The sequence below is a fragment of the Paramormyrops kingsleyae genome, chromosome 1, assembly GCF_048594095.1.
Source record: "Paramormyrops kingsleyae isolate MSU_618 chromosome 1, PKINGS_0.4, whole genome shotgun sequence".
NCBI lineage: Eukaryota > Metazoa > Chordata > Actinopteri > Osteoglossiformes > Mormyridae > Paramormyrops > Paramormyrops kingsleyae.
The window spans coordinates 412,421-484,509 of record NC_132797.1 but is presented as its reverse complement, the minus strand read 5'-3'; the positions used below and the strand labels follow the sequence as shown (position 1 = coordinate 484,509).

The following is a 72,089-nucleotide window of genomic DNA, read 5'->3' as shown; positions in this document are numbered from 1 at the left end:
AGAAAGAATCAGACCCACCACTTGGTGGTGACAAAGAGCATGGAAGCGGCCATCTATTCACCCTGGACAAAGGGCACTCAACAGTGAATGGCCAGCAATTTTTTTGAGCCAAATTTGATTGGTCAATATCTAGACACTCTACCCCATGAGGTTGAGGAGAAGGAACTAATAGTGTGTAAAGGAAAGGATTTAACCCAGCAAGGTCAACTGCCTTTTCTTGCCACCCAGAGCACACTCTGTACGCTGCCAACTGCAGTAATTGCATTTGACTTGGAACTGAGGGTGTCTTCTTTTGTAATCCCACAATGGCTGCATAATTTATAATTGGATACAATCAGTACAGTCAGAGGAGAGGTTTTGAGCTGCCTGGGTGTGAATAGTCACTCAAAATGGTCGACTTGACATTGGGCGATATCTGTATAAGCCTGCCAAGTCATGAGACCTTTATGTAGAGAGGAAAAACACACACCTCCCTGTTTCGAGGAACAAAGGATGAATCTCATTCTCACTATTATGCCTTGGCAGAACGCCCTCAATAATGTTCTGGTCTTTTATTGTCTTTTTATATGTGTAAAAAAATAGCCACGTTGTGTTCTCCAGCGTAATCTAAACACGACTCTTGCATGGGTCCTGATGGGTGAAAGTGTTCCTCCAAATACAGTCATGTCAGCACCAACCATGCTTCAATTAATGTCACCATCAACTTATCTTGCTCAAATTAGGTTTAATTATGAATGGCTTCAGGCCATTAATGGTAATACGCAGAGACTTGGCATTTCGAATTCTGAAAATGACATTCTGTATTTAACTTGGCGATATCTCAGTGAGTGCTGCATATTTATGCCATGGCAAAACCGATGCATTATTAATCGTTTGCTTAGATGTCTTTTTTAAACTTTCCCCTAACTCTTCTGTTTAATGGACTGGTTCGATCGTTAATCGGACATATATGGGCAGTGTCTCAGCCAGCACGTTGTGACTGACAGATGGCTAATGAGACCAAACGTTTTGAGTTAGGGAATATAGGAAGTTAGGCTGAACACTTTCAGTACTAAAGGTGGTGGCTGTTGGTGACCATTAAGCATCGGTAACATGGTGATGAAGGACACAGAATTCTAACCTGAAGGTTGTCGATTCAAGTCTTTCTGTGAACAATCACAGTAGTTTTTAATTGTTATCACTGTTGTTATATGAAAATACAAAACAAAAGCTTGGGATATTAAAAAATATTCTAGCCTACAAAATTAGATACAAACTCTAAATTAAAATTTGAGAATTTAAAAGGTAAAAAAAGTTTAAAATAATGCCTAGCGACCAAATTGTTAAGGACACACAGTAACCGTGAGAAAGCCTCTGGTTTGTGGACAGAGGTGTCTGATGTATGGATGACTAGTGTGAACATGGAGTTTCGAAACTGGTTAAGGCGATAGACTGCTAATCTATTGTGCCCTGCACATGTGGGTTCAAATCCCATTTTGGGGGGGTAGTACATGGCTCAGTGGCTATCATGGGGCTAGCAGCTTTTCTCTTAATTGACCTTTACATAAACACTGAAGCTTTGAGTACTGCAGTAAATGAAACCTCTTCATGTCAGAATAATTCTCATAAATGTGATGATGTGCAGCCCTTGTGTGTGACTGTGCTCTTCTGCAAATACACATTTTGTCAAAGTGATTCTTTTATGTGCCTTTCACCCATATATTCCGGGACAGGCTTCAGACCCCCCACCCTGGGCCGCAGTAGGGCAAGCGAGTACACTAAATGGATGACTGGATTCATTTATGTAGAGCATGCTGTGTCTATGAGCAGAAGGTCACCAGTTCAAGTATCAGGGCCGGCAGAGTGACTTCAGCGCTGGGCTGAAAAGTCTCTTAGCCCCCTTTAGCACAGGGATTGGCTGAAAGGTGTCTGTTAAATAACACAGTTACTCAAACTGCAAAAGTTTGTGTGTCTGTGTGTGTGTGTCTGTGTCTGTGTGTCTGTCTGTGTGTGTGTCTGTGTCTGTCTGTGTGTCTGTGTGTGTGTGTCTGTGACAGACCCCTTTGCCAGCAATGGGTGTAAAAACACAGAAACGTAGCAAATTGTGGAAGTGAAACATAAGTGGCCCCTTTTCTGTATTTTCTTAAATATCTGCCTGCAACAGTAACACTGTGGTCGCCATGACCGACGACCCAATGGGTAAATGAACGGCAACTTAGCAGACAAACATTCCCTGTTCCGCATGCATAATCAGGCACTCCTGTAGCTTCATCTTCCCCTTAATGAAGATACCAGGTTTCTCTGTGAGAGCTGGGCCTTGGGGAAGGAGAGATTCTGCACGAGTCACCTGGATCCCTGGTTCTCATCAATAGTCTTCTTCATGAACCCAAAATGCTCAGGTCAATCCATTCATTCTGTCTCTTATTCGTTAACAGATTATAGCACATGGGAAGTGATTAAAATGTTTGACAGGAGCTCTGTGTGGGAGACATGTGCAGATGTCTCTCCTTCCTCCATCACATGAAGAAACACCTGGATAGTCTATCGATGGTTTAGCACCCCCCCCCCCCCCCCCCCGGCATCTCTGAAAAATACACAGGGATGCCGCTTTGCTTAGCAACACAGGGAAAAGGCATGACTTAGTTCAAATGGGGCGCAGAGGTGACGTCTGTAATAGAGGCTATTATGTGGTGTCAGCACTGACAGTAATAGGATGTTACAGCAATTTAAGATGATTTAATGTCTCCATGCCTGGACCCTAATAGAGGGTCTTTATACTGCTCCCTGCAGGATGGAAGAGATGTTGTGGAGCAGCTGTCTTAGGCTGTGTGAGTCTGTGCAAAAGGCATTTTTTTTGGGGGGGGGGGATCATGTATATACTATACTGACGGAACACTTGGTCCCCATCTTGCGATGAAAACCTGCTATTTTGACATTGTGAGGATATTTCTTTGGTCCCCACAAGGAGAAAGTCAATTTTATAAGAATCTGTGGATGCAATAAAAAAACTAAAAAAGGCAAATGTTTGGTTACTTATGGATAGGGCTGGGTAGGGGTTAAGGTTGTCATTATTGGGGTTAAGATTTTTCCTATAGAATTTTATGAATGGTCCCCACAAAGGTATGCATACAATTCTGTATGTGTGTGTGAGCGGGTTTACCTATCCTTATGGGGACATAATGTCCCCATAACGTGATAAATATCCGTTTTTGTTCCCTTATGGGGACCGGTTTTAAAAAAATCATTGACTACTTTGTAAAAACTAAAAATGCAAAAACTCTTGTATTTTGTTAGGTTACTTATGGTTATGGTTAGGGCAGGGTAGGGGTTAAGGTTGTCATAGTTAGCGTTAGCATTTTTCCCATTGAAATGAATGAGCAGTCCCCATAAGGATATGTGTGTGTGTGTGTGTGTGTGTGTATGTGTGTGTGTGTGTGTGTCTGAGTAAGAGCGCTGTTATCATTAATGCATTACAGGGGACCATCTAGTGCTATGCTCCTTCAGTTAAATTACAGATTGTGATCGACCATGTGAGGTTATATATGCATACATGGGCAACACAATGCTTCACACCTACAAGGCTAAGGGCTTAACTTCCTCCTGTGCTCCGTGTGAGTGGAGCTGTCGTGTTCTCCTCGTGACACCTAGGCTCCTCCCACAGCCTAAAGACAACAGTGAGGTATTTCATGTCTCTGAATTTGCCCATATAGTTGATATGTGTCATGTGATGGACTGGAGTCTTATCCAGGATGTAGCCCAGACTTGTGCCCCTTATTGACTGGGATAGGCTCCAGACCCCCATGACCCTGTCCAGGATATAGCCCAGTCTTGTGCCCCTTATTGACTGGGATAGGCTCCAGACCCCCATGACCCTGTCCAGGATATAGCCCAGACTTGTGCCCCTTATTGACTGGGATAGGCTCCAGACCCCCATGACCCTGTCCAGGATATAGCCCAGACTTGTGCCCCTTATTGACTGGGATAGGCTCCAGACCCCTGTGATCCTGTCCAGGATGTAGCCCAGCCTCATATCCCTTATTGACTGGGATAGGCTCCAGACCCCTGTGACCCTGTCCAGGATATAGCCCAGCCTTATGCCTTGAGCATTTAAGAAGATAGAAGGATGTATAGATGACATAATTTAACACATATATATTTCTCCCTTTTCTCCATCCATTCAAACCCACCCCAAAGCTGTTCTTAGGCTGGTTGTGATTCAGAGAACCAACGTGCCCCAAGTGTATGTGTAGCTTAGCCTAATAAACCTACAAAAGCAGAAAACTGATGAGCCTGACAATTTCTTTGATAAATGCAGCAATTTATTAAAATTTAATGGAAGTATTGCTTAAATGGGTTCTGACCGATTCTGAGCACAGAGCTGGGCCCCACACCAACGCCAAGGTGCGAGGAGAAGCTGGTCACTGGTGCTCCATCAAGCTGGGGCTCAGTACACACAGACCTGGCTGCGGTTTGTCTCAGCCGCAGCCCCATCACAGCATGCCTCAGAGCCTGTGCTGCCAGTCCCCGCTGAGAGCCGCTCCAGCCGCGGGCTTTAGGAGTGTGGGCCCGAGGATTGACAGCCCTGGCAGTCATTACACGCAGGATTGAGCACCAGATTGCTCCAGAGTGGCTCAGGGTCAAGAGGCGCTATGTTCCCCCGTTGGCACTTTATGACTTTAGCACCTCCACTGTATTAGCCAATTACTTTAAAGCCAGGGCCTTATCCAGCATTAATGCGCCCCCCACCTCTCAGCTGTACACACACAGCTTAAAATGTCCATTATAGACTCCATCTCCCATCCCACTCAGTCCAGCATTCTTGAACTCCCACGGTGAGACAAGGCCCATTTTGGAGCCATCCAATCGCTGTCAGATATACAAATGAGCTGCGAGAGACTTGCACCAATCACGTCCTCTCTTGGTGCTGCCATCAATGCACATTAGCGGGCCTTTGACCAAAGCAAGGCTTTTACACTCACAGCCTGATCCTGAAAGAGCATGAGCTTGCAGCAGGGTGATATCAGAATGCAGCACACAGCCCGTCATCGTCATTAGAGGGCTGGAGGCGGCAGGAGCCGCTCGCCGCCTTGCTTTCTAAACCCTGCCTCTAACGATGCTCCAGTAGGACGCCTTAAATAGGACTTTACTAAATGCAGGTGCCTAAATGAAGTGCCTTTCTCCTTGAGCCATTTTTGTCCCTGTCTCTGTGACAGGGTGCAATCTAAGCACCGGCACGCACTGTAATTATGCCCCGCTGTTTCTCTTTTTTTAAAACTGGGGGTCCGTCCCCTGTACCCTGACCTGTCTCCCCCAGCCTGCTTATTGTGTCCCTGGTTTTTGCAGCCTTGTATCACAGAGGAACTAATTAGGTGGTGTTTGGGTGGAATAAATCACTGCAACATCCTTTCAAGGTCACCCCAACCACTTCAAGCTGAGCCATAGATTTGAAATCCTCGTGTTTTTGCATGTATGTGAAAAAGCAGGATGTGAATAAAGATTATAGCTGTGGACACCTTGTTTTTGTGCTTAGTGATCAGATGGGTGGCCAGCTGTCACTCATCCTCCCCCACCTCGGCCACCCAGCTTCACACATGGTCCCACTGCTCTGCAAGCATCATAAAACGTGCCAGCATGTATCTGTGTAACATTTAGCATGGTGACCCTTTGTGCTGCCAGCAAGCTGCTTCACGGTGCATCATTTGCAATAAAAGATGAGGGGGGCTATTGGGGTGGCATGAGGGGGGGTCATGGGGGGTATGAGGGGGGGTCATGGGGTCCATGAGGAGGGGTCATGGGGGGGCATGAGGGGGGGAGCCATGAGGAGGGGGCATGGGGGGGTCATGGGGTACATGAGGGGGCCATGGGGTGGCATGAGGGGGGGAGCCATGAGGAGGGGGCATGGGGGGGCATGAGGGGGGGAGCCATGAGGAGGGGGCATGGGGGGGTCATGGGGTACATGAGGGGGCCATGGGGTGGCATGAGGGGGGGGCAGGGGGCATGAAGGCATGTTCAATTGTCTGTTTGCTTTTGAAAATCTCAAATATAACCTTACTGTAACTGTACACCCTATAATTCGGGCTTTTATTAATAAGCTTTGCATTAAATCATTTGTAGTTAATATTTTTACTGTTGTTCATCACTACATTATTAATGATGCTGGTAAAGTATATCCCCCCAGTTCCACAGTCCATAATTGTAACCAGGAGCACCGCTAGAGATTTTGGGCCTCACAAAGGCCCATGGTCATAGCATGGTCGCATTACACCTCAACATGATCCCATTACACCTCAGCATGGTCGCATTACACCTCAGCATGGTCCCATTACACCTCAGCATGGTCGCATTACACCTCAACATGATCCCATTACACCTCAGCATGGTCGCATTACACCTCAGCATGGTCCCATTACACCTCAGCATGGTCCCGTTACACCTCAGCATGGTCGCATTACACCTCAGCATGGTCTCGTTACACTTCAGCATGGTCGCATTACACCTCAGCACGGTCACGTTATACCACAGCATGGTCCCACTACACCTCAGCATGATCCCGTTACAGCTCAGCATGGTCCCGTTACACCTCAGCATGGTCCCATTACACCTCAGCATGATCCCATTACAGCTCAGCATGGTCCCGTTACACCTCAGCATGGTCCCATTACACCTCAGTATGGTCCCATTACACCTCAGCATGATCCCGTTACAGCTAAGTATGGTCCCATTATATCTCAGCATAGTCGCGTTACACCTCAGCATGGCTGCATTACACCTCAGCATGGTCGCGTTACACCTCAGCATGCTCGTGTTACACCTCAGCATGGTCCCGTTACATCTAAGTATGGTCCCATTACTCTTTGTCATGGTCAAACTACACCTCAGCATGGCTGCATTACACCTCAGCATGGTCGCATTACACCTCAACATGATCCCATTACACCTCAGCATGGTCGCATTACACCTCAGCATGGTCCCATTACACCTCAGCATGGTCCCGTTACACCTCAGCATGGTCGCATTACACCTCAGCATGGTCTCGTTACACTTCAGCATGGTCGCATTACACCTCAGCACGGTCACGTTATACCACAGCATGGTCCCACTACACCTCAGCATGATCCCGTTACACCTCAGCATGGTCCCATTACACCTCAGCATGGTCCCATTACACCTCAGCATGATCCCATTACAGCTCAGCATGGTCCCGTTACACCTCAGCATGGTCCCATTACACCTCAGTATGGTCCCATTACACCTCAGCATGGTCCCATTACACCTCAGCATGATCCCATTACAGCTCAGCATGGTCCCGTTACACCTCAGCATGGTCCCATTACACCTCAGCATGGTCCCATTACACCTCAGCATGATCCCATTACAGCTCAGCATGGTCCCGTTACACCTCAGCATGGTCCCATTACACCTCAGTATGGTCCCATTACACCTCAGCATGATCCCGTTACAGCTAAGTATGGTCCCATTATATCTCAGCATAGTCGCGTTACACCTCAGCATGGCTGCATTACACCTCAGCATGGTCGCGTTACACCTCAGCATGGTCCCATTACACCTCAGCATGCTCGTGTTACACCTCAGCATGGTCCCGTTACATCTAAGTATGGTCCCATTACTCTTTGTCATGGTCAAACTACACCTCAGCATGGCTGCATTACACCTCAGCATGGTCGCAGTACACCTCAGCATGATCCCATTATACCTCAGCATGCTCGTGTTACACCTCAGCATGGTTCCATTACACCTCAGCATGCTCGTGTTACACCTCAGCATGGTCGCAGTACACCTCAGCATGGTCCCATTACACCTCAGCATGCTCGTGTTACACCTCAGCATGGTCCCGTTACATCTAAGTATGGTCCCATTACTCTTTGTCATGGTCAAACTACACCTCAGCATGGCTGCATTACACCTCAGCATGGTCGCAGTACACCTCAGCATGATCCCATTATACCTCTCATGGTCGCATCATACCTCAGCATGATCCCATTACATCTCAGCATGGTCGCAGTACACCTTAGCATGGTTGCATTACACCTCAGCATGATCCCGTTGCACTTCAGCATGGTCCCATTACACCTCAGTATGGTCACATTACACCTCAGCATGGTCGCATTACACCTCAGCATGGTCCCATTACACCTCAGCATGGTCGCATTACACCTCAGCATGATCTCGTTACACCTCAGCATGGTCCCATTACACCTCAGTATGGTCACATTACACCTCAGCATGGTTCCATTACACCTCAGCATGGTCACATTACACCTCAGCATGATCCCGTTACAGCTAAGAATGGTCCCATTACACCTCAGCATGGTCCCATTACACCTCAGTATGGTCCCATTACACCTCAGCATGGTCCCATTACACCTCAGCATGGTCCCATTACACCTCAGCATGGTCCCATTACACCTCAGCATGGTTCCATTACACCTCAGCATGATCCCATTACAGCTAAGTATGGTCCCATTATATCTCAGCATGGTCGCGTTACACCTCAGTATGGTCCCATTACACCTCAGCATGCTCGTGTTACACCTCAGCATGGTCCCATTACACCTCAGCATGGTCCCATTACACCTCAGCATGCTCGTGTTACACCTCAGTATGGTCCCATTACACCTCAGCATGCTCGCATTACACCTCAGCATGGTCTCGTTACACTTCAGCATGGTCGCATTACACCTCAGCATGGTCTCGTTACACTTCAGCATGGTCGCATTACACCTCAGCATGGTCCCACTACACCTCAGCATGGTCCCATTACACCTCAGCATGGTCCCATTACACCTCAGCATGGTCCCGTTACACCTCAGCATGGTCGCATTACACCTCAGCATGGTCTCGTTACACTTCAGCATGGTCGCATTACACCTCAGCATGGTCCCACTACACCTCAGCATGGTCGCATTACACCTTAGCATGGTTGCATTACACCTCAGCATGATCCCGTTGCACTTCAGCATGGTCCCATTACACCTCAGTATGGTCACATTACACCTCAGCATGGTCCCATTACACCTCAGCATGGTCGCATTACACCTCAGTATGGTCACATTACACCTCAGCATGGTCCCATTACACCTCAGTATGGTCACATTACACCTCAGCATGGTCCCATTACACCTCAGCATGGTCGCATTACACCTCAGCATGATCTCGTTACACCTCAGCATGGTCCCATTACACCTCAGTATGGTCACATTACACCTCAGCATGGTTCCATTACACCTCAGCATGGTCACATTACACCTCAGCATGATCCCGTTACAGCTAAGAATGGTCCCATTACACCTCAGCATGGTCCCATTACACCTCAGTATGGTCCCATTACACCTCAGCATGGTCCCATTACACCTCAGCATGGTCCCATTACACCTCAGCATGGTCCCATTACACCTCAGCATGGTTCCATTACACCTCAGCATGATCCCATTACAGCTAAGTATGGTCCCATTATATCTCAGCATGGTCGCGTTACACCTCAGTATGGTCCCATTACACCTCAGCATGCTCGTGTTACACCTCAGCATGGTCCCATTACATCTCAGCATGGTCCCATTACACCTCAGCATGCTCGTGTTACACCTCAGTATGGTCCCATTACACCTCAGCATGCTCGTGTTATACCTCAGTATGGTCCCATTACACCTCAGCATGCTCGTGTTACTCCTCAGCATGTTCGCATTACAACTCAGCATGGTCCCATTACACCTCAGCATGCTCGTGTTACACCTCAGCATGGTCCCATTACACCTCAGCATGCTCGTGTTACACCTCAGCATGGTCCCATTACACCTCAGCATGCTCGTGTTACACCTCAGCATGGTCCCATTACACCTCAGCATGTTCGCGTTACACCTCAGCATGGTCCCATTACACCTCAGCATGCTCGTGTTACACCTCAGCATGGTCCCATTACACCTCAGCATGCTCGTGTTACACCTCAGCATGGTCCCATTACAGCTCAGTATGGTCCCATTACTCCTCCGCATGGTCAAACTACACCTCAGCATAGCCGCATTTCACCTCGGCATAATCAATAAAACTTAGCATAGTCACATTACATCTCAGCATGATCCCATTATACCTTAGCATGGTCACATCACACCTCAGCATGATCCCTTTACATCTCAGCATGGTCACATCACACCTCAGCATGATCCCATTACACCTCAGCATGGTCCCATTACACCTCAGCATGGCTGCATTACACCTCAGCATGGTCCCGTAACACCTCAGCATGGTCTTGTTACTCCTGGGCATGATCCCATTACACCTTAACATGGTCGCATTACACCTTGGCATGGTTCAGTGCCTTTAGTGAACATTCCAGCTTTCTGCGGCCTGCAATCAGAGACGGAAGCCCTGCCAGAAAGGAGCCTTCTGAAATTAACATATGCTGCTAAATGGCCACCCAACCCTCCCATCTCCCTCCCATGAATAGACTGAACAACGCCTGCCCCCCCCCCCCCAAGTGCCAGCATAAAAAGGCCATTATAGCCATTATAAATGGCTCACAATCACAAGGGCGTGAAGCCGCCATGTGACAATAATGGCAACAGATTCACAGCTCAGGTCGCTTGATCTCGACTTAAAAGAGGAAGCATAATGATCCCCATACACTGCATTTGGAACTTCTCAAACATCAGTTTCTGTCAGTGAGTCTGAGGAGTATTTCAGTCTGGAGTATGTGTTGTCATTGACTGCAGTGTCCTGCATTTCTATTTTGCTGGGAGCACTAGGCGAACACATCAGCCTTCAAGTCTGAATTGGGTGACGCCACTAATATTATTTCTATGCAGCTGTAAGGAGCAGCTCTGCATTAAGCTTCTCTGTGCCAGTCAGGTTTGAGGTTATCTTGGCAAGCAGCCTGTTTTGTTAGGTTCAGCTGTTCTTTGGCAACTAATGGCTCCAAACCTGTTACGTTTACAAAACCACTTCCTCACCCAGAACATCCTCATATTTTCAAGCTGTTCATCTCGTAGTAGATTTTTTTGCCTAAGAAACAGCTTAACAAAAGCAACTGAGAATGCTTTGCTTGTTTGTTGAGACACAGAATAATGCAATGATGAGAGAACAGACGGTAGCAATCAGGCAAGACACCTGATTGAAAAATTATGGCTGTTCCTCTAAGCGTCTGGTTATGATCTGCTGCTATTTTGATCAGGAATCAAGATGTCAGTGTGAGGCCTGTGGCTAAGAAATGTTTCATATTTATTTAATATTTTTAATTGCTAAATAAATAAGGAGAGTGTTACAGTGTGGATGGGTTGGTGCCCAGTCCCAGGTGGCTCTCTGCCTTGTGCCCGGATGGATGGAGGGTTATGTCAGTTTCACCCTTTGACCTGGCAGAAACTCTCTGTAAGGGCAGAAAACCTAATCAGTGACATGGAAAAGCAGGTTAACAGTGTTTCTTAGAGTATGAAGAGAGTTCAGTGGTTTGAAAATGTTATTAATCATTCCGAACGCTTCTTAAGAGATAGCCGTACACCTACACAGTGAAGAGCCCACCAAACCACAAAAATGCTGATTCATTCATTCATTCTCTGCCGCTTATCTGGGGTCAGGTCATGAGGACAGCAGACTAAGTAGGGATGGCCTGACCTCCCTCTCACCACCCACCTCCTCCAGCTCCCCTAGGGGAATACCAAGGCGTTCCCAGGCCAGCCCAAAGATGTAATCTCTCCAGTGTGTCTTGAGTCTGCCCCAGGATCTCCTTCCGGTTGGACATGCCCAAAACACCTCCCCAGGGAGCCGTCCAGGAGGCATCCTATATAGAGGGCCAAACCACCTCAGCTGGCTCCTTATGATGTGGAAAAGCAGTGGCTCCAGTTTGAGCCCCTCCTGAATGTCCCACCTCCTCACCCATCTCCTTCCCATTTGGTCTTGGCTCTTGTATCTGTTCCCCGGGCCACCCATATGCCTTAATGGACTGAGCAGGTGGCTGTGTCATCCAGGCTTCCCTCTTTGTCGCAGGTTTGAGGTTTAATGGTGACATGCTCAAGGGCCCCGTCCAGCTCGCTGACACTCCTCTGCATCTGTGCCACATCGCAATTAAAACGCAACCCTGTGTCTTCAAGGCTTCCGTAGCTCCTGTCCTGTATACAGCCATAGCCACGTTTGTGTAGAACACAGGAAGCAGACTGGAAGCCCAACGGCCACCTACTGTTTTTAAGTAGAGTGAAAAGTAAAAGCATAAAACCAAAATGTGTGGTCTTTGTTCACCACAGTCCCCCCAAAAAGACATAGCCCCCTCCCCTATCATTTCCTGCTTCGACTTGTGGGAATGATGAAAAACACCCGACATTAGTGTGACTCGTCGTCAGCCGAACCTCGATGTGAGATGGGAATCTGGGTTAGTTAGGTTTGTGTGTCACAGTCAGCTCAGCCCTCACCGCCTGCACACTACCTACGTTACAGAAAGTTCTGGATCCTCCCACTGCTGCCTTTGTGGCTAAATGACAATGTCTTGCTGCTAGACAACTGCCTAATGAACCCTTTTAGCTGTGACCACCCAGCTGTAAAGTTTATATCCCACTACATTCCACTGATAATGGCCAGGCATATACAGTCTGACAAGTATTACAGAATCATGTGTCTCTGTAGCCAAGGATGCAGGGCAAGACACACCTGCAGGTTATTTAGACTGAATAATCTCGGCATGTTATTTTACGCAGCCTGACAGGCATCATGCATCGCTGATTATGTGTACAGACACATCACAAGATGTATTACTCAATTTATTCAGAAATTTACAATTCACATGGTTGTGTACCTTGTGATAGTCTAGTGTATAGTCTAGTGCTCCTCAATCTTGCTTCTGGAGGTATGCAGCATGTACCTGAGAGAGACAGCTAAGCTGGTTCAGTGGCTGTAATAATTAGTTTGGCCGTTTGGACTTAGATGCTCAGCAGGACTGGAAATCTGCTGCCTGGGAGGCACAGATGTGAGACCAACGCCCCCTGCTGGTCTTTTTCTGCCACACATACCCAGGGGTGGGTTTGTTGTTTCTGGTGCCCCATTCAAAATGTCACGCTGGAGACCCCCATTCCTCATCAGATGTTTCAATATCTAAATAAATAGCTAGAGAGTAGAGTCAGAAGATGTTGGCTAGCGAGCTGGTTAGCAGACTGCTGCTGTAGTATCCCAGTGCACATCTAGAGCGCTGTAAGCGCCTCCACTGGTCAGATCATTCAGTCTCCGGCCCACTGCCCACCCAGAATTTGGCCCATACACACCTTCTGCCATCACATCTGCTGGCCTCATATTCCTTAGTCTTACAATATGTCCTATTTCCATTTCACTTGGTTTTTATTTTATTACTTTAAATTTAATATTATTTTATTGTATTATTTATTTATTTTCTGAAGTTTTGTGATGGATTGGCGCCCCGTCCTGGGTTGTTCCCTGCCTTCTGCCTGTAGCTTGTGGAATAGGCTCTGGACCCCCTGCGACTCTGGATAGGATAATCAGGTACAGAAAAATGGATGGATGGATTTTCTAAAGTATTACTAGAAATCTTGTGTTATTTAATTTTACCGTAATTGTCTTTTGTTGTTGTTTAATGCTACTAGGAGAGGGCTGAACAGGTTTTTTGTTGTACATACAATTGTGCGATGACAGTAAAGAATTCTGATTCCATCAATGTGGAGAGTGATTACAGGACACAGGGCACGTGCCTTAATCACATTTAAAGGGGCATGTGTCAAATTCAAGGTGAAGGCTGGGCTGAGTGGCACAGGGAAGGCCTGCTGCTGCAGAGTCACCTCCTCGTGGACGGGATGATGTGGGAAGCGACGAAACCTTTTCCTTTCAGGATTTTTGTCAGAAAACCATTTGTGCTTTAGCACCTTTTTTTAAAAAAAAAATAAGTGACAAAATAAATGAATACAACGTTAATATCTGAAATTTAATGATTCACTCATTATATTAAAGGTGCCTTTCACTGGTTTGCAGCCTTGGTTTCGTTGTTTTTTTTTTGTCCTGCCTGTTTTAATTCAGATGTCATCAGGGGCATCAATCCATAGAAAATATTTGTGTACAATAAACTAATTACTGCTAAATGCCGAGGATCCAAACCCTCCATCCTTCACAGCCATGCCGGAATGTGCCGGAGTGTGCCGGCTCAATGCGGCAGTTTGGCATTGAACAGCTTGAAAAGCTCAATGTGGACGAGCGCACCGGCAACAGTGAACTTAATTAATGCCTCAACTGAAAGCGTTCATCAGATTTTAAGTGCAAACAATGCATGTCGAGTGAAGAAGCGTCGGTTTATACTTGAGCAGATTAAATTCGACTTGTGCTCCTCGTAACCCTGGACTCTACATCTCGACTGGTTATGAATAAGATGGGAGAGAAAGAACAGTGTCAGGACCTGAATTAACGCTCCATATTTTATGCTCTGGTGACTGGGGGGAGGAACAGGCTCTGGCAGGCAAGGTAAGGGTGCTCTTGTGGATACTCTTTTGTCATATGCGGCTCTTTAATGCACAGGGATGTGTCCTTTAAGGGAGGCGGGTCAAGGTGTGTCAGTGTCATTATTGTCAAATAATAAAGGCCCCCACACTCAGGGAAGTGTGCTCCATTTAAGATTCTCAAATCCCATTTTTCAATGTCTCTTAACATCAAAACTCAGGTTTTCCAGTACTTCCTGAATGGTGGCACATTCCAGCACGGCTGTGAAGGATGGAGGGTTTGGATCCTCGGTATTTAGCAGTAATTAGTTTATTGTACAGAAATATTTTCTATGGCAGCAGCAGCCATACCAGCTTAGATAGGCAGGTAAGACAGCACTCCTACAGCACATACAAAGAGCAACGGAGGATCAGGATAAGGGCCATGAGGGCAAGACAAGGGATGGGTGTGGTTCATTAGTAATCTATCATACATTAGGCTCATGAGAGTTTTACTTACACAAAAATGTTCTGAGGGCAGAAGGAACAATGATTGGTTCAGAGAGATAACCAATCAAACTGTAGTTTTTAAGCACCTTTTGTCCTCAAAGTGGGTGGTAACTTGTTGGACTGTGGCTCCCCAGCGTGGGCTATCCCTGGCTTTGGATGGATCTTGCACCAGTGGAGGTTAGTTATAACCAAGTTTTTGCAGTGTTTCTTTGGCCGGCCATGATGTCTTTTGTCATGCAAGTTTTCCATACAGGAGGCATCTGGGCATACAATGCTCCTCCATGCAGATGACATGTCCCACCCATCGAAGCTGAGCTTTGATTAGCACGCATGCGAAAGTTGAGACTGATTGTCAGACCAAACAGCTTTGAAGCCTCAGAGAAGTGGTCAAGCATCAGCTGTAGGTCAGACTCTTCGTGGGCCACAAGTGCACAGTCATCAGCAAAGAGGACTTGAAAAAGGTAGTAATGCCCCTTTTTTTGGTAGTGAGGTAACGAAGGTCAAAGAGGGAACCATCAAGACAATATTGAATATGTACCCCAATCTTTAGGTCTTGAACAGTGTGAGACAGCATGCATGAGAAGAAGATGTTGAACATAACTAGAACAAGTGTACAGCCTGCTTCACTCCATTGCTGATCTCAAAGGCATTTGTCATATCCCCACAGGTGAGGACTTGGCCAGTTATGCCTTCATGGAGGAGCTGGATAATTTTCATGAATTTCTGTGGACATCCAATGTGTTCAAGGTCTGTCCAAAGAGCCTTCCTGTTGACTGTATCGAAGGTTTTCATCAGGTCAATAAATTCAGAGTATAGAGGCATGTTTCAATACACATTTCCTGCAGCTGCCTCAAGGCAAAGATCATGTCCACGGTGCTGTGGCCTGTTCTGAAATCGCACTGTGTCTCTGCAAGAATATCCTCAGACACAGCGATGAGTCAGTTGAGGATGACTCAAGTATCTTGCCAGCAATGGAGAGGAGTGAGATGCCCCTGTTGTTCCTACAGTCTGATTTAAGGGTAATGTTAAAGTGAAATGATCAGGGAATCATGGAAGTCTTCTGGAATTTTTTTCTTTTCCCAGCTGCACTGCAATACACCGCCAAAGGCCTTGAGGGCATTGGGACCCACTGCTTTGTATATCTCAGCAGGTATGCCATCTTTTTCCATTGCTTTTCCTGAGCTGGTCTGGAGGATGACTTTCTTAATCTCATTGATTGGCTGATTGGGGGTGTGTCAAGATCTTCTCAGACTGGTTGTTGAGGGACTTGGCTGAGTGCTGTAGGGTTCACAGTGGAAGGTCTGTTTTGCAGGTTGCTGAAGTGTTCAACTCAACAGTCTTTTAGTCCTGCATGATCTTGAATTAATATTGTACCATCTGAGGACAGCAGAGGGAAGCAGCCCAATCTTGACTTCAGGGAGCTGAAGAACTTTTGGGTGTTATGGATGTCCGCATAGCATTTGACATATTCAGCTTTATCTTGCCACCACTGGTCCTGCATCTTTTGCAGTTCTATCCATCTGCACTTTCATCTAGATGGTCTTGAATTTCTCTCTCTTCGAGATTGATGATGAGTTGTTTTGTCACTCTGTAAGCTTTGTTCTTTGCACTGGAGTAGTCCCACTCTCTCGGCAGGGGGAGTCTTGATCCAGTGGCATGAAAAATCGTTAAGACTGGAGTCTGCCAAGCTGCAGTGGATGACCAGGACTTCTATATGTGCCTCATGCTCTGAATGTTCCACAGCACCTGTTGTCTGCTTTTGTGACTGTTGGATCTCTGGTGATCGCATCCGCTCGCTCCGCCAAAGACAAATTTTACATGCTGGAATAGACATATCCCACTAACTCACCAAGGGTTTTAGACCCAGTCAGCTACCCTCACCTGGTTTAGCCTGCCTGCCAAAGTGTATCCTACGGCTTCTTGGAACCTCAGGTGAGAGCTGAGTGCCAGGTGGGAACCAAATCAGGATGAGCTGCCCTGAGGTGGGCATGGCAAGCCTACCCTGAAGAGGAGCTATCCTTTCCCAACACCCCATGTACCCCACACAGCCAGAGTTCCACCTATTAATTTCCTGCACACAGCCAGAGTGCCACCTGTTAATCCATTGCACAGAGCTGGAGTGCTGACTGTTAATCCACTGCACGGAGCGGAGTGCCGCCTATTAATCCACTGCATACAGCTAGAGTGCCGCCTGTTAATCCACTGCATACAGCCAGAGTGCCGTCCATTAATCCATTGCACAGAGCTGGAGTGCTGACTGTTAATCCACTGCACGGAGCGGAGTGCCGCCTATTAATCCACTGCACAGAGCAGAATGCTGCCTGTTAATCCACTGCATACAGCTGGAGTGCCACCTGTTTATCTTCTGCACACAGCCAGAGTGCCGCCCATTAAACCATTGCACAGAGCTGGAGTGCTGACTGTTAATCCACTGCACGGAGAGGAGTGCCGCCTGTTAATCCACTGCACGGAGCGGAGTGCCGCCTGTTAATCCACTGCACAGAGCAGAGTGCCGCCTGTTAATCCATTGCACATGGCAGACTGCCGCCTGTTAATCCATTGCACAGAACTGAGTGCCACCTGTTAATCCACTGCATACAGCTAGAATGCCACCTGTTAATCTTCTGCACACAGCCAGAGTGCCATCCATTAAACCATTGCACAGAGCTGGAGTGCTGACTGTTAATCCACTGCACGGAGCAGAGTGCCACCTGTTATATCCACTGCACAGAGCAGAATGCCGCCTGTTAATCCACTGCATTCAGCTAGAGTGCCACCTGTTAATCTTCTGCACACAGCCAGAGTGCCGCCCAATAGTGCACTACACACAATGGTGTGCTGCCTATTAATTTACGGCACACAGCGGAGTGCTGCCTGTTAATCCACTGCACACAGTGGAGTGCCGCCTGTTAATACACTGCATACAGCTAGAGTGCCACCTGTTAATCTTCTGCACACAGCCAGAGTGCCGCCCATTAAACCATTGCACAGAGCTGGAGTGGTGCCTGTTAATCCACTGCACAGAGCAGAGTGCCGCCAGTTAATCCACTGCATACAGCTAGAGTGCCACCTATTAATCTTCTGCACACAGCCAGAGTGTCGCCCATTAATCCACTACACACAATGGTGTGCTGCCTATTAATTTACTGCACACAGCGGAGTGCTGCCTGTTAATCCACTGCACACAGCAGAGTGCCGCCTGTTAATCCACTGCATACAGCTAGAGTGCCGCCCATTAATCCACTGCACACAGCTGGAGTGCTGCCTCTTAATCCACTGCATACAGCTAGAGTGCCACCTGTTAATCTTCTGCACACAACCAGAGTGCCGCCCATTAATCCACTACACACAATGGTGTGCTGCCTATTAATCTACTGCACACAGTGGAGTGAGTCCTGTTAATCCACTGCACACAGCGGAGTGCCGCCTGTCAATCCACTGCATACAGCTAGAGTGCCACCTGTTAATCTTCTGCACACAACCAGAGTGCCGCCCATTAATCCACTACACACAATGGTGTGCTGCCTATTAATCCACTGCACAAAGCGGAGTACCGCTTGGTAATCCACTGCACACAGTCTCATTTTCACCAGTATGGCTAAAAATCATCCATCATGAATCGACCTGGATGTAAAACTACCAAATATTTGCTTATGATCTACTGACTTCTATAAGCCTAAATTCTTAGATCATTCTTACAACATTCATATTGATGTAAAAATATAATTTCCTTTCCAGCTATTCATTCGACTCGCTTGGCCTGTGTTTATTTCTATAATTCATGAGTGATACCCAAAGCCGTTGAACAAAAGCATCACGTTCGCTATGATTTCAATCCAGCGGCTATAGTGGATATCAGAGTGTAACTTTTTCAGGTGTATTGGTATAGGCCGAATTCCTGAAAACAGAATCGCTGGTGCCTTTTTTTTAACAAGCTGGGGCCCCCGTTGCAAAATGTGCAAGTGGATTGCTCACACTTCAGGTATTCCGAACCACATCATTAATGTATCAGTAAGGAGCCAACTGCAGAAGCAGGAAATGGGCAGCAATACAATGCAGCTATTTGATTTGCACCCACAGGGTCACTCCTTTGAACTCCTTCTATGCTGTACCTTTCATTCTCACTTCATTGTATGCACAGCTATCATGGCAGGCTCTGCTGGGGGGGGGGGCTCATTTGAATAGTCTACTGCATAAGTTTCCATGCAAGATCAGCTGAATAGCCAGCCATGCTGTCCAGCACCTGGCCAAGCTACTCACTCCATGTGCCTTTAATCTCAAGTCACCACTCTGACAACGGAGTAACCCCCAACAACGCTGCGTACCCGCATTCCACCTCAATATTAGATAATGGCAACAGGCCTTAACGTCTCCATGGTGAAACGAGGTCGGCATTGTGATGTCACCTGCGATATCTGCCTCCCAATTACCAGTTCCTGAGAATTGAGCAGGTCCCCAGGTGCCTTTACTACAACACATAGCTTAATGTTTTTACTGGCATAGCATGCTGTCAAAGTCAGCTTCACTGTCGTTGTGCTCACACACTAACATGAGGTAGTGGGGTCTAGTGCAAGCACCACAAACACAATGACATGGGGTAGTAGGGTCTAGTGCAAGCATCACAAACACACTAACATGAGGTAGTAGGGTCTAGTGCAAGCATCACAAGCACAATGACATGAGGTAGTAGGGTCTAGTGGAAGCATCACAAACACAAAGACATGAGGTAGTAGGGTCTAGTGGAAGCATCACAAACACAAAGACATGAGGTAGTAGGGTCTAGTGGAAGCATCACAAACACAAAGACATGAGGTAGTAGGGTCTAGTGGAAGCATCACAAACACAAAGACATGAGGTAGTAGGGTCTAGTGGAAGCATCACAAACACAAAGACATGAGGTAGTAGGGTCTAGTGGAAGCATCACAAACACAAAGACATGAGGTAGTATGGTCTAGTGGAAGCATCACAAACACAAAGACATGAGGTAGTAGGGTCTAGTGGAAGCATCACAAACACAAAGACATGAGGTAGTAGGGTCTAGTGGAAGCATCACAAACACAAAGACATGAGGTAGTAGGGTCTAGTGGAAGCATCACAAACACAAAGACATGAGGTAGTAGGGTCTAGTGGAAGCATCACAAACACAAAGACATGAGGTAGTAGGGTCTAGTGGAAGCATCACAAACACAAAGACATGAGGTAGTAGGGTCTAGTGGAAGCATCACAAACACAAAGACATGAGGTAGTAGGGTCTAGTGGAAGCATCACAAACACAAAGACATGAGGTAGTATGGTCTAGTGGAAGCATCACAAACACAAAGACATGAGGTAGTAGGGTCTAGTGGAAGCATCACAAACACAAAGACATGAGGTAGTAGGGTCTAGTGGAAGCATCACAAACACAAAGACATGAGGTAGTAGGGTCTAGTGGAAGCATCACAAACACAAAGACATGAGGTAGTAGGGTCTAGTGGAAGCATCACAAACACAAAGACATGAGGTAGTAGGGTCTAGTGGAAGCATCACAAACACAAAGACATGAGGTAGTAGGGTCTAGTGGAAGCATCACAAACACAAAGACATGAGGTAGTATGGTCTAGTGGAAGCATCACAAACACAAAGACATGAGGTAGTAGGGTCTAGTGGAAGCATCACAAACACAAAGACATGAGGTAGTAGGGTCTAGTGGAAGCATCACAAACACAAAGACATGAGGTAGTGGGGTCTAGTGCAAGCATCACAAAAACAATGACATGAGGTATTATGGTCTATGGCAAGCATCATGCACACGATGACATCAGGTAGTAGGGTCTATGGCAAGCATCGCAATCACAATCACAGTGACATGAAGTCGTACGGTCTAGTGCAAGCATCACAAACACAATGAAATGAGGTAGTAGGGTCTATAGTAAGCATCACACAGACAATGACGTGAGGTAGTAGGATCTAGTGCAAGCATCACACACAATGACATATTATACACACACAAACACACATATATATTGTTGCATCACACGTGCGATGTGGAGATTGAGAGAGAGATTTACGCGAGGAGCTGGGTGCAGAAGTTTGTGTGCAGTACTGTTCATTCTGACAAGGTATGATGGTAGACTGTACTACTCAGAGGATGGAGTGCTTTCTGAACAGCACAGAAGGAAGAATACAGAGACCTTTAATACTCTCCTTATTGGCCCTGTTCTGCTCAGAGATTTCTGCTCAATTCTCCAGAGAAACAGAGAGCTGGAACATCTGCCACCATCTGTCACTGTGCTTTCCACTGAAAATGATGTCATACTTGGTAATTGTTATCTTATTTATTTTTCCTATTTGTAGAGTGTGGCCTCTTCCTCAGAAAGGGCTTGAATAAATAGCTCCAAACCGTTTCAGACACAATGTACAAAAGGCTGGATTAAACATTTGGAACTATTTATGTGAGTCTTCTCATGCTGAAGTGAGGGATCTAGAAAGAATCATAATGACTTGCAGATGCCATGTGAACGAGGCTTGATGTCAATATTTTGGTCATTGCCATGACCATGGAATGTAAACATCGAACTTTTGTTTCCCGAAACAGTGACAGAACATATTGTGGATTTTGTTAATTTCCTGATCAGGATGGTGGCAAACTGTAGCGTATCATACTGGCATTTGTGTCCATCTTGGAAATTTTGCACAGGTTTGTCACAGATCATACCAAGAGAAACCACATGTGGTAGACCTTGTCGATGAGATTTAGGGCAGAGGAGTTCCCCTTGTATTCCCTTTGAGCATTTCCATGGATGATGGATATCATGTTAGCCTGGAAAATTCAAGCTGCTGTATAAAGGTGGCCCTACAGGAGCAGAATATTATTTGTGTGCCCATACAGGTGAGAGAATTAAAATAGCATGATATGCAGCTGGGCTTCCTAAGTAGCCTAAATTTGTCTCTTAATAAAGACATCAGTATTCATTCTGGGAGCTTTGCCCACATCCTGTCTGAAGGAGCCAATGATTGAATTTAATGTCTGGCACCTGTTTATGGTGACTACTTCACTATTTAAATGAGTCACGCCGAGTTCGGAGTTTAGCTTCTTGGAAGGTAATCAGAGTGTGCTGCTCCATGCTCTCCCATGAGAGAGAAGAGCCTTATCTTTCGGAGCCAGTGGGATTCAAGCTTTGGGAAACGGTGACTAGAGGAGGAACTTACCAGAGCGGGTAGAGAAGCCAGCGAGGGGGGCAGTATTAAAGGAAAGAAGAGGTGGCGTTTGTTAGCTTGCAGAAAGGCAGGGTTTGCAAAGTGGTCAAATGAAGTGGCTTTAGGGGTGAGATTTGCGAGAAGTAGACAAAAAGTATGTTAATGTGGGGGCCTGGTTTGTCAGGTGCCCAGTAGAAAAGCGACTAAAAGAGGCAGGACTTTTGAGAACAGTAACAGGTTGATGTGTGAGCTAGCAGACAGCTACACAGCTTGGGGCTTATTATATGAACAATGGGCTGGCAATTAGGCGGAGGGCTTGCGATGCTAATGGAACCTATGACATCATTTTTATGGCACTGTGAATCAAATTCTAGCCCCATGACTCAGAAAGAGCACATCAGGTTTTCCCATTTAATTTATACATAATAAAAATATTAACGTTTTTGGAAACAGTTTTTTCAGGGTTTTTTCTTGTGTGTGTACACTGAAAAATATGAAATGACGAAGGGAAAGCTTGCCTATGAATTATGTATGCCTCTGCATTCTGCTTATTGCGGTTTGTCTGCTAGTAAGGATGTCAACAAGAGTATCCGGTTCCATAATTTAAACGCCACGTGTTTTACAGGAATCGAAAAAAGGCAGCTGTATCAGGCATGCCACGGCAAATCAAAAACAGCACCCCCCTCCCCAACCTAGCAAAAAACCTCAGAGCAGCACTGGAGCCCCTGGATGCTAGGGCTGGCTCCGCCACTGCCACCATCGTTGGTGACCGAGACTGTAACGGGCAAGCGCTGTGTGGTGTACCTGCACCAATCAACACAAGAGGCACAGGTTAACCCAGGTAAACGCAGCTTCACTGTTTTTCTGTTGACAATGCCGTGGGGGGGGGGAGCTCACCATGTTCCTAATTAAGGATGAGGGAGGTGGCCTGCGGATGGCGGCCTGCGTTCACGGAACTCACCAGCCCTCAGGTCTGCCGGGTATCAAAGCGCTCTAATTAAACGGGTGCCTGGCGATGCGGCCGTCCGCGTCGGAGCCGGGGAAAGGACTGCATCCGCGACGCCTCTTAGGGTCTGCGCACCGCGCTAATTACACATTGTCCAAATGACTCCCCGCTTGGCAAAGTAATGAATTGTCGCCCCCTCTTTTTCCTAAAGCACCACCCTCTCTTTGGATACCTAATTAATCTTATGGAAATTTCCTGCAGCCAGATCCCAGAAAGGTCGGCTCCTGTGCTTATAATTTGATTCGCAATGATAAAAGCTGGATGCTGTGTGGCAATGGAGCGGAGACACTCTTGAGACCTGAGGAGGCCATCAATCTCCCCCTGCAAAGCCCGCAAACTGAAATCTGCCAAAATTTACCTCAATTAATAACAGGAGTCCCCCGGCGCTCTGCCCAAGTCGGGCTGCTCTTTCCATGCGATTCCCCTTCTTCGTTGCGGACACCAGGACTAAACAGTGCTGGAGTCGTAATTGGATGAAAGGGGTGATGCTGCTAAGAGTTTGATTAGCCATATAATCCATGGCACTTTTATGTATTAAAAATATATGACATATTACAGTTATGAATTATGCTTTAAAGGGAAAATATTAAAACTGAAATTAATTTTTTTATGTTACAGACTGCAAAATAAAGGCTGGGCTCAATCAACTGTTTTTTAGAATTAAAATATAAAACACACTTTCAACTACTATAATATGGGGTTTACCCACGAATGGGTACGAATTCCTATATTTAACCAGTGAAACTCACACAAAGGAAATGCCCAGACAGGCCTTCTGCAAACTATAGGATGCCTATAGCATCCTCTGTCATCCTCATGGGGGAGGATCCTCCTGTTAGCTCTCCTCCCCCCCCATCCGTTCTCATCTCCTAAAAAGCTCAATCTGAATGTCCTTTGAGTCCCACTGTGCCTCAACCAATGCAATAGTATACATCTAGCATGCTGGGAGATATTTACTTCCTGATGGGAAGCACTGCAAAGGTATGAGGGGAACCATCATTGGACACAAATGCCAGGCATCAGTGTGCATCTGTAGTGTGCCAGTGCATTATAGGTACGTGTAGAGGAACCTGCTCTGAGGCATTTTTAGCATAAGCATCTATATAAAATCTCCATAAGACACTTCCATAAAACTGGCCTCCTATTTCACAGCTGTAGTCCAAATCGTGCATTTCAGAGGATAACAGGACATTTATTCTTAACAGAAAACAGGTATTTTCCTTGAATTGGAGGGTCATCAAATAGCTGACAGTCAATCCAGCAGAAATGTCCAAGGGGACGTGATATGAGCAAAAGTAGAGAGAGAAAAGAGTTGGTGCTGGGCGCTTGATGCAGAATGAGTGCCCCGAGGGCCGTGCTGGGGCTCGCCGAGGGGAGCCTGATGCAGAATGAGCGCCCCGAGGGCCGTGTTGGGGCTCGCCGAGGGCGCCTGATGCAGAATGAGCGCCCCGAGGGCCGTGCTGGGGCTCGCCGAGGGCGCCTGATGCAGAATGAGCGCCCCGAGGGCCGTGCTGGGGCTCGCCGAGGGCGCCTGATGCAGAATGAGCGCCCCGAGGGCCGTGCTGGGGCTCGCCGAGGCCGCCTGATGCAGAATGAGCGCCCCGAGGGCCGTGCTGGGGCTCGCCGAGGGCGCCTGATGCAGAATGAGCACCCCGAGGGCCGTGCTGGGGCTCCCCGAGGGGAGCCTGATGCAGAATGAGAGCCCCGAGGGCCGTGCTGGGGCTCCCCGAGGGGAGCCTGATGCAGAATGAGCGCCCCGAGGGCCGTGCTGGGGCTCGCCGAGGGCGCCTGATGCAGAATGAGCGCCCCGAGGGCCGTGCTGGGGCTCGCCGAGGGCGCCTGATGCAGAATGAGCGCCCCGAGGGCCGTGCTGGGGCTCGCCGAGGCCGCCTGATGCAGAATGAGCGCCCCGAGGGCCGTGCTGGGGCTCCCCGAGGGGAGCCTGATGCAGAATGAGAGCCCCGAGGGCCGTGCTGGGGCTCGCCGAGGGTGCCTGATGCAGAATGAGCGCCCCGAGGGCCGTGCTGGGGCTCGCCGAGGGCGCCTGATGCAGAATGAGCGCCCCGAGGGCCGTGCTGGGGCTCGCCGAGGGCGCCTGATGCAGAATGAGCGCCCCGAGGGCCGTGCTGGGGCTCGCCGAGGGCGCCTGATGCAGAATGAGCGCCCCGAGGGCCGTGCTGGGGCTCGCCGAGGGCGCCTGATGCAGAATGAGCGCCCCGAGGGCCGTGCTGGGGCTCGCCGAGGGCGCCTGATGCAGAATGAGAGCCCCGAGGGCCGTGCTGGGGCTCCCCGAGGGGAGCCTGATGCAGAATGAGCGCCCCGAGGGCCGTGCTGGGGTTCGCCAACAGACCGTGTTTGTGCAGAGGGTCCGTTTGCCCATATTGCGATTGCCCTTCATCATGCTGCCAGCTCAAAGCTTATTTAGTAAGCCCTATTTGGGATTTTAAGCCTTTTTGTTATAAACATGAGTAAAATGCTGTTTTAGTTCACCTAGTAATATTATCTTTTTGGTTCCCACTATAGTGGGACTGTAATTTATTTCAAATGATTAGAAAAGATAAAACACTAGTATTATTACTGTTTTTCCCTGAATTTCTCCAGCTAACGGTACAACAGCAGCAGCCTAAACATAATAACTCTTAACAGTTTCTTCATGATTAGGTCCAGCCTGATGTGGTCTTTCATTCTCATTTCTTCTCATTAGGCTGATCACTAAAATGTCTGCTTGACCTTGATTCTCCCCTACCATCAAATGCATGCGGTTCAGAGATTTTCTGGAACAATCTTGATTGATGGCATGTGATCTGCTGTTATCGCTAAAATGAACATGCGCAATATTGATAATTCATAACCAGTGCAGTAGGTGAAAAATGCTAAGCAAGCTTTAGGACCAGCGTGCGCAGTGATACTTCTGGAGGATTGAAGGTTGTGTCCCCCCAGTACCTCTCTATGACCTTGGCTCAAGCAGTTTTAGCCGCATGGTGTTTTTCATGTAGAAGTTTCTTGCAGTCAGCACAATAAGCTCCTCTGACTCCGCCGAGACACTGAGCAGTGGAACGATCCAGTGACACTACTGAAGAGGGCTTAATTACACCGTGCGTGTGCCCTGTTTGCTCTCTGACAGGTTGTCTCTGGAAGACCTATGTTGTCTGGTCTAGTTTTTTCGCTTACTGCCTGTGCATGACATTACTGCAGTAAAAATGTGGCTCAGTTATTTAGGGACAGAATTCTTAAAGGAGAGTGACAGTGAGTGGCCCTGTGCTTCAGCTCCTCAGAATCTCTGTCCTCATAGTGACTTCTGTTGAATCCCCCTAAGAGCAGAGCCTCAGCGAGCCAGGCATAAGTGCAGAGACCTCGCTTGCCGAAGGATCCGGTATCGACTCACTGTGAAAACTGGCTGTGGCTTTAAGATATAGTAAGAGGGTCACATTTTTCCCAAGCTTAGAGGAAAGGAAAGGGCAGAAGAATGTGAGACAGGCTGCAGAGTGGGTAAGGCAGGAAGCTGCAGTGAGACCGGCTGCAGAATGGGTAAGGCAGGAGGCTGCAGTGAGAGGGGCTGCAGAATGGGTAAGGCAGGAGGCTGCAATGAGAGGGGCTGCAGAGTGGGTAAGGCAGGAGGCTGCAATGAGAGGGGCTGCAGAGTGGGTAATGCAGTAGGCTGCAGTGAGACGGGCTGCAGAGTGGGTAATGCAGTAGGCTGCAGTGAGACGGGCTGCAGAATGGGTAAGGCAGGAGGCTGCAGTGAGAGGGGCTGCAGAGTGGGTAAAGCAGGAGGCTGCAGTGAGACGGGCTGCAGAATGGGTAAGGCAGGAGGCTGCAGTGAGAGGGGCTGCAGAGTGGGTAAAGCAGGAGGCTGCAGTGAGACGGGCTGCAGAATGGGTAAGGCAGGAGGCTGCAGTGAGAGGGGCTGCAGAGTGGGTAATGCAGTAGGCTGCAGTGAGACGGGCTGCAGAGTGCGTAAAGCAGGAGGCTGCAGTGAAAGGGGCTGCAGAATGGGTAAAGCAGGAGGCTGCAGTGAGATGGGTTGCAGAATGGGTAAGGCAGGAGGCTGCAGTGAGAGGGGCTGCAGAGTGGGTTAGCAGGAGGCTGCAGTGAGATGGGTTGCAGAGTGGGTAAGGCAGGAGGCTGCAATGAGAGGGGCTGCAGAGTGGGTAATGCAGTAGGCTGCAGTGAGACGGGCTGCAGAGTGGGTAATGCAGTAGGCTGCAGTGAGACGGGCTGCAGAATGGGTAAGGCAGGAGGCTGCAGTGAGAGGGGCTGCAGAGTGGGTAAAGCAGGAGGCTGCAGTGAGACGGGCTGCAGAATGGGTAAGGCAGGAGGCTGCAGTGAGAGGGGCTGCAGAGTGGGTAAAGCAGGAGGCTGCAGTGAGACGGGCTGCAGAATGGGTAAGGCAGGAGGCTGCAGTGAGAGGGGCTGCAGAGTGGGTAATGCAGTAGGCTGCAGTGAGACGGGCTGCAGAGTGCGTAAAGCAGGAGGCTGCAGTGAAAGGGGCTGCAGAGTGGGTAATGCAGTAGGCTGCAGTGAGACGGGCTGCAGAGTGCGTAAAGCAGGAGGCTGCAGTGAGACGGGCTGCAGAATGGGTAAGGCAGGAGGCTGCAGTGAAAGGGGCTGCAGAGTGGGTAATGCAGTAGGCTGCAGTGAGACGGGCTGCAGAGTGCGTAAAGCAGGAGGCTGCAGTGAGACGGGCTGCAGAATGGGTAAGGCAGGAGGCTGCAGTGAAAGGGGCTGCAGAGTGGGTAAGAGGGGAGGCTGGTCAATTTCCCATTATAGACCCTAACCCTGTCACCCCGACCTTACATTATTAAAGTATATGGTTCTAGTTAACAGCCAGCTCCATGTACAAGTGTAAGATGTGTAAGTGACTTTGGAGGAAGGTTCCTTTGGATAAACAGAATGATTTAATCAAATAAAGGTTCATTTGTCCATTGCAGTATTTTTATTATCCCATCTTGCACACATTTTAAATACAGACACATATGCAGAGGTGAAAGTGAGGCTTGGGGTCTGAATGCAGGGTCAACCATCTATCCAGCAGCATTTTTTGAGGGGGGGTTTCCTTGCTCAAGGGTCCAACAGATATATGGCTACCATGCTGACTATGAGATTTGAACCAGCGACCCACTAAGCTGCACACTACCTCCCAAGATCAAGCTGATACGATAAGGTGATATTGTCAGTATTCCTAGAAAAGACTCACTGTACACATTGTCTTAGTGGATTTATTTAAAATAATGTTATTATTATGGAAACATGCAATTGTAATTGTATTGTTATAATAAGTTAAATCATTTTCGTGGTGCCTCATTTTTAAAAGTGCTGATTTAGCACCATTGTCTAAAAAGTCAGAAGGAAAACTTGCGGTGAGATTCATCTTTTCCCCGACTGTGACTTTGCATCTCTTTGCATCCCATGCATCTCTTCTGAATGATCGTGACGGGTTTGTTCAGATAGCACTTACAGGGCTGCGTCTTTTTGATGCCCCTCAGCGACAGATGATTAATTAGGAGCAAACATGCAGCTCTGCCAGGGCTTTTTTAAAACTGTTGAAACGGTTAAACGCAGCAGGGGGCGACGTTGCATGGAATTGGTTCCTGCGAAGCCTCTGAGGTCAAATTGTCTTTGTTGGAAAAGTAGAGATGACTTTTTTTGAAATGGTGTGCCATTCTGCTGAAGGACAGACTGCTATCTAATAATAAAACAAACTATCAGTCCAATCGCTGAAGTCACATCCCACTTTGTGTTTTTTTCCGTTGTTGGACAACTAGGTGATATTTTAATAGCCTTGGACATGTGGAATCTGTAAGTTCAGCTGAACAATAGGAAACGTCGGTCAACAAAGTAAGTTGAAGTGAGGAATGATTAACAGCAGTGCTTAATTAGTGCTGGAGTTCAGCCCCAGGACCCTGCCTCCGAGCAGCCTGGGCTCCGCCACCTCAAACGCTATACCCAGTGTAATTAAACTGAACATTAACATTGGGTAACCTTTAGAATAAAGGCAAAATGAACTAAAGAAATGTATATTTCTAAAATTGTTTGTGTTGTATGATTTTTTTAAAATCATCTGCCTAAATTAGTATGTTTTGCTTATCTGACTCACAGGGACAAACTGCACCATGCATGTGCAGCTACTTTTTGGCCACTAAAACAGATGAAATTACACACAAGATGGTTACAGCAATATAATTAAAAGAAAATGTCAAAAGACAGTAATATTTAGAATTATTTGGCAAAGAAACAAAGCCTTCGGAACTCAGGCAGAGGACAGGGGCAGTGTTTGGGGATGCTAATGCTAATGAGAACAAGCAGAGACCGTGAGGAGAGGAGCAGAGTTTGGGGATGCTAATGTTAATGAGAACAAGCAGAGAGAGTGAGGAGAGGAGCAGCGTTTGGGGATGCTAATGCTAATGAGAACAAGCAGAGAGAGCGAGGAGAGGAGCAGCGTTTGGGGATGCTAATGCTAATGAGAACAAGCAGAGACAGCGAGGAGAGGAGCAGCGTTTGGGGATGCTAATGCTAATGAGAACAAGCAGAGAGAGTGAGGAGAGGAGCAGCGTTTGGGGATGCTAATGCTAATGAGAACAAGCAGAGACAGCGAGGAGAGGAGCAGTGTTTGGGGATGCTAATGCTAATGAGAACAAGCAGAGACAGCGAGGAGAGGAGCAGCGTTTGGGGATGCTAATGCTAATGAGAACAAGCAGAGAGAGTGAGGAGAGGAGCAGCGTTTGGGGATGCTAATGCTAATGAGAACAAGCAGAGAGAGCGAGGAGAGGAGCAGCGTTTGGGGATGCTAATGCTAATGAGAACAAGCAGAGACAGCGAGGAGAGGAGCAGCGTTTGGGGATGCTAATGCTAATGAGAACAAGCAGAGACAGCGAGGAGAGGAGCAGCGTTTGGGGATGCTAATGCTAATGAGAACAAGCAGAGACAGCGAGGAGAGGAGCAGCGTTTGGGGATGCTAATGCTAATGAGAACAAGCAGAGACAGCGAGGAGAGGAGCAGCGTTTGGGGATGCTAATGCTAATGAGAACAAGCAGAGACAGCGAGGAGAGGAGCAGCGTTTGGGGATGCTAATGCTAATGAGAACAAGCAGAGACAGCGAGGAGAGGAGCAGCGTTTAGGGAATCTAATGCTAATGAGAACAAGCAGAGACAGCGAGGAGAGGAGCAGCGTTTGGGGATGCTAATGCTAATGAGAACAAGCAGAGACAGCGAGGAGAGGAGCAGAGTTTGGGGATGCTAATGCTAATGAGAACAAGCAGAGACCGTGAGGAGAGGAGCAGAGTTTGGGGATGCTAATGCTAATGAGAACAAGCAGAGACAGCGAGGAGAGGAGCAGCTTTTGGGGATGCTAATGCTAATGAGAACAAGCAGAGACAGCGAGGAGAGGAGCAGCGTTTGGGGATGCTAATGCTAATGAGAACAAGCAGAGACCACGAGGAGAGGAGCAGCATTTGTGGATGCTCATGCTAATGAGAATAAGGAGCGAGGAGAGGAGCAGCATTTGTGGAAACTAATGCTAATGAGAACAAGCAGAAATAGCGTGGAGAGGAGCAGCATTTGTGGACGTTAATGCTAATTAGAACAAGCAGAGACAGTGAGGAGAGGAGCAGGGTTTGTGGATGTATTAATAATGAGAAGGACTGCCAAAAGGAGCAAGAAAAGTGCAATGCAGATGAAAAGTTTGATGTAATAGGTGTCAGTTGAAAACATTGCATTATTACATGTTTAAGTAATTAATAGTGCATTATCATTGTTAAAGACCAGCTTTTGTGTGTGATGTCATCATGGTATTTATGAGCTCTGGCAGTGGTTAGCAGGGTTCTGAAGTGATGTCAACAAAGCAGAGAGGCATGTGTAACAGGGTTGGGGGCATTCCGGAATGGTAGCCCGTCATGACGTCTCAGGGCAACTCCCATGATGCAGTGCAACAGCTAACCTTTTACCTCATGTAACAGACCAAGCTGTGACTTGTTCACTCTGTAATACAAAGGGTGCATGAGTAGAGGTGATTTTTAGGGGGGGGGACCTTAAAAGTTTGTTTGTCGTGTATATTGATGAAGCTGTAGTTAAATAACACCTTTTTCCCAAAATTAGTCATTTATTGCTTATTTTGGATTTTGCTTCATCTTTTCAAAATAGAATTGAATGATTTATGAGATTGGCCTATTAATGATTCATTTTCTGTCATAATATTTGTATATCATACTGAATTTTTAAAATGCCAGAAAGTGGAATTTTGTCTGTAAACTATTTTCCCCCTCAGTCCTGGCTTAGGGTCATTACTTGATTGCTTCCTGTTTTTTAAATAGTATACTTGTGGGCAGAATTGTTTGTTTTTTTAATGTTCCAGCAGAAAATTATCCAGGCCAAAAAAGAACCATGCCATTTTTTTTCCAAACAAAGCAGTTTTGCATAGGTAGTGCTTTTTTTTGATCAATGGAAATTTGGTTTTGTTTAGAATGGAAATTTGGTTTTGTTTAGAAATGTCAGCAGTTTGTGTCGCCCTCAGTGGCAGCCATATAATAATAGCACAGTAAATAAATGACTTTGTAATTGTCTGTAGATGTAAAATTATAGTCGAATGACCTCAATACTGAGTTAGTGTTTTTTTAGACTGCATCAGTGATGTAATTAACTTTAAGACCTTCCTGTAAATGCAGACACTGTCAAAGGTAGGGCTGCCAAAGAAAACACGACTGCTCGCTTGCCCTTGTACTGGGGGTGGCTGGGGGTAGGGGGGTTATGCTAGTGCACAAGCAAGTTTGATGCATGTCCCTTTCTGGAAAAATCTAACATGTCTCGTTCTTGAAGGCTATTTGTGCCACATGATCACACCATCCACTGCCATGGCTCTGGTTTTTCATGGCATATTCAGGTTGCATTGTGGGAAACTGAAACCCTGAAACATCCTACTGTTCATGTCTCATCTGCTGTCTGACCGATGGCATCTGCAGTGCGAACCAGAAACTAAGCTGTCGGAGTCCCAGGTAATCCATGTCACTGGCTGGTTAGGTAGGTCTTTATTTGGAGATACAGTCAGTAATGAGATTTCCAGCGCCCCCCCCCCCCCCTCCTCCCCGGATGGCAGGCAAAGGAGGTCGCTAAAGGTCAACCCTGCGTCAGCAGCCCATGACCATCTGAACTGAGCACAGTGCAGCCTTCACAGATGGGTGTGGAAAGCGTGTCTGGGCCAGGTCACAGTGCAGCCTTCACAGATGGGTGTGGAAGGCGTGTCTGGGCCAGGTCACAGTGCAGCCTTCACAGATGGGTGTGGAAAGCGTGTCTGGGCCAGGTCACAGTGCAGCCTTCACAGATGGGTGTGGAAGGCGTGTCTGGGCCAGGTCACAGTGCAGCCTTCACAGATGGGTGTGGAAAGCGTGTCTGGGCCAGGTCACAGTGCAGCCTTCACAGATGGGTGTGGAAGGCGTGTCTGGGCCAGGTCACAGTGCAGCCTTCACAGATGGGTGTGGAAGGCGTGTCTGGGCCAGGTCACAGTGCAGCCTTCACAGATGGGTGTGGAAGGCGTGTCTGGGCCAGGTCACAGTGCAGCCTTCACAGATGGGTGTGGAAGGCGTGTCTGGGCCAGGTCTGCATTTATGCCTTAAATAGCCAGTGAATGAGTAAAAGCAAAAGTATTATTTTTTTTTAATATTTAAGAACTAAGTTGGAGCAAAAGGTACACAGCCTGTTTCTCAGAGAAACACGTCAAGCAGTAGCTGTTCAGTCTCCGGATTTTAATTTCACCCGCAGCAGTTTTTATTAAACGTAAAATAAAAGAATGAACCTTAACCTGATCACTAGCCTTAGGTGTACTTCAAACACAGGAATTCAATTCAACTCAATTTATTTTTATATCGCGCCTGTCACAACAGGTCACTTTACACAGGTGTGGTGTGATACTTTCCTGCATCATTTATGCAGAATAATTCAAACCAAAAACTCCCAAGTAGAGAGAAAAAACCTCTGGGGGTCTGAGGTCAACTGGCTGCCCACTCCCCCACCCCCCCTGGGCATGCTAATTATATAGAAAAAGAGAGTGGGCTGGCTTGCTAAAAGCAAGGAGTAAACTGGGGTCAAGGGCAAAGCCAAAGTCCATCACTGAGTAGGGTGACACCCACAATGTTACAGTTCACATTCACATACAGCATCAGGCATGTACTCCAGCAGTACAGAGGGTAAGTGTTCAGTGCAAAGCCATGCTTTACCTCAATCCACCAAAGCTATACCTGTGTCTGCCCGTCTCTGCAGGGAAGAAAGATGAAAACCAACATATATGGGAAATTAATTGAATTGGATGGTTATTACATTTTTTAATATAATGCTGTTTTTATTTATTTGTTTTAGGATAATTTGATTGTGCACTTGTGAAGGGCTTAACAGAAACTTACTTTCAGTAAAATGGTCAGGCTGGACATTTACAGTCTGTACAATCAGTTTTAATGCGGGTTTGTGCATGAATGATCTTGTTTCATTCACATAGTCTTTCTGTTTGTGGTTCAAGTTTTTGAGTTGCCAGACAAAACCAGCATACCCAGAGGACACCCACACCGACTCCACACGCGCACTGACCATGGGCAAAATTCAAACTGCATGGAGGTGAGAGGTGACTGGGCTACCCACTGAGCCACTGTGCCAACCATCTCAAACACCTGTCCAGGGAAACATTTCTGCAGAGATAAGTAAATGCATGATCACTGACGATGCATCCATCATGCATCCATCATCCATCTTCCTGAACTGCTTATTCAGCATGGGCTTGTGCTGAGCCTGGGGCACAAGACACCACATGCCTGGGAGTCACGGACATAAATATGTCTGCTCATTGGAGCATTTTAAGTCCTGCAGTTTATCCTAAGAGTCAAACTCTATGAGACGTCAATGTAAATCAAACAGTCCTCTCTCTAGGAAACACCGAACTCCATTTGCACTCTCAAGCCCCAAAACACGAAGATGGGTACTTGCAGCTTCATCTATCGATAGTAAGATGTGGCACGGGACACAAAAGGCAACTTAGAAGACATATGATGGCCAGGAGTAGAACCATTATTGTCTCTAATCACAAGAATGGCCAACTAAGTGGCTAAAGGCTAAATCTCATGGCAAGGTCAAAATCCTCTGAAGCAGAATAGAGAGAAGAGAAAGGTATAGCAGACATGGCACTGACGCAGAATAAAGAGAAGAGAAAGATATAACAGATATGGCACTAAAGCAGAATAGAGAGAAGAGAAAGGTATAGCAGATATGGCACTAAAGCAGAATAGAGAGAAGAGAAAGGTATAGCAGATATGGCAGCTTGCACTGGAATCGCTAGGGCTGGCACAGCAGAGCACATGACGGACATTTCTGTATGGGACCGTTCCCAGAGAAACTAGTTCTGAAGATCTATGGCTCAGTATTGAGTAACTCCACCACGTGTTCTGCCCCAGCTGGAGGATCAAGAACCATCCTGGAAGATTTTCTAAATTCAAGGAATGCATGAAAGCCTCAACAACTGTTAGATTTGAGAGAATGGATCAGTGTAAGTGATTCAGAGACCCAAAGGAGGGGAAAAGCAGCTGATGCTGACAGGCTGCTGTTGGAAATGTCACACAGCAGGAATGGATTCCCAGGTTCAGATACATCTCATTTCCAAAATGCGAATGGATATCACCCCATCTATAATTTTGTTCCATACCTGTGATATTTTGTGTTATTAACCTGGGGTGGGTTTCCCGATAACGGTGACTCTTAGCATCTTATGAAGACTCCAAAGATATATCTACCTATGTTTCCTGACCAATCTCTTAACAGGTTGCTTAAGGGAGAGCTTCTTAAGTGCAACCTTAATAGGTGCTATAAGACCTGATTGGCTGACATCGATGGCTTGAGAATTTATTATTCCTTCTATGAGCACTGCTTGGCTGCCGCATGAGAGACAGTGGTGTTCTGTAACACTGCAAGAATGCTTAAAAATATAGCATTAATCAGAACTGGGGAGAACCTAAAAATAAAAAACAAAATAAAAAAATTGAATCATCTGACTGGAAATATGTTTTTTGCAGATTGGGTGCAAGAACCCACCTCCTCAAAATGTAGTATCACCAGTTTATTTTTATTTGTCCTATAAAACACCTGCATGCTCCAATATGTGTGTCTGAGCCGGGCTTGGGAAGCTCGGTACCAGTGGCGGCCCCTTCTGGGCCGGCCTCTAGGATCACAGTGGTGGTAGAAACTTCCCCCGGACAGGGCTCTGGGATTGTAGCGACTTCCCACAAGCAGGGCTCTGGGATCACGGCGGCAGTGATTTCACTTGGGCAGGGCTCTGGGATTGTGGTGGTGGTGGCAACTTCCCCCAGTAAGGGCTGTGGGATTGTAGCAACTTCCTCTGGGCAGGGCTGTGGGATTGTAGCAACTTCCTCTGGGCAGGGCTATGGGATTGTAGTGACTTCCTCTGGGCAGGGCTGTGGGATTGTAGCGACTTCCTCTGGGCAGGGCTCTGGAGACGCTGCAGGATCCCTTGGGTAGGTAACTGGAGATGCAGCGGGCTCCCTCAGGCAGCTAACTGGAGACACAGTGGGCTCCCATGGGCAGGTAACTGGAGATGCAGTGGGCTCCTCTGGGCAGATAACTGGAGGCTCAGGTACAGCAGAGGCTGAAACCCCAGGCTCAGTGAACTCTGGCAACTTAGCCAGGTCCATGAGGTGCCAGAAGACTCTCTCCAGTCTTTTCACCTCTTCGGCTGGGGGTACAGGAGAGAGCTTCAGAAGCTGCTTGTTGGCTTCAATCAGATACTGGCACAACCGAGGGGACTGGAGGACAGTTGGGGTCTTTGACAGACGTTTCCAAACAGTTTGTAAGGTGCAACGTTCACTCACCCAATTATCAACTGAGTTGAGAACTAGAGATGGGTAAGGGCTGGTGTCCTTCAACTTGGGGATCATTTTTTTGAGTTGGTCACTCTGGGGTCAGATGGAACAGACCCTGACAGATTTACCTTTGTAAAGCATTAAATGGTGAAGCCCCAGCCTATATCAGTCACCTCATACATCCCTACTGTTCACCGCGAGCACTGATGTCATCTGATCTGCTGTTGCTCTCTGTACCAACCAGCCATTGAGGAGGAAAGGCAGCCGTGTCCTTGTCCGATCTGCCCCCACTGATGAATGTATTAAGCCGAGGCTAAAAACTCATTTATTTGCTGAGGCATTTTAGACAAATGTGTTGTATGTTTATGTTGTTATATAGAAGGGTAATGAGTCCATACTCACTGGCATTTTTCATGATTAAATCAGTGCCGTTTCTGCTTCTTATACTTGTTCCATGGTGAGCTGGTCTAAGTCAGAGACTTTCTCTCTGATTTTGTGCTATATTTGAGGCAGGCTGTTTCCAAGCAACCCAGATAGGATATATATTACAGCTATATAGTTCCCATTACAGCTGACCGATACAGTAAAAGGTAACTCTGAAAATTAGATCCCTCTACACAACAAATTCATCTGAGCAGAAGCTCCTATCATTGTATGACCTTCTGTCGAAAGGTTAATGTTCTTAAGAGGAATTGTGTACGAAAGATGAATTATTTACATCTGTCTCTTTGATTAGAAATTCTATTAAAGTATTTTTTTGGGTTGAAAGGATTAGGTAAGACCTTTATCTGGAAAGGAAAATATACCCATTTGCACTTTTCAAAGGTGATTAAGTAGTATTTTGAATTTTGTTTTATATATCTGGTCCACTTCAACCCCTTTGGTGTCTGTTATTTAGAAAAATCCAAAAATATGTGCAAGTCCTTTCCCCTCTATGTGGAATGTTTCAGATTGAAAATGTATTTCATTTATTGCATATTATTATTACGAATTTAAAGTGATGTTTAGTGTTGTCTGTGGATGATGCAGATCGTGGTGGAATTCACCGCTATTTAAAAATAACATCAAGTGATCTTAAATTCCGGTTCATGCAGACTCAGATGACAGGAGATTTTCTCGCTTTTTATTGGACCCCTTGTAGGTTAAATACACCCTTCAAAGAGATTAATCAGAATGCTGGAGGTGTCAAGATGGGGAGGAAAGCTTGGAAAATGCCCACAGGTACTGCCCCAGAATTGGCGAGTGCTGATTGAGGGTTCATGATTGCATTTCTGAAACGCTGGAGATCCAATTTTCCTTTTGCCCTAAACTTTACTTTTTTGGAGATCGTATGGCCTAAGCACACTTGTTCTAATTGCACAGATGATTGGATCCAGACAAGCAGTTAAGTGACATGGAAGAAAATTATCCTCAGGGGTAGGAGATACGCAGGGCATCTCCCTCTCAAGACCTTTACCGAATTTAAAGATGTGGGTGTGAATGAAAGGCAGTCACACAAAATGTTGAAAATGTACGTAAAAATCAGAAATCAGCAAATATGAATTATTTTGTTTTTTAATTGGTAGGCCACTTTGGATCTTTCTTTTTGTGTTGAACAGACACCAAAATACTTTAAAGAAATTAAGAACACGAAAATAAAGTGTAACTATGTGGAGATATATAAACACACACAGAGAGTAATCTTATTTATTTACCATATCATGATTGCATCCAAACTGGCTGCAGTTCGATGGGGCTCCATTGTTCCACGTTAGATGTCGTACGCACGGGTGGAGCAGAGGAAATAGGGGTGCAAAAGTGCTATGAATTTTATTAAGAACAGAGATATTAAGGCTAATGCGGTGGGTGTCCACCCTGTTTTATTTTCCTATGTGCCGAACACCCGCGTTATTTACTAACAAGGAAAGACTGATTACCATGAAGGCCTCAATAACGCCTCTAGCAAAGGAATATCCATCATAATTCATGTGCCGCGAAGCAGATTACACACATTTGCACGCACGGTTTTAAACTTGGCGGCTCGTACTTAAAGATCCTGTAATGGGAAAAGAAACGCGTCTTGTTTTTTCTCGCCGGTGTTAACGAGCATTATTACCGTCATACGAACGCCCGGCAGAGCAGTGCCTAGTAAATCCTTGATAATGTTTTATTTGTAAACACTTCGGTCCTGACACTAAATACACCGCATAACACGATTTCACTGCGCTGTTGTAATGAGAAGCATTAGAGCGCTTTCAACTCCTGATCACAGCTGGGGTGCGATTCACGGAGCGGCCTGCCGATTGAAGACCACAGGTAAGCTCCCGTCAGTGACTTTGTTTATGTATCTTCATTCTATTAGTGGAGATTTGCTGCTTTCATTAGTTGCTGGGATTTCCCAAAGCTGGCTGGTAAAATATAAAATGCTTAATAACAAAAATTGTACTTATAGAGGCTGAAGCTTAGTCTGCAGTAAAGTAAAAATAGAAGATTATTATTAATGCCCATTCTGGTTGATGGTTTCTAATAATGTATAGTATCTAGTAATGCATTTCTAAGATTTCATACGTGCCTAAACATATATCATGTGAAGACAGGCCTACTGCACCCAATTTTCACAGCTTTCTAATTACTATGAACGGGAGCAGGTAGTAACAATACATTTAATTTTGATTGTAGTGCCTAAAATTAATTTGAGACGTGTCACTCTAGAAATGTATCACCATCGAGGACAAAATGTGAATCGCATGTCGAAGAGCTGCATATATGTATATCTGCGAGTTGTACATTGCCCAGAAATGTCAGCTATTTAAATAAATGTAACTTAAAATTTTTATTGTTAATACTTTGGAAAATTCGTACCAATTTTTTTCTGACATTCTTACTGCTTTTTTCTTAGGTTAGAGGCAGTTGTACTGATTTATTATGATCAACATCACTCTCGTAGATTGTTCTTTTTTGTATTTGCTCGACTTCCACGTCATCGTTTCGCTAGGTAAGAGAATTCCTGAAATCTATGCCAACACTGACCTCTAGTGGTTAAAAGCGATCTCAGCGTGTGAAAAAGAATTTGGTACTGTATTTCAAGTACAAATATGAACACAGATCATATAGACCTAATGCTATGTGTACCAGTTTGTTTCTGACATTGTTACTTTTTTTATTTAAGTTCAGTTTACTCAACCTTGTAAATACTCATGTCATATACTCTGACATTTGGCAAGCTAAAGTAAAAGTTTTCCAGAAACTGAATGAGCAGAATGTCCTAAATGTGAAATTAGGCAGGGAAATGATGAAATCACTGCCTTTTGACTCTTGTCATTAAATCAGCCCGAAGCATGTTAAGAAAGTGACTCAATGAAGCCTGTGATAAGAGCAAAACGTGCACAGCTAAAGCTCAGCCTCCAAAACACAGCCTTATGGCAAACCCCTAACCAGTGTCCTTCCCTGGAAGACCAGAGTACAAGCTGAAACAGGGGAGCCAGCATCTCCTCAGAGGCACAGAGGCAGCCTCACACTGTTAGTCCAAGGCTGCAAAATCCCCAGTTCTGCCTTGTGCTGCAACTAACTACAACTGCAACTAACTACAACTGACCAGGTAGTCACTTTTTTCAGTTTTTAAAGGTAGTCTGGGGTAAATGTAATTGAATAAAGTCCAGTTAAACTTTGGTACCTTACTTCCGATAAGTTATCTAGCTAACCAGCAAATCTTGCTTCGTGACGCAGACCCTTGAGCACAAGAGCGAATATATACAAACACACCAGCTTTTACATGCACACTGTATACATTCACTCTCCCAACACACATTCAGAAATCATTCAGCATTGCTTTTTTCCCATAATGGACAAATGGGAAAAGGAGTTTAATGAAAAGTGAGCGGGTGGTTTGAGATCTGAAAGTCCAGTTATATTATTCCGCTGTCCGTAAGCCGTCCTTATGCACGCCTGCATCCTGTCCGCGCGCCTGCATCCTGTCCGCGCGCCTGGCCCCGTCCGCGCGCCTGGCCCCGTCCGCGCGCCTGGCCCCGTCCGCGCGCCTGGCCGGCTCACACACACATATCATCCCTGCATCTCAGCGCTGTTACCTCCCTTTTTTCCTTCTCTCATATAACCGTCGGCTGTGACTGGATTTCTCAGAAACTCTCCACTATATTAAACGTCTTTGTCGTGGAACAAAACAAAGTTTGCTGAAACGTTTTCCGTCTGGAGCGCTTTCTGTGGGAACTTACTTGGTTAATTGGGGCTGCTTTATTTGAAGTCCTGCTGGGCATAGTCTGGGTCTTACAGTGGCGCTCTGGAAATCACATTCACTTTATAGCGTGTAGCCCAGCTTAGCACAGATGTTTCTAATGGTGTTTCGCCCCACTGTTAATGCTGGGGTTACTGGCATGGGGCCTGGCCGGCTGGGTGCGGCGCACATCACGGAGGCTGTAGAAACACGCTGCTGAGTCAGACTTGTGGTAATGGAGATGCACTCTAGTGGCTGTGTTTGTTGTGTTTTTGAGGCTCGAGGTTCATCTGCATGCTCTGTTCTTTGATAGGAACAAGAACCGGGCAACAAATGATTAAATCAAGGAACGATTTGGATGGTTGCCTAGCCACATTTGAAGGATAGGTCCTTTTTGATTATGATGATGATGATGATGATGATGAAACCCTTTATTGCAGCTGAGGCTGTACGGTGTGTTTGGATGATAGATGCTCTCAATCAACAATTGTTACGGGTGGTAAAATGGATTAGCTGAGGCATCTCTAGCAAAACCGGAGGCGAGTGTAACTTTTGAAATGTAGCATATATTCTGCCTGGAGTCTTGGCTTTGGGGGTCTGGCCTGGACGACTTTCCAGCGACTGCCCCTTTTTGCCATCATTTCTTCACACGTTTCACTAACAGTAACAACCTTCAATGACACACATTGTGCATCCAGGCCACAGCTTCCCGGTCAGGTGCAGTGATGCATAATGGACATGCTGGGACAGACTGGGAGGGGGCGAGTGGGACCCAGACGCACAACCAGTCTGCTCCATTCATTTGCGGCGAGGGTCTTTGGATCGAATCACCGAGCACAGCTAGTGCAACACCTGCATAGCTACAGGGGCGTAAAAGGAAAAATGCTGAATGCTGGACAACAGTGTGGCCTTAATATAAAGCAATATGTAGCGATAATGTGGTTTATTTTCTGTGGGAAAAACTACTTCTGTTGGTTTTGGGACCCACACTTGTTTTCCACGACAGTGCTAGAAGGCTTTCATTTTCAGTTTGCTTTTATAACTCTTAAATTCTCTAATTGTTCAGATAAATATTTTCATTTCTACTAGACATTTTAGTACCAGTCTGATGCCACCATGAAACAGATGAATTTCCTTTATCAAAGTTGATGGGATGTTATTTTGTTTATTTTCCCCACCCAACACATAAAAAAAATAATTGTAATGTTGCATACAGTATAAAAGCTTGATAATTACAATCTATAGAAGACAATCAAATGATCGTAACAAACAATGAACAAAAGATGAAAAGTCATATTCAACACGCGAAAGTGTGTATGATTTCAGCCTTCATAACCTGCATAACCTGGAATTAGCATCACTGACTCGGCGAGACAGTTTAGCTCCTGTTTGCAGTTTGAGTGCTTCTTACGACGCTATTTATCACTGAAATAGTGCTGACCAATTAAGCAATGGTTAATTTAAAAACACTGCCGCGGCATTTGAGTGCGATAGTGCCCCTCCCTTTTAGTAAGTTTGCTGCTTGTTGTTCATGGTAGAAGGCCCCCTTGTGGTGGATGGGGATAACGAAGAAACATCAAAAAGAGTCATTTTCAGGACTGGCCGAGTGCCGCTTGGTGGCGGGGGGTCAGAGGTCGTCGCCATCATCTGTGCTGAAGCTGCTCCTGCGGCTACTCCCCTTGGAGGCAGGGGGCGATGTGGCTGAGAGGAGCGGGTCAGCGTCAAAGGGCGACAGTGAGCCTCCTGGCAGGATGTGGTCCAGTCGACTCTCCTCTTTAAGAGTTCCATTAAAGAAGTCTGTGAAGTGAGACAGGGGATCCGAAAAGGCGACGACTGTGCCGCCGTGCTCCGTGTGGCCCGTGGGGGGGGCGATGGGGCTCTCTGCGTAGTCCCCACTCAGGTCCTCTTGGTACACAGCCTGCTGTGCATGAGGCATCTGCTGAAGCTTGAGGAGGTGAGAGGGTGACTCAGTGGAACCCAGGGAAGGGGCCATGCTGGGGAGGCCATGTGCTCGAGCCTGGATCTCCAGCTCCTACATTCAGCAACAAGCACAGGAGGTTAGGGGATGAGGAAGCTGTACCCAGCTAGACAGAACCACCATTTAACTACCACTTCAGTTTTTGGCTTTGTTCATGTTAATAGGGTGATTATACTACTACATTTTATTACATATATGAAACAAAATGAAAATTAGCCATGCAGTACTCTGTAGTAGCCACAGGGGGCAGTAGAGTTTGTTTCTACAAACCTGGATCCTGAGCAGCAGCCTCCGATTGGCCTGTTCCAGTCTCCTCTGCCGCCCCTCCAACTCGCGCCCGTGCTGCTGCTCCTTCTGCAGCCACTTGATGTACTCCACCGAGGCCTTGAGTATGGTGCCCTTGTTCCAACGCATGTCGCTGTGTGGAAAAACAGACATAGAAGCGTTTCACAAAGAGCCAGTAAACTTGCAGACCTTAACCTTAATGAGTCAGCGGAATATGTACATGTAGCCATTGGAAAGACCAGTGAGAATGGCATCATTCAGCTGTCCCTGAATGGGAATTCTCCTGGAAGATATTAGCATTAAAACGGTTCCCAGGAATGCCATGGTAAACATTATTGTTAGATTGGATTACCAGCCAGCATGCAGTATTGAGCAGGATACCAGATGATAGGCTAGATCCGGAGAATTCCTGACAAATATTTTTAGCTAGGAAAGGAAAACATAAGCATGACACTCACGGGTCATTCGACTTCGGTATCAGTGTCCCAAGCTCCTTGATCCTGTAGTTGATGTTGTACCTTCTTCTCCTTTCAACTAGAGAAGAGAGAATATGTGTTACTTGAGGAGGTCCGTACTGACATATTGCCACCTGTCCTGCACTGAGTGAAAGGCTTTAGTCATTACATCACCCCGTGTGTCCGGCCGAGTGCCTGTAAGGGTGAGGACAGTCATTACATCACCCCGTGTGTCCGGCCGAGTGCCTGTAAGGGTGAGGACAGTCATTACATCACTCCGTGTGTCCGGCCGAGTGCCTGTAAGGGTGAGGACAGTCATTACATCACCCCGTGTGTCCGGCCGAGTGCCTGTAAGGGTGAGGACAGTCATTACATCACCCCGTGTGTCCGGCCGAGTGCCTGTAAGGGTGAGGACAGTCATTACATCACCCCGTGTGTCCGGCCGAGTGCCTGTAAGGGTGAGGACAGTCATTACATCACCCCGTGTGTCCGGCCGAGTGCCTGTAAGGGTGAGGACAGTCAGTACATCACCCCGTGTGTCTGGCCGAGTGCCTGTAAGGGTGAGGACAGTCAGTACATCACCCCGTGTGTCCGGCCGAGTGCCTGTAAGGGTGAGGACAGTCATTACATCACCCCGTGTGTCCGGCCGAGTGCCTGTAAGGATGAGCAGGCTTGGCAGCCAGTATGTCCAACCATAGTGACTGTCTGCACTGAAGCCGGCTCATGGATTACTCCATTTATAACTAACCATATACAACTGATACATTAGCTGTTCAAGGATTTCCCTGAAACCCACTCCTAAGAAACCTTAAGCTTTAAGGCACTTCCTGTTCATTAACTACTCTGCTACCTGCTCGTGATTGTTGGGTAGTTAGTTTAATCAAACTAAAGAGTAAATCCAGTCACCATCCCCCAAGGTAACATCCCAAAACCCTTCAGGGGGGTCTCCCTGCATCACACCCCCATGTAAATTTAGTGCTTTCAAGCAGATTGCTGTCACCCCCGGCTGTTCCTGACTCACGAGCGCTCTCTGCATGTTCACCCCCACCAGCCACCGAGACAGATTAATGTCTCAGTGCCTGGGAAGCTTCACAATCTTCTTCTGCATTTCGTAAGGGCTGGGTGACAAGTTCAATGAAAAGCCAAAAAGTGAGTATGGAGCGTGGGCTTGTCCTGTGTTAAGTTTTGAATTCAGGCTTGTGCCAGAAACATATTTGCCTGCACTAATTTGCCTCGTATCAGTCAGGTTCTGATAGCCTTATGGATTCAGTGGGATGTAGCTGGTGCAGTCATAGACATATACTACGTGCAGCAGTCAGTGGTGATGGATTTCTAAATGAGCATTGATGGAAATCCTAAATGCTTCTTACTTAAGTTATGGTTGTCCTTCTTTTGTCTTTCTTTGGCCAAAACTCTTGTGTCATGTTCTGAAAAACAAAGAACAAGAGAGGTGGATATGAATATTGAGCTTTAAAAGCCAATAGAAACAACAAAGCCATTCACATATTGCTTGAGACTTTTCCATCAGGTGTGTTAATGGTTTAACCTGATTTCTGGGTCTCTCTGCCTTCTGCACCCACACAGCCAATGACCTCTGCCGATTTCTGGGTCTCTCTGCCTTCTGCACCCACACGGCCAATGACCTCTGCCGATTTCTGGGTCTCTCTGCCTTCAGACCCACACAGCCAATGACCTCTGCCGATTTCTGGGTCTCTCTGCCTTCTGCACCCACACAGCCAATGACCTCTGCCGATTTCTGGGTCTCTCTGCCTTCTGCACCCACACAGCCAATGACCTCTGCCGATTTCTGGGTCTCTCTGCCTTCTGCACCCACACGGCCAATGACCTCTGCCGATTTCTGGGTCTCTCTGCCTTCTGCACCCACACGGCCAATGACCTCTGCTGAAACTAAAACTGTTCTTCCCCACAATTAACTCAGTCTCCTTATTTGCTGATGCACCAGCGAGCATTGCAAAAAAAGTATCTCAAGCATTCAAATTCAAATTCTTTCCAATTAAATAATCGGGACTCTTGATTGGATTTCTCAGTTCATTCGGGTGATTTAATAAGGTCACTTAAGCTCTGTGTAATGACCCGTTGTGCAGCCGCACACTTGTAGGGGGAAGACAGTAATTCAGTTATATCCCTGCCATAGAGAAGGGATGCACGGGCATCTCTCCCATTTCCTAAGTCAATTGGGTTTCCCTGATGCATGACATTCATAAAAACTTAGAGTATGCTTTGTTGGCAAACCTGCCAGGCTGAGCTGTTCCAGGTCTCCAAGGTTACAAGTGTAACAAAACTAAAACCACAGTGCTACACACTAAGTGACAAGACTCAGCCATGTTTGGACCCATAATCCTCCTTTGTATTTCTCACAGTGCCTAAAATATACATATACAGCTGTGGGAAAAATTCTATATTTTATATTTCTATATAGACCATTCTATATTTTTAAACCAATCTGTATTTTTAAATCCTGATTTAATCGTGGTTCTGCTGACAGAAGCTGCGCTGAGCAGCAGGCTGCTTCCACATTCAAAATTTCTAAGACAGCAGTTTCTCATGAATCATAGGGCAACATCAAGTGACCTTCAGAAGAAATGTACGAGTGTGTGTGTATTTGTGTATATATATATATATATATATATATATACACACACACAGTACTGTGCCAAAGTCTTAGGCAGTCCAAAGAAATGTTTAAAGCTGGGTAGCAAGTGTACTTTGGCTTAGAACAAAAAACACAATTTAACATTAGAACATGTGCAAATTAAAAACTAGTAATAATATCTTCTGTTTTCTAAAAAGTTACTGATATCTAGTTGGATGGCTAGATGAACACCGCTTCAGTTCCCAAACCTCTCCTCAGGGGCACCCCAGCCATTCCATGATTTTGTTACATTTCACCAACAGCTCAATTAATTAAATTAATTGTTTTAAAAAGTCAGTGACAGATTGACTAGCTGTATGAGGTGCTAGTGGCCAAGTCAAAAAATACATGGCTGCACTGGACGGTCACTGCAAATACTGGGGTGATTTTAGCAGAGGTTCTGAAGCGGCTAAGCTGACACACTTTGACAGGCATGATATCATAGTTTTACAGCAACACGAGGATAATCTAAACATCATTTTCTTTGCCTGCCTAAGACTTTTGCACAGTACTGTGTGTGTGTGTGTGTGTGTGTGTGTGTGTGTGTGTGTGTGTATATATATATATATATATATATATATATATGCGCGTGTGTGTGTGTGTAAATAACAATCGCACACCCATAAATTGAGAAATGAGTGAAACTTTCATCAGTTCACATAAATACAGGGTGCATGCACTGGTCTCTGTAATTACCTTTGGTTTGATTGCTACCTTTATTCCCTCAGGGGACAGTTGTGTTGTTCAAAGGATACAACATTAACTTACATACCCAGAATGCCCTGCGGACTGGCCCTCATCTCCCTCCCTCTCTAAGGAGTATAGCACATGTGCCGCTCGCCGTACCTGTGAATTGGCTTTTTATTGGGCGCTTTGCCCTACATGCTGCAGGTGTCATGCCACCACAAGGGGCGGTCATACCTTGCTCAGTGCCATACACGTCCATCATGCTGTTGCTGTGGGATCCCTGAATGGGAAATAGGGAGACAGACAGAAGGGCACGTGTCACAGCAGGGGGTGAGGAGGCTACGAGAGGGCCAGGGGCTGCCTCCACTTTATATCCTCCAGCACTGCAATATCTGAGTTTTTTAAAGCTTATTTTACTTATCTGGTGGAAGGGAATTTGTCAAGATACTTTCAAGAAGCCTTATCGAGATGATAAAGGTTTTCATAAGGCTTGTCAGTATCGCTTAGAACTTAATTAAAATTTTGCCAGGTTATGAGAATGCAAAACGGGAAGGATCACCTCTCAGGGAATAAAATATAACTTCAGTCACTCTTGCTTTTTGCATCATTCAACCATGGATACAGTGTTTTCAGATTATTCAGGGTACCAGGTTAAAATGTGTGTAAAATGTGAGCCTGTGTGTCTGAAATGATACTTACATTGTTTTGCATTGTGAGGTGAGTATCCATACATCCCAAACCCTCATTACTGAAAGTGGATTCCAGGCTAATTAAGTCGTCAATGACTTCATCCATCGGGAACTAAAAGGAAAATTATTAGTGTACTTGTGCATTTCAGGATCGGGCTTTTGCATCGTCTTTATAGTAAGACTGACGAAAGGAGAGGAATGCAGCCGACTGATCCCCTGCCGCAGCCCTCACTGACTTCGCTCACCTCACTGTCTTTGGCACTGCAGGCGATGGGCATTAGAGTAGCAGGGCTGTCCGGGGGGCTTCCAGTGCTGGGGAGTGCCGGGTGACCGCTGTGGATGATGGGTATGGGTACCGGGAGTTGCCCCTGGTGGGAGTGTGAGACAGGCTCCAGAGGGCCACAGCCAGCAAGCTTGGAGCCCAGGGCCAGGTACTGCTTCAGCTGCTGGGCCTGCGAGGGCTGCAGGCTGTACTTGGGGCTCTCCAGGTGTCCCTGGACCTGCGGCAGAAACAGAGCGTTTGCTCATTTCAGTCATAAGCTGGAATATAAATCCATTGCCCAAAGACTATTCACAAAAGTCTACACTATATGTCACATACAATATAATGTCCCAGAATAGTGCCGGAAAGTTACCAAAAGATACAACAAACACATTGTGTGAACAAAATACCAAATAGAATGTTCAGAAATTAATGGCTCAAGGCTACTGTGGTAAGACCAAGACTTTCGTCCGCATTATGTAAGAACCATGGACCATAAACTAAGAATCACCTGCCCAACAGAGCAAAAATTACATTCCAGTATTATGTAGACGAAGCCACAGGTGCATATAGAATAGAAAAACACAGGCAAGCAGAGATGCAATGAAACTGATTCACAAGAAATTTGCTCTTACATTTAACACTCTGCCTCCATCCCGCATGTCATAGTAGCTACAGTCGGCCAAGTGTGGCATTGTCCAGGCGAGCGTCTTTAGTCCGACTAATGGGGGAACTTGGGTAGGATCCAATGCAGAGCTCAGAAGACTACCAATGAGGCGCTTCTGCTGGAACTTATAAACCAACTGGGCAAGCTAAACAATCCAATTTGCTGAAGCCGGGCTTTTTATGGCACAGAAAGACAATAAGGCCACAGAGAAACCTGGCAGGCTGGTCTGGTCACTGTAGGATATCGGCACACGCTCTGTCACTAATTCAGTGAGAACGCCCTGTTCTGTTTGCGGGAATGGCCAATCACACATGTGAATTTTTGATGTTCATTCCTTCAGGGAGTCAACACAAATGCTGCTTGTTCTCAGTGGTCTTTAAATAGCTGCACTACCGTTTATGCCTCCTCTGTAGGTCATTGTCTCATCTACTGCCAAAGAATAACTGACACCATCACCGCTGTAATCCAATTTTAGCTCATCCTATACATTCAGATTATCTATAGATATATGAAGACACGGCATTGTCTTGTTTTGACATCTGATTTCTTAATTGTGTCTCCAGTTTTCTGGTTTTTATGTACTGTATAATAAAACACAAAGTAGTTGCAGTCATCTCATTTATTCTGTTATGTGTAGACTTTTCCAAGCAAAATCTTCAGAATTTGTTCAAAGACAGTTTTGTCTCTAAAATGTGAGGCCAGTGTAAAAGAATGAAGGGAGGTAATGAAACTTATCACATTCCTGACCTACGCCGAAAGCACGATTGCTGTACGATTCCAATTACATTACCCATCTGTGTTCCACCCAACAGGATTCTTGTCATTATTGTTTTTAAAATTAATGTTACTGTCAAAATTGCTCATGTTGTTCAAAATCCATGTGATTTATATAATTTATTCCTTATTGTAAAAACCTTTGTTATTATATTATGAAAAAAAACATTATATTGATGCCATTACAATGGAGAGGCAGGAATTGAAAAATAAGATATACAAACACAATATAAAATAAAATTTCCAATATTAAATAAAATGTATAAAATTCCCTAATCCTCTCCCACATTCTTGTATGGACTGACTGAAGCCCCTTCAGGACACGCCATCCACGGCCCTAAAACCCACCCCTCCCCCTCCCTCCAGTGACTCCAGTGCAGCTTACCTGCTCCTCCAGGTCACCAAACATCTAGACCCCCAGAGCCTCCCATGTAGACACCCCTCCCAAAATGCAGGCCTCACCACCACCCCCCCCCCCCCCCATATCAGCGCACTAACCCTGTTACACAGCCTGCGCTTAGGTCACTGACATTGTGGAAAAATATCCATCTTGACATTCGACATTAAGAAATTTTGCTCAAAGCAGTCAAACGGCACTCTGTTTATATTATGTTTATAAACAGCACCATTTTATAATTGTAAATATAACCAAATGATGCTTGTTTTAGATGTGAGTAACCAGTATGGGATGCCCTGCAGTACAATTCAAATTGGCGAGGAAACTTCAGCCATGACATCCATCTAACGGCCAGCATGGTATTATGACACACTGTGTCCAGGAATTGGCCAAAAAAATTAACTGAACCAGTTTTGTGTCCAAAAAGTGCAAATCTTGTATATAGATAGATGTCTTAAGAACTCTAATTAAATTCCAGTAATTGTTCCCCAGTGAATAATACAATGTAGAGAAAGACTTGTTTTTATTTGCAAACAGAATGCGAATCTAAAAACATCTGATGAATGTGATATACAGAACCATTTTGATTGTTTCTTCTTTAAATAAACTAGCATGGAATTGCATGGTAGGCATTTCTGTGTGATTATTCTCATTTGGGAATCATGTTACATCATTAGCACAAAGGAATGCATTCAGACTGTCTCGCCTCTAGGGATTGATCTTCTGCCAGTGATAACTGGGCTTTTTCTTACAGAGAAAGTGACGAAGAAAACAGACCAGCTGCAAGTTACATGAAACTATCCTAGTGCTTACAGAGTAGCATCTAAGCATCCAAATATGGAAAGTGCGAGCCTCGTGTTCAGAACGAATTGCAGCACGGCTTGTAACACCATGTGGATGGGTTAGGCTCAGCAACAGTGTAACAGAGATACCAATCAAACCCCATAATCCTCTTAATCTTTAAACATAAACCTGCTACTATATGAATATCTTAAATGTATAAATAACATAGTTCAAGAATCTAAGCCTGAATATCATTTGTCTGTGTCAATACCATCATGCCATCTGATAAATTTTTGGATAAATATTGAAACAAAAGATAAAATAGCATTTTCATTACTTACAGTGAAGAATGTATTCAAAACGGCAGTTAATTTTTAAAACAAGTCATCTGGATACAATGTTCCAAAGCCCTTAGGGAACTGCTGGATGTAAGAAGTTCTCAAATAATGATTGCTCAACTGTTTCATTATTACAAAAGCTTGAGTTTCACTTCAAAAAATGAAGTTGTGAAACGGTTTAGATAATGGTTTTAGAATGTCAGAGACCATCCCCCTGTGTCCATGAATCAGCCCATCTTTTCCCTGAGAGGTGATGGTAGATGACATGCGGCCAGATCGGCCCGTACGGGTAGAGGCGAGCTTGCGCACAGCTTCTGCGCTACACACATGCTTCTGTCACTGCCGCTGGCGGACCTGATGAGAGCAGCGGTGCTGCCATTGTTTCAGAGGGGAAGGAAGGACTGGCGTGTTCCAGCAGTGTGAGGCGATGCCATGCAGAGGACGAGAAACCAGGCCCTACAGCTGCCTAACTGCTGCTCGGTGTGTGAATACACGCACACAAACACACACACGCAAGCACACTCACACTTCCCTCCAGCTATCATGAAATTCACTGGCCAGGCCTAGGGCTTTTGCCTGGGTTTTGGCAGCCCTGCCGATATGTCATCTCGGCAGACTTTACCGACTGGTATATTTTGCAGATCAGTCCCCCTGTGTAGATTTCGGAGGGGATTCAAAATCATAAGTTTACTGCTTGGCTACGTACTTAATCCATAAAATAATTTCATGGGACAGGGGTTATACCTTTAAACCTGTTATTAATCCTAGGTGGTTACGTGCCTGTTTCTGCACTAAGTTAACCCAAGATTCAAGATTTCAGAATAGCCGTTAACAGACAGCACTCAGCCATGAGATGTGGGCATCAATTATTATTAATAATAATAATAACAATAATAAGTGTCCATCATCAATTAGCTGCCCCAAATACCTTCCACACACACATAGGACACCTGAACAGTGTCACTGTTAGCGGAGACACACCGTCCTACACCTGTTACTGTCCCAGGTGGAACAACAGGGAACTTCCTGTTAGCTGACAGGTGGGATGAAATCAGGAAGCAGTGTGGAGAGCGTGAGAAAGCAGGCAGCAGTGTGGGGAGCACGAGAAGACAGGAAGCAGTGTGAGCAGCATGAGATGCCAGGAAGCAGTGTGAGCAGCACGAGAATGCAGAGTAGTGTGAACAGAACAAGAATGCAAAGCAGAGTGGGGAGCACGAGAAGACAGGAAGCAGTGTGAGCAGCACGAGAATGCAGAGCAGTATGAGCAGCACGAGAATGCAAAGCAGAGTGGGGAGCATGAGAAAGCAAGAAGCAGTGTGGGGAGCACGAGAATGCAGAGCAGTGTGAGCAGCATGAGAATGCAGAGCAGTGTGAACAGCACGAGAATGCAGAGCAGTGTGGGGAGCATGAGAAGCCAGGAAGCAGTGTGAGCAGCATGAGAATGCCGAGCAGTGTGAGCAGCATGAGAATGCAGAGCAGTGTGAGTAGCACGACAATGCAGAGCAGTTTGAGCAACACGAGAATGCAGAGCAGTGTGAGCAACACGAGAATGCAGAGCAGTGTGAGCAGCACGAGAATGCAGAGCAGTGTGAGCAACACGAGAATGCAGAGCAGTGTGAGCAGCACGAGAAGGCAGGAAGCAGTGTGAGAAGCATGAGAAGGCAGGAAGCAGTGTGAGGAGCACGAGAGGGCAGGAAGCAGTGTAAGGCGGATGAGAAGGCAGGAAGCAGTGTAAGGCGGATGAGAAGGCAGAAAGCAGTGTGAGCAGCATGAGATGGCAGGAACCAGTGTGAGGAGCACGAGAGGGCAGGAAGCAGTGTAAGGCGGATGAGAAGGCAGAAAGCAGTGTGAGCAGAATGAGATGGCAGGAAACAGTGTGAGGAGCACGAGAGGGCAGGAAGCAGTGTAAGGCGGATGAGAAGGCAGAAAGCAGTGTGAGCAGAATGAGATGGCAGGAAACAGTGTGAGGAGCACGAGAGGGCAGGAAGCAGTGTAAGGCGGATGAGAAGGCAGGAAGCAGTGTGAGCAGCATGAGAAGATAGGAAACAGTGTGAACAGCATGAGAAGACAGGAAGCAGTCTGAGGAGTGTGAGAAGGCAGGAAGCAGTGTTAGCAGCGCGAGAAGGCAGGAAGCAGAAGAGGTTGAGGTCAGCAGACTAAGAGACAGCTGCGGCTGGGCATGCAGAAGGTCAGTTGGCTGGGGGGCACTGCAGGGAAAAATGTACCCCATAACACAAGTGGCAAATGTTCTGCCATTGAGCCATCGATCCTGCAAAATAAGGCTAATTGCCTTTGTTGTCCTTCACCAAACACATCATTGTTATTTACATGTCCAGTGAATGTTATCTAAGGCACTTACTGATTAAATTTAAAATGTGCTGGAAAACTTTGGATGACTTTATTGGGCTTGACCAAAAAGGGATCAGCATAAGAACCCAAAATCTATCTTTTGTAAAATTATAACCTGCCATATCATAAGCTGACTAGTTTAACAAGTGTTTTTATTGTAGGAAGATTAATGGGATTCAGAGATTGCTGCACTGGTGTCATACTGCACTTACAGATCAGTACAGTTGCTCTCAGCATCCAGCTTGTTGTGAACTTAATCCCACATATTGGTTAACTCTCCTGGTTTTTTTTTCTTCCTGTTGTACTTCTGCCAAAATAAATGCGAATGAATGGAGGCTTGCAAAAGTCTGACCTAACGAGGAACCCCACCCCCCCCCCCCCCCCCCCCCGAAGGCAGTGTCCAGCATGTTTACGCCTCTGAGTCCAGCACAGCTCATCTTCTCCGACTCCAGTTTTCACCTCGAAGGGAGAGATCACCTTCCATTCATCCACACGCAGCATGTATAAATCATGGCTTCCTGAAAGAATAGGCCTGCCTCTACATCAGGACTTCAAATGCAGCCTGAGCATCTGAGTGCCGTTTACCCAGCAGAAGAAGGAATACATGAAACCCTGGGCAGTTAAATGATTTATCTGTACTTTTAACATTACAGCCGATTTCTGTGTGCCAGCTGCGGCCTCCTGCTCTGTACTACATACCCCTGCTACTAATGAAAATACTTATTAGATGTGTATGAAAGGCTATAAACCAATAAAGCGTTTTAAATAGAGGATGGCTGTGTAACTAGACTTTACAGAAACTTAATTACAGATCTTTACAGCCCAAATCCCCTGTGAGCCCCACTTATAAATTAATGTTCTGCAGTTTTGTGTCTTCTTTACTACATGCTCGTTAATTGCACTCTTTCCCCATGGCTCATTTTTTTAGGGTGGCTACAAATCTTAAAATCACTCGTGAGAAGCCCAGAACTGTGTGTATCCCCCCCGCGCAGTCAGTCCAGATGTAGAACACGGTCCCCATGGAGATCAGTGCCATCAAGCAGAAGCACGGGCAGGAGGAATCACAGCTCTGACTCCCAGCTGGGTTGCAAAAACCGTTACATGTGTTCTAATAAGATATTTCATCTCTGTCTCTGCAGAAGACGTACAGTTAAGAGTGATTCGCTTTTCTCTCTGAAGCCAGTTACAAGTTCCCAAGCTGGTAGGACAAAGCCAGCGTTCAGGAGGTCATCTGAGAGTTTGGGGGTCGTCTGCCAGCTCTCTGACCTTTCACCACAGTCCTGGAGATACTGCTTCCTTTAGGCTCCCTGTAAGGTTAGTATCTGATTGGTCAATGTGTCAGTTTGTTTCGGAAAGGTATTCATTTGCCTGAGCTGGCATTTCTTGCACTGAAATGTAAAATTATTTAATTTTTATTTTTTTTACATTTTGTTATAGACTTTCCATAAAGAAGTCACTATACTGTACTTCTCTCTCGGCAATTACCCTCAGCACTCAGCAGAGAAGCAATAAGATAAGATAAGTGAATACAAATCTACAATGTGAGCCTCACCTTGGGTCTTTCGGTGTCAACATACTAAAAGTAACCATCCCAAAGGGGCTTGGGAAATAAAGCTATTGGTACGTCAAGATGATGGCTGTGATGTATACGAGGACCTCTTTGTCAGCTTTCCTCATGTTTGTAAGAAAGATGATTTACTGTATTCTCAGCCCTGGGGAAACTGTTGCATTTCGACGAGCTTCAATCTCAAGGTCTGATAGACGGCGATACATTGCGGATGGACAGGACAGGCTGATGGTGCGTTCCTTTTTCTCTCGGAACTCGAAAATTCCGAGGTGAATGACATCACATCCGACAATCTCCTGTTCGAGCTACCACACCTCGGAGCAAACATGTAAATGCAAAATGTAATTGCATGTGTTCGATTTAGAGAATACCATATCATGACCGTAAACAATATCCTAGCATGCAATATCAGATTTTTACCAGACTTGTTAGTGTCTTTTGTTTGTTTGTAGTTTGTTTGCCTCTCGAAAAAAGAACATTGCTATGAATGTACTAAAATATTTTATAAAACTTTTAATGTGGTTTGACTAGTTCTTGTTTCTTGTTTGTTTGTCTCTCGGAAAAAATACTCACTCCAAATCTGCTAAAATATAAAGCAATAACACACAGCAGCGTGTTCATGGAGGCAGCCATGTTTGTTCCGAGATATGGTAGCTCGAACAGGAGATTGTCGGACGTGATGTCACTTATCTCGGAATTTCCGAGTTCCTAGAGAAAAACGAACGCACCATAATCGGATGCAGGATTACTGTGTGTTCACAGAGAGCTACCTCGACAAGGGGAGGGGCTCTGTGAAACAGACCGGACTAAAAAGGCCTGAAGCTGAGAAATGAGACGGAAGCAACAAAGAACACCTCTTTAACTCGAGGCGGCCTCTGCGTTTGTCCCTCCGTTACCCTGAAAAACAGTAGCTTAGCACAGCCATTGATTCTCCTTCACTTTAGAATTTAATTGCTGAAAAGCTAAATCTCATTATTTGCATATAATTTTATTTAACTCCTTCTTAATTATTTTATGGATTAAGTACGTATTCAGAATAAATATGCAATTTTTAATTAATAATTTTTTCCTTATGTGATGATTGGTGCCAAGCTCATGCCGTTTATATTGATAAAAATGCACATATCTCGAAATGCAGATAATTTCACATTTCACTGGCACAGTTGGCCTGCATATGAGCATCTTGTTAGCAATGACACTTTGTCTCACTGGTGCGTGGTGCCGCTGGAAATGCCATGAACGGCTGCTTCTTCAAGTGTGTGGATGACACCGCAGTGGTGGGTCTCATCAACAACGACGGTGAGAATAACTACAGGAATGAGGTGAACCAGCTGGCCATGTGGTACAGCAACAACAATCTCCTCTTAAACATGGATGAAACAAAGAAGTTCATTTTTGACTTAAGGAGATCGCACACCTGACAACCCCTGCTGACCATAAATGATACTACCATAGAATCTGTGAGCAGCACCAAATTCTTGTGGGTGCACATCACAGAAGATCTCTCCTAGTGAAAGAACGCTGCATCACTAGAGAAAGAAAACCCAACAACGCCTCTACTTCCTCCGCAAGTTAAAGAGAGCTGGTACCCTGGTATCGATCCTTCTATCGAGGCACCACTGAAAGTATCCTGTCAAACTGCATCACTGCACCACCAATGATCGAAAAACCTTGCAGCGCACCGTGAAGGCAACAGGAAATATCATTTGCACCCACAGTCAGCATTGTGGGAGACCCCACCCACCCCTCTTACGCCCGCCCACCCCGCAAAGCAGTCAGCACTGTGGGAGACCCCACCCACCCCTCTTACGCCCGCCCAACCCGCAAAGCAGTCAGCACTGTGGGAGACCCCACCCACCCCTCTTACGCCCGCCCACCCCGCAAAGCAGTCAGCATTGTGGGAGACCCCACCCACCCCTCTTACGTCCGCCCACCCCGCAAAGCAGTCAGCATTGTGGGAGACCCCACCCACCCCTCTTACGCCCGCCCACCCCGCAAAGCAGTCAGCATTGTGGGAGACCCCACCCACCCCTCTTACGCCCGCCCACCCCGCAAAGCAGTCAGCATTGTGGGAGACCCCACCCACCCCTCTTACTCCCGCCCAACCCGCAAAGCAGTCAGCATTGTGGGAGACCCCACCCACCCCTCTTACTCCCGCCCAACCCGCAAAGCGGTCAGTATTGTGGGAGACCCCACCCACCCCTCTTACGCCCGCCCACCCCGCAAAGCAGTCAGCACTGTGGGAGACCCCACCCACCCCTCTTACGCCCGCCCACCCCGCAAAGCAGTCAGCATTGTGGGAGATCCCACCCTGCAAAGCAGTCAGCATTGTGGGAGACCCCACCCACCACTCTTATGCCCACCCACCCCGCAAAGCAGTCAGCATTGTGGGAGACCCCACCCACCACTCTTATGCCCACCCACCCCGCAAAGCAGTCAGCATTGTGGGAGACCCCACCCACCCCTCTTACGCCCACCCACCCCGCAAAGCAGTCAGCATTGTGGGAGACCCCACCCACCCCTCTTACGCCCGCCCACCCCGCAAAGCAGTCAGCATTGTGGGAGACCCCACCCACCCCTCTTACGCCCGCCCACCCCGCAAAGCAATCAGCATTGTGGGAGACCCCACCCACCCCTCTTACGCCCGCCCACCCCGCAAAGCAATCAGCATTGTGGGAGACCCCACCCACCCCTCTTACGCCCGCCCACCCCGCAAAGCAGTCAGCATTGTGGGAGACCCCACCCACCCCTCTTACGCCCGCCCACCCCGCAAAGCAATCAGCATTGTGGGAGACCCCACCCACCCCTCTTACTCCCGCCCACCCCGCAAAGCAGTCAGTATTGTGGGAGATCCCACCCACCGTATGGCAGAATTGACAATAAAGACTTTACTTGACTTGACTTAGGTCATAGGGAGGTCATTAATCTTACAGCAGCACAAACCTTAGGAGGTTCAGCCTGTAAAACAGCGCCCTTCACAATAAAGTGTATTTTACTTTTTTTTTTCCCAAGTGCATCCAAATTGCATTTGAGGACTAAATTTGCCCACTCTGTTCAAACGCTTTCCCCGGGGAGATGTTCATTATTCTCTCAATGTGATTGCAGCAAATTAAATAATGCAATAACTGCTTAATGAGAGCTGAGCAGAAAATTAGATCAGTTTTAGCCTTACTTGAACCAGTGTTTAAATGTTTCAGGGTGAAAGACAAAGTAATGTTTGTGGTGCAAGATATTGGGATACGCTGCTTAAACGGAGACTTCTTTAGTAACTTCTGAGGGCAAGTTGGAAGCTGCAGCTGAGTGGACAGGGGCTTGGCATGTTATCGCCCTATGGACAGGTGCCTGGTGTGTTTTTGCCCTGTGGACAGGGGCTAGGCGTGTTATCACCCTGTGGACAGGTGCCTGGCGTGTTTTTGCCCTGTGTACAGTGGCTAGGCATGTTATCGCCCTGTGGACAGGTGCCTGGCGTGTTTTTGCCCTGTGGACAGGGGCTAGGCGTGTTATCGCCCTGTGGACTGGGGCTTGGCATGTTATCGCCCTGTGGACAAGTGCCTGGTGTGTTTTTGCCCTGTGGACAGGGGCTAAGCGTGTTAGCACCCTGTGGACAGGTGCCTGGCATGTCGCTACCCTGTGGACAGGGGCCTGCCATGTTAGCGCCCTGTGGACAAAGGCCTGGCATGTTTTGTGTCTGGCATGTTATCCCCCTGTCACATGTCTCGGAGGCTGGCTGCTGGCTTGTGGCCTTCATTACCAATGCAGACAACCAACTACTTTTGATGAAACTTGGGGGCTATTCCATAAAGCAGGATTTCTTCATTAGCCAAATCACTAAAGCAAAATGTAAAGATTGTCCAATAGGAATGTCACTTTCCTGTCCTTCTATTGGACAGTTTACATGTTCGGGTTAAGTTATCCAGGTAACTGGGGAATCTTGCTTTGTGGAATTCCGCCCAGCCATAAAATTAATATATGTGTTTTAGGATTACTTGATCAGACATGATGCCCTGTAATCTGTATTGGTTGACATCCATGTGGCATCCAGGGAGACCTTCACCACCAGCCCCCCTAGACAAAGTGAAATCAGCTGGCTAAGTCAGCACCCCCTCAGAAGATGCCGCCCAAGGCAGTCGCCTATGTCACCTACAGGGTAACTGACCCTGTCTGCAATGCCCATGGTGTCCTGCTGTCTTGGGCCCTGTGCTGGCAGGGTGAGGCTCCCCCTAGGAACCTGTACTGGGTCAGCAGTTTGAAGATGGATTTTGGGGGTTGATACAAGCTAGAAGAGAACAAGTGTATCTCCTGCCTGGTCATCTACTGTTTGCATCTGTGTGCATCCGACCACTCATGAGGTGTGATCATCATTGGCCCTTCCTGAGCTCCAGATCTCCTCAGAGGTTAGTCAGAGTACAACCTGAAAGAGGCAGACTAGAGGAAGACTAGAGATGCACTCTGGTACAAGTAGACAACAAGGCATCACTCTGGGACCGACAGGGAGACATATGGATCACCGGCATCCTTCTCAGGAGACTGTGGACAATGCTGGCAGGTACACAGAGCATCAACATTTATCCCTCGCTGAAATTCAGCCTGAAAACTTTAAATTAAAGCACCAGAGAAAAGGTCTTTGATGGGAAAAAAGACTTTCTGCTATTCACGTCTCCTTCACCTCAGTGAGATCAGGTGCCAAACCTGGTTTTCTTCTAATTAATTGTCTTCATCCAGAGTATCTTTTCCACATTGTAATTTGAAAATGTGAAGGCACAGCTCAGCATGCAACAACTGCCTCACACCTGCAGGGCTGAGGGTTTGAAAATTTAATGAAATTATTCAAATCTTCATTCCAGGAGATGCCTGGCCTCCGATGATCAAAAACATCAACCTGCTTGTTATCTACGAGGTGCATTTCAATGCCATTCGTAAGATGTGAACCTTTTCTAACAAACAGCAGCGTGACCTTGAGGCATCCAGTGGAATATCCGCACACGTGAAGAAAGATAGCTGTCTGTCTCCACAAGAGCAGGTCAGCTTTCACATCCAACTTAAAGTCGTTTCGGGGCATTAGTCACTCAACACGCCATGACTAATCTTCAGAGGGAAATGAAGAAAGAAAACATTAAAATGCTCAAAATCTTTAGATTGAGGTTTTTTGACGTGCTCCATAGTACATTAAACCGATTACTGTTTTCCAAGGCTGTGCCGGTGAAATAGAATTTCACAAATGAAGGCTGATTTTTGAGTTCGTTGACACGTCGGGTTCAGTGTGAGCCTTCAGCTGCAGCTTCCAGAATTCATACATGTACATTTGGTGATCTGTAATCAGGCGGCATGTGTTGTGAAATGTGTTCTTTATCTAAATGGGCATCAGGAAGGCACAGTGAAAAGGGTTCAGTGTTTGTTAATAGAACATGCATTATTACACATTTTTGGACAGATTGAGGGTAGTTTAAAACCAGAATAGAAGCTACATTCTTTATCTTTGATTCAGGGTTGATCTGCCCTGTCCAGAAGATGTAAATGTCCATCTCTTGGTGCCTCTTCTGTTGTGATGAACAGATGAATCCACAAATTAGGTGCATATACAATTTCTCATAAAACCATGAAATAATAATAATAACTAATGAATGGATGGATGGGTGGGTATTTTTAAAACTCCAATGTTATGTTGATTAATTCTTTAAAATAATATAAATCCATCTTCCTACTGCTTATCTTGAACAGGGTAAGCAGGGGGGCAGGAGCCTGTCCAGGATGGCGTAGGGCACAGGTTGGGGAGACACCCTGAATGGGCTGCCAGTAAAAATAATATGAATACGGATCTTCATTGTTCAGTAGTGTCGACCGGTTCATCGAGCTTCACAGCATTTGTTCCAAGCATAAAGCAGCTGTTCAGTGCCTGTTTCCATCCATCATCCATCTGTCTTCCAGTGCTGTAGGTTGTGGGTTCCATTTTCAGATCTCATTTTATATTCTTTCAGAAAAAAATGTAAATCAGCAAAGGCAATCTGGTCACAGAAGCTTCCTGGCTGCCATGGTCCTCAGAGAGCTGTGAACATTCCCATCTCAAACCTGCAACAATCCAGAACTGAAGTAAAGGCCTGTCTAGTCCATCCAATCTTTCCCAAGCAGCTGACATTGAGCTGACATACACACAGACATTCGAGAGTCACTACCACTCTGCTCCAGCTAGCATAATGAACTTGGGCCAATTATTTTGAGTCAATGGGTCAAACGGAATAGTGCGAGGAATTAAGGCACCAGGTCCAATTACTACCCCTGTTTGATGTTCCCCTCACTAGTACCTGCCAGGAGTCACCCCCTCACCTATCTGCCCTGATTCCATCATGTCACGTGCATTAATTGTTCCGCACGGAGGTCCCAGGTCCCCAGGATTCTCAGGAATTCCCTTGGTGATGACAGCCGGCAGGCGCCTTGTTCCAGGCCAGATGCTTCAGAAATTTAGCATTCTTCTCTCCTTCCTCATTTTATTACCCACGTATTGCTGCAGTGCTTTCATCACTACCCACGATGAGATGAGGGGTTGGCTGGGGGGGACGGGATTTTGGAAGAAGTTTTGTGGTTTGTCTTTACCTGAGAGTAGGTACTGTGTCCACAGTAGGGCTATGGCTCCAGGGCTGGGCCCAGCTGAGATTATCAGCTTAGCACCTTCTCGAAACCCCATCCAGCACCAAATTCCTTCCTGCATCATCTGACCAAATCCCCCATCAGGGCTGTACTCCTCCCACCCCACCAGAAGTGCCTGAGATGATCCAGACACAATTTTGGGGAAGGTTGATTTACTGCAACTCTCTAACATCACAAGATGGTTAGCTTGGACTCCAAATCCAACGAAAGCAACGCACTAAATACTGAGCTCACCAGGGGGCACTAAGCTTCAACTCCAAATGACCACAGCCACTCTACTGATCATGCTAGCCAATTCACAGTAACGCTACTGGTAGCTTAATGCTACCTGATTTACAGCAATGCTACTGATAGTCTAATGCCAGAGCTCTCAAGTTTCATCAAGAGCATCTCTTAGGGCACAGGTGTCAGAGTCCAGTCCTGGAGGGCCGGAGCCCTACACATTTTTGGGTTTCCCCTCGTTTAACACACCTGATTCAACTTCTTGTGCTAATTACCACACAGCGGTTGAGCTGAATCGTTTGTGATGGAACAGGGAGAGAACTAAGCTACACAGGGCTGCGGCCCTCCAGGACTGGAGTTTGACACCCCTGTCTTAGGGGATAATGCATGAGAGCCTTCCTAATGCTAACTGATTCAGGGCAACAGTACTGATAATGCTAGCGCATTCACAATAGTGCTACTGATAGCCTAATGCTAGTTGATTCACAGCAACAGTACTGATAATGCTAGCTTATTCACAGTAGTGCTACTGATAGCCTAATGCTAGCTAATTCACAGTAGTGCTACTGATAGCCTAATGCTAGCTGAATCACAGCAATGCTACTGATAGCTTAATGCTAGCTCATTCACAGCAACAGTTTTGCTAATACTACCTGATTTTTGACAATGCTACTTATGATGCTATTCAGCTTCAGGCAGATTCTCCCCCCGTAATAGACGAGAAATGCCAGTTTAGGCAAGACAAAAAAAATATCATTCTGTAGATCCTCTGAGCCTGACTGTTCCCCCAGAGGAAGAAAGCCTTCTTTTTATAAAGGGAACCGATTTATTTTAATATGAGCAGCAGCAGGTTTGGTGCACATTAAGGTGAAAAGAATTAAATTATTGGAATGGAATTACTTCACCTTCTGATCATTAATCAGTCTAAATGTCTTTAGCTAATGAAAGAGTTATTACAGAGAATGTCCCAGAGGCAACCCCAGCTACACTGAATGACTGCTGAATGCCATAATGCACTGTTCAGTACCACAGAAAACAATGCAATGTTTTAAACTATTTAATTTAAATCTGCAGTATGATTTTCTTCACTTGCTATGAGTGATCCCACAGTATTATTACTCAATTTAAAATGCTTTTCTGTTCAACAACATACAGCTCTTGAATAGTCGCTGAAAATGGGTGATATCTTGCTCATATCCTGCCAAGAGTATGTGGTTGATCCCAGAATGAACTTGTGAGTGTTAGCAGTGAGCCCTGTGACATTCTACCTGCCCTCATTCCAGTTATTCCCGGAATTTGTCATTACCAGACACGTTTTTATACAGAGATGACTGCTGTCTGCAAGAAGGTCGCCACAGCTGCTCCGATACAGACTGTGAGCTCCATCTTTGAAAGTTTCCCTCTAGAAAGCATGTTACACTCAGAGACCATTTCAGGCTGTGTTCTCTTCCCGGCTACATGTCCCGCAAAGGGTAAACCTAACAGTTAAAATTCCTTGATCTGCTGAGCACAGATCAACCACCTGCAGATTCCCCACAAATTTCCATTTTTTAATTCAGTCTAATTTTTTATGTCACCTTTTTGTCATTGAGTGTTTACGATATTCCTACATATGCCCAGGGCCCTCTAAAATTAGTCAGGATGTCAATGTGAAAATTCAGGATTAAGATGTCTAATGAAAAGGTACGGCAGCCTAGCAAGTGAGATCTCAGGTCTAATTAAAGGTTATATGGCTCATCTCCAGTTAGCAATGGATAATTAGGCTGGCTGAGCTGCTAATATTGTGGGCACTAATGACGTTAAACTTCATTTAGGCATACAAAAGCCCTTTGTAGGTGAGCTTTTCTCACTGCATGCTGGGGCAGTAGGTCATGAAGAAGAGCCTCACACAATTGTTAGGTCTAGTCAAGCCAAACTGTAACCCATAAGTCTATCACACCCTATAGAGCGTGTAATGATATAGTCACAGAAAGGCAGGTCAGTCCTTTAAATGGCCTGCTGTATAGTGCTTCTATCACAGCGATCAAGAACACAAGAAGCAGAAACATGCCAGCAGTGCCCTCGAATCACCCCACACTCTTTTCCAGTAGCTTTCAGGAAGACCTTGTCCCCTCAACAGACATCATCATTTGCAGGAACTTTCAGCAAAGAATAAAGGAACGCTTCCAGAAGCTGATGTCCTGCACACACTGTGTCTTTGTCTGGAGTCCTATAAGGCATTGAGCTTGGTCCGGCTGAGCAGTACTGCAGCTCTCATTCAATTAAGCCGATAGGATTAAGTGCCACTATGCAGCGGTATGTTTTAAATGGGGCTGGAATTTTTGGCAGACACCTGCTATGGGCACTATGGTAAATCTCACATCGGGCCGTATGGGGAGTGCGGATTCCAGCCACCACACATGGAAGGCACATGAAGGACACCTTTGTACTCCCATCAGCAGGGGCCATGTGGGAGAGACGGAGGCCTTTGTCAGCTGGGGCGGGGCTGTGTAGAGATGTATGTGTCGAGGTCATTGAGGTGTGGGTGCCGGGCCGGCCTGGGGGGCTGGGAGTCAGGGAGGGCAAAGTGTGATAAGAGTGCCTGGGGGGGGTTGCTGATTGTTAATAATAAAAGGCTATGGTTTTATCGCTGCATTTCTCTAAAATAGGCTGCTGTCTCTGCACAACTTGCAATTTAAATATTTGCCAAGTCAGAGTATTCATGTCATGCTAGCTGCATTGAAAGCAGTGAGATGGTGATAAAAACTGCATAATATGATGATGATAATGAGTCATTGAAAAAGGTCGTGTCTCCTGATTGACCAAAGCCGATAACTCATACATTTCACCGACCAAGGGCAGCTGGGTGTTTTTGGGAGGGGGGCGCATTATATCTTAAGGCTTTTGGCAACATGGGTTAAAAAAAACATGAGACTTGACACATGCCACAGATTGACAAACCATGTTTTAGGCCCTGAACCTGGTTAGCAGGTACACCTTACCGTCCAGGGGGCCTGGGGCTGAGGGCGCCGGGGGGGGCGGCACTGTCCAGCCAGGTCCCTGCTGGGAGGGGGTTGAGGGTACATGGGTGTCCAGGCGAAGGTGCCGGGTGCTGGACGACGACACCATGGTTGCAGCTGCTCTGCTTCCTCCTTCATCAGCTGCAGGTGCAGGCCCATCCCCGACTGGAACATGGCTGCCGCGTATGCCCCACTGTGAAGAGACACAACAGGTGACTGCGCAGGCAGGAAGCCCTCATCCACCCGACTGCGCAGGCCCATCCCCGACTGGAACATGGCTGCCGCGTATGACCCACTGTGAAGAGACACAACAGGTGACTGCGCAGGCAGGAGGGCCCTCATCCACCCGACTGCGCAGGCCCATCCCCGACTGGAACATGGCTGCCGCGTATGCCCCACTGTGAAGAGACACAACAGGTGACTGCGCAGGCAGGAGGGCCCTCATCCACCCGACTGCGCAGGCCCATCCCCGACTGGAACATGGCTGCCGCGTATGCCCCACTGTGAAGAGACACAACAGGTGACTGCGCAGGCAGGAGGGCCCTCATCCACCCGACTGCGCAGGCCCATCCCCGACTGGAACATGGCTGCCGCGTATGCCCCACTGTGAAGAGACACAACAGGTGACTGCGCAGGCAGGAGGGCCCTCATCCACCCGACTGCGCAGGCCCATCCCCGACTGGAACATGGCTGCCGCGTATGCCCCACTGTGAAGAGACACAACAGGTGACTGCGCAGGCAGGAGGCCCTCATCCACCCGACTGCGCAGGCCCATCCCCGACTGGAACATGGCTGCTGCGTATGCCCCACTGTGAAGAGACACAACAGGTGGCTGCGCAGGCAGGAAGCCCTCATCCACCCGACTGCGCAGGCCCATCCCCGACTGGAACATGGCTGCCGTGTATGCCCCACTGTGAAGAGACACAACAGGTGCCTGCGCAGGCAGGAAGCCCTCATCCACCCGACTGCGCAGGCCCATTCCCGACTGGAACATGTATACTCATGATAGCTTTTTTTCATAGTATGCATACATCTTTAATATTTTACCCCTATATATAAGAAGCATGGGGTAGAAGCTGGTATTTCCTGAGTTCATTAAAAAGGTGCTGTAGCAGCCACAGAATAATTTTCAGTTAAGTACCTCGATTACTGTTTCACCTTGGATCAGCAGGCAGGTAAACAAGATTTAATCATGGTCTCAGCAGGGATGTTTTTTTCTGTTAGACTCTTATGATTCGTAAATAACTGAATAGAGTTGAGCTGAAGGGCAGTTCAGTCAGTCGCATTTTTGGGAAACGCGCAGCTCTGTGTCTTCCTGTGTGTATATGTGTGTGTCTGTTTGTCTGTGTGTCAGGGTCGGCCTCCCGCTGTGGTCCTTCCGTGCCCCTTCCCCGTTTGACCAGCAGGTGGTGCTGGTCATCCCGTCCATACGTCAGTCCTTGTTTCTCCCCCGTCACTTGTCTGGTCTCGTGGCTCAATGTATTAAGCATGTGCTGTCTGTTTGCCCCTCGGTCCTGAGTTCCCTCTTGTTGTGAGTTCGAATCCCGCCTCCTCTGTTTTTGTATTTAGCTCCCTGGTGTTTTCCTTTATGCTTAATGTCACCTGTTTATGCTCCTGGTGTTTGCTTTGTAATTGGTTTTGGTTTTGTTTCTTGTTCCCCTGCTTATGTTATTGCCTATGTACCTTCCGTGTGTTGATATATGCTTCCTTGGTTAGTGTTTAGTTTCCCTGATTGTTAGTGTCTTTGAGTTAATTGGTTTCACCTGTGTCCTGTTTCCCTTGTCTTTGTTAATCAGCCTCACCTGCCCTGTGTTAGTCATTACCCCCGTAGTATATTAGTTCCTGCCTTTGTTCTGTTCCCCGCTGGTTCATCGCGTCGTGTCTCGTGTCTAAACGATTGTCTCTGAGGTCTACGCTCGTCTATGCCCTTGTCTAAGTCGTCTATGCCCTTGTCTAAGTCGTCTATGCCCTTGTCTAAGTCGTCTATGCCCTTGTCTAAGTCGTCTATGCCCTTGTCTAACTCGTCTATGCCCTTGTCTAACTCGTCTATGCCCTTGTCTAACTCGTCTATGCCCTTGTCTAACTCGTCTATGCCCTTGTCTAGGCTTGTCTCTGGTTTTCCCTTGATTGTAGTTTACCTTAGTGTCGTGCTAGTTAGTTTTCCTTGTGTGTTATTTAGTCTAGTTAATTCCTCCCTGTTTTAGTTTTGACCCCTCGCGGTCTTTTTGGTTTTCCTGTGTTGTTTTGTCTTTGTAAATAAACCCCTCTATTGTTCCTGGAGCCGCAAGTGGGTCGCCCCCCCCCTTATTTGTGCACCATGCCCCGTTCCCGTGCCCGAGATGCCCGCAAACGTGTGTGTGTGTGTGTGTGTGTGTGTGTGTGTTCTTTATGTACCCCATTTTATGCCACATTGATTCCAAGATTATAAAAATGCATATCATATATCTGAAATTTTACCTCAAAGCACCTGATTACAGTGCATTCACAGACTGGCTCTGTGGTGTCGCGTGAGCGGCGTTTTTCTGTCCGCGTTTGTTACGGAGTTTAAACTCCCGCGGGCCGATAACTAATATCTAACGTCGGTATCACTACCCGGCGCCGGAAAAGGACAGTTGCTCCTGAGCTTTGCTCGGTCGCCAGTCGGGGCCGGGAGGACATTTTCCACTTTTTTTCCCGCTCCGGCAGTAGCCTGCTGTGTGGGGGGTTTTGTGGTTTTTCGACCTCCCAAGAGCAACTTCGATTTCGCCTTGTTTTTAGTTCATACTTGGTTCAGGCAGAAGTTCTTCTGGTAAGTAGTAGTAAATTTATCAGGTTTAAAATTTTAAATAAAATAAAGTTCCGTTTTAACACAAGTAATAACTTATTTTAGTGTACTCCGCACGTTACTGCATTTATTGTTACGCAAATTAATCTTTATAGTTAAATACACTATATAAATTTACTGGGCTGGGAGTACTGGGTCATAGTGAGTTAGTTAATTATGGGGCCGGCTCAGTGTTGCGTTTGCAAGATGTTTGCCCTTCTGGACGTTAGTGTCCAGTCGGACTTCATCTGCGAGCGATGTAAGCTAGTGGACTCACTCATGGTCAAGGTTCGTGACCTTGAGGAGCAACTGGCTCTCATCCAATGCAACAGTGAGTTAGATGAGCTAGTTGATATGCCGTTTAGGGAGATGGTGTGTACGCCACTAGCGGGGGGGAGGGAGAATGAAGAGCAGAGAGGTCGAGAGAGCTGGGTGACCGTAGGTCGTAGACGCAGGAAAAGGCGTACACACGTTACAGAGGCGGCATCACCTGAGGTGTCTGTCTAACAGGTTTCAGGTGCTTCCAGCTTTAGAGCAGGAAGGGACTGGGGAGGCAGGTGAGCCCTTGGGCAGTGAGGAGCCCCCTCCCCCCAGAAAGAGGGAGGTTGTGGTAGTGGGGGATTCAATTATTAGGGGAGTACAGTTATGTGTGCACGCGTGATAGAGGGTCCCATACGGTGTCTTGCCTGCCTGGTGCCCAGGTAGGAGACCTTCCAGATCGTGTGGACAAGCTTTTGGCCCCAGCTGGGGTGGATCCAGTTGTCGTGGTGCATGTTGGCACCAACGACATAGGCAAGGGTAGAAGGGCTGTTCTGCAGGATAAATTTATAGAAGTCGCCAATAAGCTTAGAAGCAGAACGTCCATGGTGGTATTTTCTGAAATACTCCCCGTGCCACGCGCAAGTCAGGCTAAGTTAGCTGAGATAAGGAGATTAAATGCGTGGCTAAAAGGATGGTGTAGGAAAGAGGGGTTTAGGTTTATGGGGCACTGGAGGACCTTCTGGAACAGGTGGGACCTGTTCAAGCCGGATGGGTTGCATCTGAACCGGAGGGGAACCAGTGTACTGGGAAGGCGTATTTGTAGAGTAATTGAGGAATGTTTAAACTAGGGACTGGGGGGGCAGGGAGGTTAGTTAAGTATGTAACTGGGGGGAAACGGAAAGCCCCAAAAAATCATATTATAAGTAGGCACTGTAATAGTCCCACCCTTTGTTGTCTGTATTTAAACGCCAGGAGTATTAGGAATACAATTCATGATTTAGAGGCTCTTATCACAGCGGACTCTTACGATATTATAGCAATAACTGAAACGTGGTTGAGTGATAAGGATGGACAAGAATATAATATGGATGGTTACACATTGTTCCGTAAAGACCGTATAGGTAAGAAGGGAGGTGGTGTTGCAGTATATGTAAAGGAAAACTTGCAGGCAAGGGAGCTCACTGATATAAGTAAAAGTACGGAAGCTATATGGGTAAAATTAGATGCTACAAACTCAAATAGCCTAATTGTCAGTGTTTGTTACAGAGCACCCAATGTAGCTGCTGAGGAAAGCAGATTGTTATACAGTGATATTAGGATTATGAGCAATAAAAATTATGTGGTAGTTATGGGTGATTTTAATCTACCGGGGATGCAGTGGGACATTGTTGCTGGCTCTTCTGAAAATGAACTTGAGATGGTGGAATTAGTACAGGATTGTTTTTTTACTCAGTTTGTTAACACCCCTACCAGGGGAGATGCCATTCTTGGTCTTGTTTTGTCTAATAACCAGGACAGGATTGGTAAATTAGACGTTTTAGAACCACTTGACAGTAGCGATCATAACATGGTTAAATTTGAGGTTAAGTTTAGTGCCCGAAGAGCAAAGTCCAAATCAAAAATATATAATGTTAGGAAGGCTAACTTCAATTGTATGAGATTAAAACTAGAAACTGTAAACTGGATGGAGTTAAATAACAAAACTGTTGAAGTGAATTTTTTGTGAATTTTTTAAAAGCACATTATTGCAAGTGCAAGAGGACTTCATGCCCCGATCATCCGCTCCCTCCATGTGCCATGCCCCCTCATTAACCCTGTGTGGATTCCTCGTGTTTACCAGCTGTTCCTGATCGTTGTCATTAGTCCATTGTATTTAGTCCGCATTTCTGTTTGTTTCCCCAGTTCGGTCATTGTATTGTCATCCCGTGTGTTGCCTGATCGTTTTGTTGCTGCATCTATTAAATCTCGTGTTTGCCCCGACTTTTGGCATCCTGTGCCTTTTTCTACGCTCCGTGAGCCGGTGTTCTGTATATATATGCTGCCTTGTCAAAAAATGCTACCGTAGTGCTAATAGATAGCCCTAACCCTAACTCTTACCCTAACCCTAACCCCCCAAAACCCCTAAAACCCTTACCTTAACCCTAACCCTAACCCTAACCCTTAAAACCTAACCCTAATCCCAAAACGGTGGAACTGCACATGCGCAGAAAGGCTCGATAGCACGTCTCGATAGGTAGTGCGACAGAATGACCGGACTCCACAAGAAGACGCTTCCTTTCAAGGAGAAAGAATACCTCGAGCTGATTGACGAAACCATCTATTGGCTCACACAGCTCAAGGTAAAAAGGACCCCGCAGCTCGAGTCCTCGCTACCAGGTCGAAAGAGATCCTGGAACAGATCTCCCCGCCGGACAACTCGCCCCTCACAGCTGAGGTGCAAGCCAACCTGCGGCAGTTAAGGGAAGGAGTGGCAGAGGTGCTGATCAACCCAGTACACCTGGACAACGGGCTACCTCTCCCCCCGCTGTCCGGGCAACCCGAACTCCCCATCACCCCCGCTGTGTCTGCTCCGCGGAAAAAGCAGAAGAGCCATAAACGGAGGGGTGAGTCAGATGCCCGTCCGGAATCCGCCACTTCACCGCGGACGCCAGACGCCTGCGCAGCCGCTCTCCCGTGTGCACCCGACGCCTGCGCAGCCACTCTCCCGTGTGCACCCGACGCCTGCGCAGCCGCTCTCCCTTGTGCACCCGACGCCTGCGCAGCCGCTCTCCCGTGTGCACCCGACGCCTGCACAGCCGCTCTCCCATCAGCATCTGAGACCCTGAACAGATGCTTTTTTACTCTCCAGGGACTTTACTGGTGGGTAATGGGGGAGTCAGCATGGCAGGCCTACCCTGGGGCAGCCCTCTTCATAGAGCAGCTGAGGAGGGAATTAGTGGCCATCACTCCAGCTTCTCCACCCGAGGAACTGGACAAGGCAGAGAAGACCCTGAAGGAGCTGCTCCATCACAGGGCTCTCTCTCATTCACACAGACTATCACACATTATTTGGTTAATTTCATGCTTTTTGAGTACAGATGGAAACCAGAATTCCCTGGAAGACATCCACACAGCAGTGGAGGAACATGAAAAACATATTTAAAAGAACCCAACAAATATGTATTTCTGTTCTATAATAATATAATCTTTGTCGTTTAATAGGCCTTTGAAATTACTGAAAATTACGTTTAGTTGGTTCTATAATTATACATATCGCTTTAATCCCTTAGTACATAAATTCATATAGACAAATGTATTGATTTAAGAAGTACACAAGTTTCTGGTTTTTCAGACTACACTGCAGAAACAATACTCTACTCGACCACAAGAGGTCCCCTGTGTACTGGTATATTTTCTACTGCTGGGTTCAACAAATAGACTGTCCTAAATTCTATTAAGAAAACTTTTACCTGCATAACTCAGAATCAAGTTGTGCTCTGATTGGTTATGCTTCCTTCCATATCCTATAATATTAATGTCATCAGTTATTTATTATTAATATAAATAACAACAACATTATCAGTATTATTATCATCATAATTATCATCAATATTAATTAATTAGTTTTGGAATAATTTAATTATCAATGAATTATTATTAATTACTTCTTAATTAAAACTTGTTGCTGTTGTTGTTATAATTATTATTGTTATTATTACTATAGCATGAAATCGGTGGTCTGACTGCGAAATACATGTCAGACTGCTGCGTGCAAACTGAAAGATTTTTGTTTCCCCACGGAAACCAGGCAGCTGCGTGTCTTAAAATGTTTTTGTCAAGTCACTTCCAATGTGAGCATGAGTCACCACGTGCTGTTTCCTCAGCACTTCCGTGTGCAGAGGGTTCCTTACAAAACAAAGACACGTGTGCTGAGCGCAACCCGTGACAGGGCGTCGGGACGCGCTGCGGTTTGCCGGAGTTTCCGAAGCGCAAAGAGCCCAGATCTGCTGACTCTCCAAAAGAGGAAGCGGCGTCTGTAGCCGGCCCGCAGGATTTTCCTGCTGTGTCATTTTTCGGAATTAATGATGCCAACAAAAAGAATACCAATCATCTAAATTTTTAACGGCTTACTATGAAATCTGTAATTTGTTTAGAATTGATTAAACACCCAAAACCTGGCATTTTGCTCAGTGTGCCATTTGTTACCCACTATAGTGACTAAGACAACAGGTAAGGATTTAAACTTACACCAGAAAACCCAGGTATTAAACAGTAAAATACTGAATATGTAGGCTAAAATTAACAAAATTAAATTCATAAAACCACACATCGGTATTAACGCAATAAAATAATACTAAAAAAGAATTTAAATAAATAGCAAATTAATTGCTCTTTGTGGAAGGCGTATACTATAATCACTGGACATAACATAGATAATGTAATTTCATGGCAAAAAAGTATTAGTTGTAGTTTTTTTTTTCCAAATTAATACATAAAATTCTTGGTATATTTGATTGTCAGGGAGCCTCTTCCCCATTGAGCAGTGATTGAAAGGCAGGTGTTACCTGAGATCTAAGATTCGGCAGGCGATGGGGGTCCAGCGAGAGTCAGCACTTGGTGTCAGCATTTTCAGCTGATAGTACTTCATATAAAGTAAGCCAGTTTCCTCTTTTTTTCAGAATTGGAACAGAGTGCAAGAGGAAGTTGGTTTGTTCACCCCTTTAGATCTAATGATTTAATGTTATACCCGGTAAGAATGTCCCATAGCAGCAGCAGCTTGTACTCGCATCGCTGCGTTGCTGCTGTCGGGTTTTTGGAGGGAGGAAGAGAAACAGGTTTGGGACTCTGTGTTTTCCTCCTGAGTCTGGTGTGGCAGGCCAGCACCTCAGGTCTACTTTGAAAAAGATTGGGGGAAATTCTGCACAGAAAACCAGGATAAAGTCCAGCAAAGTCCAGGATAGGGAATTAGTGAGAATGGACAGGTAACTTGAGGTTATTTACACATCCAACATGTGATTAAAAACATTTTTAAAAGACAGCAAAAGCAACACTAAAACTCAAAGCAAAACAACACATTAAATCAAAACATTTAGGATTTGGGCCTACTTTTTTTTCTTTGAATTGCATTTGCTGTTTTACATTTATGATGGACACTGGGAAGGCAGA

General features: G+C 46.4%; 1 protein-coding gene and 1 long non-coding RNA gene across 3 annotated transcripts; one reads left to right on the top strand and one right to left on the bottom strand.

The window, feature by feature from the left end:
• Window positions 1–37,807: 37,807 nt before the first annotated feature.
• Window positions 37,808–54,860, top strand: LOC140588778 (uncharacterized). The gene is made up of 3 exons (XR_011989979.1): window positions 37,808–38,221; window positions 53,590–53,764; window positions 53,888–54,860. It is a non-coding gene; the product is annotated as an uncharacterized lncRNA (long non-coding RNA).
• On the bottom strand, window positions 41,279–71,532 carry LOC111838555 (transcription factor EC-like). 2 transcript variants are annotated; one of them, XM_023801644.2, is made up of 9 exons: window positions 71,489–71,532; window positions 63,863–64,073; window positions 47,126–47,380; window positions 46,891–46,992; window positions 46,426–46,471; window positions 44,222–44,278; window positions 42,855–42,930; window positions 42,382–42,529; window positions 41,279–42,165 (listed from the first exon to the last, which is right to left on the bottom strand). In XM_023801644.2, exons 2-9 carry the CDS (start codon window positions 64,052–64,054, stop codon window positions 41,761–41,763), a joined length of 1,281 nt encoding a protein of 426 aa, XP_023657412.2. In that variant the 5' UTR covers window positions 64,055–64,073; window positions 71,489–71,532; the 3' UTR covers window positions 41,279–41,760. The 2 variants fall into 2 exon arrangements, with proteins under 2 accessions (XP_023657412.2, XP_023657414.1); XM_023801646.2 differs by lacking the exons at window positions 63,863–64,073; window positions 71,489–71,532 and adding an exon at window positions 47,778–48,146.
• Between the last annotated feature and the right edge of the window lie 557 nt (window positions 71,533–72,089).

Coding starts and splice junctions, on each gene's coding strand:
- LOC111838555 (XM_023801644.2), bottom strand. CDS start 64,054: ATGTTCCAGTCGGGGATGGGCCTGCACCTGCAGCTGATGAAGGAGGAA. Junction 42,931..44,221: donor GAAGGACAACCATAACTTAA/GTAAGAAGCATT, acceptor TCTCTTCTCTAG/TTGAAAGGAGAAGAAGGTAC. Junction 42,166..42,381: donor GGCTGCTGCTCAGGATCCAG/GTTTGTAGAAAC, acceptor TGCTGAATGTAG/GAGCTGGAGATCCAGGCTCG.